This window comes from Xyrauchen texanus, chromosome 22 (assembly GCF_025860055.1).
Source record: "Xyrauchen texanus isolate HMW12.3.18 chromosome 22, RBS_HiC_50CHRs, whole genome shotgun sequence".
In the NCBI taxonomy this organism is placed as follows: Eukaryota; Metazoa; Chordata; class Actinopteri; order Cypriniformes; family Catostomidae; genus Xyrauchen; species Xyrauchen texanus.
The window spans coordinates 14,730,429-14,802,517 of record NC_068297.1 but is presented as its reverse complement, the minus strand read 5'-3'; the positions used below and the strand labels follow the sequence as shown (position 1 = coordinate 14,802,517).

General features: G+C 39.4%; 2 protein-coding genes and 1 long non-coding RNA gene across 5 annotated transcripts in view; 2 read left to right on the top strand and 1 right to left on the bottom strand.

Moving 5' to 3' along the window:
- Positions 1-2,633: 2,633 nt before the first annotated feature.
- On the top strand, positions 2,634-28,875 carry papss2a (3'-phosphoadenosine 5'-phosphosulfate synthase 2a). Of its 2 annotated transcripts, none has more exons than XM_052154286.1 (12): positions 2,634-2,775; positions 12,364-12,478; positions 15,391-15,626; positions 16,018-16,156; positions 19,606-19,724; positions 21,268-21,381; positions 24,264-24,375; positions 24,987-25,192; positions 26,277-26,412; positions 27,191-27,459; positions 27,667-27,896; positions 28,107-28,875. In XM_052154286.1, the coding sequence occupies exons 1-12, from the start codon at positions 2,749-2,751 to the stop codon at positions 28,246-28,248; spliced, it is 1,845 nt and encodes a 614-aa protein (XP_052010246.1). In that variant the 5' UTR covers positions 2,634-2,748; the 3' UTR covers positions 28,249-28,875. The 2 variants fall into 2 exon arrangements, with proteins under 2 accessions (XP_052010246.1, XP_052010245.1); XM_052154285.1 differs by having other exon boundaries at positions 26,274-26,412.
- A 3,125-nt stretch (positions 28,876-32,000) lies between these two features.
- On the top strand, positions 32,001-60,820 carry ptena (phosphatase and tensin homolog A). 2 transcript variants are annotated; one of them, XM_052154287.1, is made up of 10 exons: positions 32,001-32,768; positions 39,147-39,231; positions 41,404-41,448; positions 41,561-41,604; positions 45,192-45,430; positions 45,858-45,999; positions 46,751-46,819; positions 54,347-54,513; positions 55,063-55,371; positions 59,752-60,820. In XM_052154287.1, exons 1-10 carry the CDS (start codon positions 32,684-32,686, stop codon positions 59,935-59,937), a joined length of 1,371 nt encoding a protein of 456 aa, XP_052010247.1. In that variant the 5' UTR covers positions 32,001-32,683; the 3' UTR covers positions 59,938-60,820. The 2 variants fall into 2 exon arrangements, with proteins under 2 accessions (XP_052010247.1, XP_052010248.1); XM_052154288.1 differs by lacking the exon at positions 46,751-46,819.
- A 10,386-nt stretch (positions 60,821-71,206) lies between these two features.
- The window catches only part of LOC127662904 (uncharacterized), a 3,432-nt gene continuing 2,549 nt past the window's right edge, over positions 71,207-72,089 (bottom strand). Inside the window, exon 3 of the long non-coding RNA XR_007972932.1 lies at positions 71,207-71,360. This is a non-coding gene — a long non-coding RNA (uncharacterized LOC127662904). The remainder of the gene's footprint in view (positions 71,361-72,089) is intronic.

The window sequence follows — 72,089 nt, the reverse complement described above, 5'->3', positions numbered from 1 at the left end:
TTACAGCTTATGAAAACCCCAAATTCAGAATCTCAGAAAATTAGAATATTACATGAAATCAATAAAAAAAGGATTTTAAATACAGAAATGTCGGCCCTCTGAAAAGTATAATCATGCATATGTACTCAGTACTTGGTTTGGGCCCCTTTTGCATTAATTACTGCCTCAATGCGGCGTGGCATGGATGCTATCAGCCTGTGGCACTGCTGAGGTGTTATGGAAGACCAAGATGCTTCAATAGCAGCCTTCAGCTCTTCTTTGTTTGGTCTCATGTCTCTCATCTTTCTCTTGGCAATGCCCCATAGATTCTCTATGGGGTTCAGGTCAGGCGAGTTTGCTGGCCAATCAAGCACAGTAATACTATGGTCATTGAACCAGGTTTTGGTACTTTTGGCAGTGTGGGCAGGTGCCAAGTCCTGCTGGAAAATGAAGTCAGCATCTCCATAAAGCTTGTCTGCTGAAGGAAGCATGAAGTGCTCTAAAATGTCCCGGTAGACGGCTGCGTTGACTCTGGACTTAATAAAGCACAGTGGACCAACACCAGCCGATGACATGGCTCCCCAAACCAACACAGACTGTGGAAACTTCACACTGGACTTCAAGCATCTTGGATTGTGTGCCTCTCCATTCTTCCTCCAGACTCTGGGACCTTGGTTTCCAAATGAGATGCAAAATTTGCTCTCATCAGAAAAGAGGACTTTGGACCACTGAGCAACAGACCAGTTCTTTTTTTCTTTAGCCCAGGTAAGACGTTTGACATTTGAAGCCCATGTCCAGGACCCGTCTGTGTGTGGTGGCTCTTGATGCAGTAACTCCAGCCTCAGTCCACTCCTTGTGAAGCTCCCCACACATTTGAATGGCCTTTTCCTGACAATCCTCTCCAGGCTACGGTCATCCCTGCTGCTTGTGCACCTTTTTCTTCCACACTTTTCCCTTCCACTTAACTTTCTATTAATGTGCTTTGATACAGCACTTTGAGAACATCCAACTTCTTTTGCAATTACCTTTTGAGGCTTTCCCTCCTTGTGGAGGGTGTCAATGATGGTTTTCTGCACAACTGTCAGGTCAGCAGTCTTCCCCATGATTGTGAATTCAACTGAACCAGACTGAGAGACCATTTAAAGGCTCAGGAACCCTTTGCAGGTGTTTAGCTGATTAGAGTGTGACACTTTGAGCCTACAATACTGAACCTTTTCACAATATTCTAATTTTCTGAGATTCTGAATTTGGGGTTTTCATAAGCTGTAAGCCATAATCATCAAAATTATATCAAATAAAGGCTGGAAATATCTTACTTTGCTTGTAATGAGTCTATATAATATATTAGTTTCACCTTTTAAGTTGAATTACTGAAATTAATGAACTTTTGCACGATATTCTAATTTTTCGAGTTTCACCTGTAAATGGCTGGTACTGGCAGAGATCGCATTTTTTTAGAGAACTATTTCTATTTATACTACATTTTACAGACCAAAGAATTCACCTTTAAATGGGTCATGACAGGAATACATTTTTCATTTTACTATAAAAACATACTGTAAATTTCAGAACTCAAAACGTCCTCCTCACTGTGAAAAGAGAATTTGTTGAAATCAATCTGACAAAACAACTCATTCTCTACTTCCTCAACATTGTGATGTCACACTGTGGTAGAAACACATCAAAGTCTTAAAGTAAAAGCAGCACCTAAACTGAGTGTTTCTGACAGAGAGTCAGAATAAGGGTGGAAAATGATCAGGTTTTACAAATATATGTTTTTTGTGCAAAACAAATAAATAAACTTTACTAATATTATACAGTACATGACCCTCAAGGAACATGTCATGACCCCTTTTATTAGACTTGTGTACAGTAAAGCAGACTTTGACCTGTGTCTTATGCATGTTTGATTTTATTTGAAGAAGCTGATTGCATTTATACAAACATTTCCTTTTTGGCAGATTTAATATGCATGCAAAATGTTTAATATTAATAAAATTAGGGATGCTTGTTATAAAAAGCAAATGTATATGAAGAGTTTTTGATCCAAATATCACAACATATATTTTGTTGTTTCCAAAGTTTAAGGTTTTATTTTTAATTAAATCGAATGAAGTGCTGATCCTGTGATTTGGGAGATGTTGGACTCAACATTTGTTCATTAGTTTTTCCAGCATTGTGATGACTGTCCATTTCTCTTTGATTTCATAAAGTCCTCAAATGATCAAAAGATACCAAAGAAAAATTGCAGATCCTATTGGAAGTTTTTGTCACACAGGATCAGACTTTTGATGCTCTATCATAAGGAGTTTTAGGTGTTGTTTCACCGAGGATACATTTGAGGTGTCAACTTGTTACAGTGTCTCTGTATATGAATTAAAATGTCGACTATAAACGGAGCATTCAGAGCAACCTTGTGTCAGTTGAAAGTGCCTTGATGTTAAATGAACTGGTGAAGGTTATAATCTCTCGTCTACACAACCCATGCCCAAGATTCAATTTGCATAAATGTAGAACATCCTTCTCTCCGCCTTCTGTCCCCCAGTGCACTTGATCCCTCCTCCTTGCATCAGTACCGGTACACTGCTCTCCATTCAACCGTATGCAGATCGTGAGTCCCGGGAGGTGGGACGAGGGCAGGGCTGCTGGAATGAGACGTGTCTCGGAACGCACTAAAAACGGTAATTTTTCCACGTCTCTCCTCACTCTACCTTTAGAAGCTTCACCTGCACTTTCAGTCCGCCTCGGAGCGCACTCCACCCGAGCGACATGCCTGGAAACACAACTCAAAACTCGGTGAGATTAGAAAAATCAAACGTAGCTGGCAAAACACTCTTGTGTAGTGCTTTGACTTGACTATCTTCTGTTGTTGGCATTACACAGATACTCTATGTGTTGAGTAGGAATTGCCTAGGATGCATGAATATGTTTTTTTTGTTTTTTTTCAGTATCTGCAAACTTTTTTTTTTCGTTTTTTTTTTTTCATTTGGTTACTGTTATATAACTTGCATGCAATCTGTGGGAGTGAACGCAGGACTGGACAAACTGACCATTAAAATAATCTAGTAGAATTTAAAATGGTATTTAATATATATATATATTACATAAAGGATTCATTTAATAAATTATAAAAAAATAAATTATAAAATGTATAATATATACAATATAATGATATATATATTATAATATACATGTACATTTACGCATTTGGCAGACACTTTTATCCAAAGCGACTTACAGAGCCCTTATTACAGGGACAATCCCACCGGGGCAACCTGGAGTTAAGTACCTTGCTCAAGGACACAATGGTGGTGGCTGTGGGGATCGAACCAGCGACCTTCTGATTACCAGTTATCCACTTAGCCTACTACGCCACCACCACTAAATATATACAGTAAATACATAACACACACATGCACATATATATATATATATATATATATATATATATATATATATATATATATATATATATATATATATATATATATACACTGTAAAATCGAATTAGTTGATCTTACTTATTTTTTTAAGATTTTCAAGGTGTTGAAGTGATGGCTGCTGGAAATGGGGCCTGTTTAGGTTTGATAAAAAATTACTTTTTCAAATAATGATGTTTTTTACATCAGTAATGTCCCGATTATACTTTGTGATCAGTTGAATGCCACTTTGGTGAATTAAAGTTCCACTTTCCTTCCGAAACAGCAATATTTGTACATTATTCCAAAGTTTTGGCTGCCAGTGTATATATTTGAGTTATGATTCCAAAATGTGACATTTCAAGTACTGTTTAATTAGGAGGAATTGCTTTCATTAATGACAACTTTAGGGTTTAGATAGTAAAGGTAAATTGATTAAAACTAGTCAGAACAAGTTAGTTGTAAAAACGTAAGTTGAGTATATTTATTTTGTACAATTTGAGATTACTTACTATTAGTATTTGCAGTGTATATAATAGAAACAAAATTAAATACATTTTTAAAAATACAAGAAGTTCAAGAACAAAGAGACAAGTAGAAATTTGGGGATATAATAAATACATAATTACCTGCATTTATTCATATGAAATAGTGGCCGTGAGGTGCTTCATGTTTGTAAAACTCTACTCTCAAGAGTTCATGTCAGTTCACCAAGGCCATGGATCAGAGTTTGGTTGTTTGTGAGGGGCACTGCCCATGAGAAAATAAACCATAATTACTGGTTGTTTTGGAGATTTCTTGCTCATAGACCAGATCGCTTTAAACTGAGTCTATAGGATTCATGTTTAACTTTGTATAAAACTATATCAAAAAGTGAATTGAAACAAAAGGGAGAAGGTAAATCATGGTTGTTAACAGATATAGCTTCAATGTGTTTTAAAAATGTAATATTTTGGATATCAATTTTAATGACAGTTGAAACAATACATCAATACTTTGGCTGCGCTAAAACACTGATTTCAGTTATAAGTGTATCTGGAATCATTTCTGTTGCAAGATCCTAAAATGGCTGCCTTTCCCTGTCATTTTTTATGTTCTCAAAAGGAGGACAAAGAAGTCCTTCTTTATAAAATGCACATGCCTTTCATCTGATAGATAGCAGGACATCAGGTGTAATATTAAGATGTTTAAACATTGTAAGGACAAACCCACCAAGACATTACAAGATTTCTTTATTCACCTCTGTTGACACCTGCGGCAAGAAAGACATGCGAAAGTCTGTCCTTGAAGGACCATGTGCTTATGTCAGAATTGAATCAGGTGACTTTGTGTCAGCTATTCATATATTCAAGTTTTCAATGGTATCTGTTATTTCAACAGACTTCATTCATAAAAACCTACTGGCACTATAAGGCTGGCTTAACTGAGAAAAAAAGAAGAGTAATAAAAGACTGAGTGTGTTTGAGAGAGGTGGTCTGTAATAGATTCAGTGGAAGCCAGCAGGGTTTATAATGAATGAGTCTATTTGTTATTTCAATCACTCCACAAACAAATCTGAGATGGGTATGAAGAAGAGCTGTGTGTACATTTGTGTGCATAGATAAATGACATCATTGACAGAGCGGAGACCTGCTTAATACTCCTGTAGTTGTAAAGACATGACTTATTTCTTTTCGATGTGTAACAGTCACTGGAAATGTAAGTTTTGATCTTGTTTAAGGGTGTGTGTCCTGTCTGAAGTTGATGCAGAGACATTCCTAATGAATATAATGGTCTGTTTATAAACCAGCGTTGGCTTTCCTGCAGCTCAACCCGCACAAACCCAGTATTTTTCCACCTCAGTTCTAAGTATGAGTAGCTCTGCAGGGAACTCAGGGAGAGAGAGAGAGAGAGAGAGAGAGAGAGAGAGAGAGAGAGAGAGAGAGAGAGAGAGAGAGATTGAGATTCAAAAACTCTTTATTTTTCAAAACAGAGTTCTCTACAAAAGAACATGATTTAACTCAAAACTTTCCCAAAGCACAAAACATTCTCCACAACAGAACATAAAACATTTTTAAGACACCAAATGTTTATGAACTCCTCTACATTATTTGTGGAACTGTAGAAATCAAAATAAACTTTCAATCTAGCTTTCACCATTCTAACAAAAACAGTGTTTATGTCAAAATAGGACTCTTCGATCTTATTCCTTCTACTTAGGTAGATAGCCATTTTTGCTTGACCAAATACAAAGTTAAGCAATTGACATTTCAATCTCCTTTTCTGACTGTAACTGAAACCAAGAATAAATAGATGCTTTGAAAAATGCTCTCCAAACATCATGAACATTTGTTGCAACAACTGAAAAAAAGAGCACAGTCTGCTACAATCCAAAAAGCAGTGATAAACTGTTTCCCACTGTAAACAAAAAGGGCATTCTTCACTTACAATAGGATTGATGATGGAAATGAAAGCATTGACAGCCACACTACCGTGGAGAATTCTCCACTGTAGGTCCCCTGCCCTTTTGGTCAACGGTGGTTTGTAAATCACTCTCCATACTGGTCTGACCTCATTGTCAAGCCCCAGATGAGCTCTCCAAGGAGTGTCAGCCCGACCACTTAGTTTATCTTTATTCACAATTTTTACAAACATTTTATACATCGTTTTTCCTCCCATGTCATCAAATTCATTTGTGGGAGTCTCTCTGGACTCTAACAGTTGACCAGTGCAGTCTTTAAAATCAGGAAAAAGAGTCAATGCTGGAAAAGAATCATCAACAACTGGTTGACATTGTCCATTACAGTAGTCTTTTATCAAGGATAATTCAGTCTTTGTGAGTTCATGCTTCCAATTGCTGACCATTTGATCTATGACCCTTATCGATCTGACTCCAACATGAGAGGCTAGACCTGCAGTGTCGATCAAATTTGGTCCACACAGATCAACCACATGTCTCAGTGTAACAGTCCCAGCCGCACAGAACAACTGCATAACGAAGGGCCCTGTTATGTGTTCCACGTTGAAACGAATGCCATTCACCACTGGCTCCTTCAACAGCCATGACAGGGACTCGCAGCTTGCCACTCTCTTTTTATGGAACATCCCCCACACAGTGAACAGTCCATGGTAAAACTTTGGAAGGTTACACAGTTTTTTAGCACTCAGGTCCATTAAAAACAAAGTCTCAGCAAGACCCAAAGTCCCACCTCGGATCAATATAGTTCTGGCTAAGGGTCTCCAGACAAGGTTTGCAGGCCCAACAAGAAGCCTCTGGATGAACTGGAGTCGGAACGCAGCGCCCCTACTGGCGAGATGAATGAGTCCCTGCCCTCCTTCCTCCTTTGGCAAAAACAGTACACTCTGTGGGACCCAGTGCAGCCGATCCCAGAAGAAGTCCACCAACACTGCCTGTATCTTAGCCAGCAGTTGTGCAGGAGGGTCTACACATGATAGTCGGTGCCACAGCATTGATGACACTAAATTGTTAATCACAAGTGTTCGACCCCTAAAAGACATGTGTGGCAAGATCCATTTCCATTTCTTGAGACGTCCTTCAACTTTTTCTAAAACATTGTCCCAATTTTTACACAGAAAAGTATAATCTCCAAGATAAACACCAAGATATTTAAAACCACCCTTGTTCCAAATTAACCCGGAAGTTTTCTGCTTAACTCGTTACTGATTGTCACAGCTTCACTTTTTCCCCAGTTAATTCTGGCAGATGACAAAACGCCAAAACCATTAATATTTTCTACAAGGGTGTCTATATCTTCCTGTTTTTTAACAATGACAACAACATCATTGGCATAAGCAGATAATTTAAAAATGGTTTCACATCCAGGAAGGTTTACACCGACAAGAGATTTTCTTAATTTGTGCAAAAGAGGCTCTATGGCCAAGGAGTACAGCATGCCAGATAATGAACATCCCTGTCTGACCCCCCTATGAACTTTAAAAGGAGCACTTAAACCACCGTTGATCTTTAAAATACTCTCACTATACAAGACTCGAATCATGTTTACTAGGCCAGAGCTGAACCCAAACGCATCTAACGTTTGCCACAAATACTAGTGTTCGACTCTGTCAAATGCCTTTTCTTGGTCAATTGAAATCAGACAAATTTCGCAACTCAATGAATCGGAGAGGTCTAAAACATCACGAATTAAAATAATATTATCAGATATCAACCTATTGGGTATACAATAAGTCTGGTCAACATGAATGACATACTCCATAACGTTTTTCAATCTCATTGCCAACACCTTTGACAAAAGTTTGTAATCCGTGCAGAGCAGAGCAACCGGCCTCCAGTTCTTTATCTCTTGTAAATCCCCTTTTTTGGGGAGAAGAGTGATGATTGCTCTCCTGCAACTCAAAGGTAAATGTCCTTTTCTTAAACTGTCTCTGAGAACAAGCAACAAGTCTTTGCCAATCACAGGCCAGAAAGCTTTAAAAAATCCACAGGAAGTCCATCAATACCTGGAGATTTACCGCTTTCTAGACTCTGCAACGCAGAATATAGTTCATCAGCAGAGATTGGAGCATCCAACTCCATGTTAGCCTCCTCAGAAACCTTGGGTAAGCCCTCATGGAAAGACTGCGCCACCTCTGATCTCTCTTGGAACTCACTCTTGAAAAGATTCTCGTAAAAATCAACTGCAGATTTACGAATGTCCACAGACTCTTGCAGCAATTGTCCAATGCTGGACCGCAGAGAGTGCATAAGCCTCCTTTGTCCATTTTTTCGTTCAAGGCCGAAAAAAAAATGAGAAGGTGCATCCATTTTGGCAATATTTTGATAACGTGAGCGAACCAGAGCACCTTGAGCAGAGAAACCCAACAGGTTAGATAGAGCTGACTTTTTCTTTTTAAGAATTTTAAAATGTTCTCCTTCTCTTGTTGAGTCTGCCAAACTTTGCAGCTTCTCTATTTCACTCTCCAAAGTTTTCATAGATCTAGTCATGTCCTTTGTGACATTGAGAGTATACTGTAGGCACAGCTGTTTTATATTGACCTTCCCTATGTCCCACCACTGTTGTAATGAATTGTACTCAGATTTTTCTTTTGTGAAACCACTCCAGAAATACTTAAAAGCATCTTTAAAAGTGTTATCAGAAAGCAAGGATACATTAAAATGCCAATAGGCACTTCTACATTTCACATCCTTAACAAGGATAGCAACTTGTACGAGGCAATGATCTGAAATACCAGTTGGGTGTATTGAACAACCTTTAAGAACATTGCTCTGATGTTTGAAACAGTAAACTCTATCAAGCCTAGCCAAAGACAAAGAATTATCTTTAACAGAAGTCCAAGTATACTGACGCTGAGTGGTATGAAAAAAACCTCCAAACATCACATAAATCATTCATCTCAATTACTTTTACAAGACAATTCTTACTGGCTCCATGTGGTTCTGGGTGGTTTCTGTCTAGAGCTGCATTCTCAGTGCAGTTAAAATCCCCACCCAGGAACATGTATCCATCAGTGTCACAGTTGCTTATTACATCGTTTAGAATGTTTAAAAGACCACCCTTTCTGGGCCTACAGTAGGAGCATAAACATTGATGAAAGTCATTTTTACACTTTCAAAAACAGCTTGTATTTTTAACAAGCGACCTGCAATGATTTCCTCAGTAACACAAGAGATGGGTAAAAAATCTCTAGAAAACAAAATACCCACTCCACCACTGTTGCTACACTTATGACTGAGAAAAACTTCCCCATCCCAATCTTTCTTCCACGTGATTTCATTTTCAGCTGTGCTAAGTGTTTCTTGTAAAAAAATTACATTTAGTTTTTTAACTCTAAACAAACTGATGAGAGAAACTATCTTCACATCCTCTCTAGCACCATTAACGTTTAAAGAACCCAACTTTATGTCACACATAGTAAAAGTTAAGTTGCATTTAAACAGAACAGAGAGGTTAACACAAACAAAGAAAAAGACAAACAAAAGACACTTAACCATCATTAACTAATTGTGCTCTCGCTTTAAACATGAAAAATTTCTTGATCTGTAAAGGTCAGTTGGCCAGGGTTTTCTGTATTTTTCATGAACAATCTGACTGAATCAATGAACAACTTTAAGTCTGGGAAAAACTCATCAATTTTAACCAATCTCAACCCTTTAGTTCTTTGTAAAAAGGACTGAATTTTTGTGAAAGAGTAAGCAATCTCCACATCCATCTGTGTGTCTCCATTAACATCACTTTCAGACTTTTGCGTGTTCATCAACCCATCATCTGACTGAGAAGAACAGCTCATAGGATTCGTTTTTGATACTTTTGCATTTTGTTCAGTGATTGATTTAATTTCTGGATTTTTCCTCTTTGTTGACAGTTTGGAAATTTCAGCATCCAAAAAAACATCTTCCTCATTAAACAACACTGACTCAGCTACTCTAGTCGCGGTTTGACCAACATTTAAAACCTCGTTTAAACCATCTTGTGCGTTTTGTTCACTCGTTACATTTTCTGTCTGCTCATTCTCCTTATCGCTATCATCTCGGTTTTCTTCCTGCACGGTTCTCTGCGGTTCGCCAGGTAAAGAAACTCCGCTTCGTTAACTGCACGCGTCTCCCCTGCTCTCTCAGGGCAAGAGCGAATCACATGCCCAACAGTCCCACACCCAAAGCATTTCATCGTCTCTGATGTTACATGCAAAGCGTAGTCAAAGTCATCAACTTAAACACTAGATTTAGCTCTTCATTTCTCTTTTTAAGAATCATGTGTACATGTCTCCTAAAAGACACAACGTGTTTGAGATGAGGAGACTTGCAGCTGATAGGAATCATCTTTATCGGAGTCACTAGTTTTCCATGTCTGCCTAGCTCTTTTTCTAAAAGCTCATTTTTCATAAACGGGGGTATATTCGAAATAATGACTTTTTTGGCAGGGTTTACAAGAGACAGAACTGGTGTGTATGTGTCCTGAATCACAACTCCACTTTCAAGCAACTGATTTACTTTGTCCACACTGTCTAAAAAAATCACAACGGCACTATTCATCCTAGAAGCCGATTTTATACTGTCATAACCGACAGTCTCACCCACCGCTAGACTACAATCCTCAACCGAACACCCGTTAGGGCGGAGAAAATTTAATAGCGTGTCGTGCGCGTGAGTTTGTGCAAACTAGTGTGTTCACCTGCTGCAGCCATGCTGACAGCCACGCCGGCCGCCGCCGCCTCCACCAAACACACACCAATGAACCCCAATGAACACTGTTCCTCTAAACAACTCCTCAAAGCATCAACAGAGAAACAAAAGTTTTGAAAGAAAGTAGAGAACTCACATTCAGCACGCTCTCAGCAGCACTCACCGCACTCACTCCCAACACGCACTCGCAGAGTGAGACACTCACTCCCAACACGCACTCGCAGAGTGAGACAGAGACAGAGAGACAGAGAGAGAGAGAGAGAGAGAGAGAGAGAGAGAACCGCATTGTATTAAAGACTTTCAATCCAAGACTATTGGATGTGTGGACACACACACCCACACACATTGATATGTTAAGTGCTAGGTACTTAATATTTCAACTCCTTTGTATGTTTTCTACAGCAACAGTTATGTACATGCTATGGAATTTCCAAATAGGCAAAGAGAAATAAAGCAACATGAAAAAGAAATTGTTCATAATGTTTTCATTTCCGTTTCTTGTTTTCAATCTCTAGAATCTAGATATACATTTAAAAAAAAGGTGTTCTTGCCTTAAAGGGATATTCATACCACACACATATAATTATATCATTTAAATAATGAAAATACAGGGGGGCCTGGGTAGCTCAGCGAGTATTGATGCTGACTACAACCCCAGGAGTCGTGAGTTTGAATCCAGGGTGTGCTGAAATATATACAGCTCTGTAAACAATTAAGAGGCCACTGCAAAATGATAATTTTCTCTGGATTTACTATTTAAAGGTATGTGTTTGAGTCAAATTAACAATTTTGTTTTATTCTGTTCTGACAACATTTCTCCCAAATTCCAAATAAAAATATTGTCATTTAGAGCATTTATTTGCAGAAAATGAAAACTGGTCAAAATAACAAAAACGATGTTCCATGCGACACAGCCAGGTCAATCAAGGTGTGGATGGAGGACCACAGGTTTAAGACCCTGTCAGGGCCAGCCCAATCTCCAGATCAGAACCCCATTGAAAACCTCTGGAATGTGATCAAGAGGAAGATGGATGCCACAAGCATGAGTATTTGTGCCAGGAATGGCATAATGTTACCCAGCAGCAATGTGAAAGACTGGTAGAGAGCATACCAAAGACGCATGAAACCTGTGATTGAAGATCAGGGTTATTCCACCAAATATTGATTTCTGAACTCTTCACAAGTTAAAACATTAGTATTGTGTTGTTTAAAAAATTATATATGAACTTGTTTTCTTTGCATTATTCGAGGTCTGAAAACACTGCATCGTTTTTGTTATTTTGACCAGTTGTGATTTTCTGCAAATAAATGCTCTAAATGAAAATATTTGTTATTTCGAATTTGGGAGTAATTTTGTCAGTACTTTATAGAATAAAACTAAAATGTTTTTATTCAAACACATAAACAGTAAATACAGAGAAACTGATCATTTTGCAGTGGTCTCTTAATTCTTTTCCATTGCTGTATACGTATATGTTGAAAGAAATCTAAACATGACTGTCTTAGCTACACAGCACCACATAGATTTCCACCACATAAATATCTCCTCAGATGTCTGCAGGCTTGCTCCTCAAATAAAGAAAGCAGATAGACTAACTTTACTAACTTTATTGGACACACGCCTCTCTTTTCTCATCTTTTTAAAAATGATCAACTATGTGGGTAGGAAATAAATAACATTAATCTAATTGGAATAGAAATGTTTAATTTTTTTATTATTGAAAAAAATAACAAAATACTGTATGTGATATGATATATTATCATAATATATTATTATATCAGGGTTTGATTTAAACTTCTGTATGTATGCATGTGTGTTTGTAGGATTTACAAAGGTCCACTAATGTAGTATATCAGGCCCACCATGTTAGCCGCAGTAAAAGAGGGCAGGTCGTGGGCACCAGAGGAGGTTTCAGAGGGTGTACAGTCTGGCTCACAGGTAATAAACACACACACACACACACACACACACACATGTTGTGTTTCCATGTTTTATGGGGACTTTCCATAGACATAATGGTTTTTATACTGTACAAACTTTATATTCTATCCCCTAAACCTAACCCTACCCCTAAACCTAACCCTCACAGAAAACTTTCTGCATTTTTACATTTTCAAAAAACATAATTTAGTATGATTTATAAGCTGTTTTCCTCATGGGGACCGACAAAATGTCCCCACAAGGTCAAACATTTCGGGTTTTACTATCCTTATGGGAACATTTGGTCCCCACAAAGTGATAAATACACGCTCACACATACACACACACACACACACACACACACACACACACACACACACACACACACACACACAAACAGAGCCGATTCAAATACGTAATTCAGACGTAATTTCACAAACATGTGACACCTGTAAAGAAAGCCTGATGGGAAACCAGATTTTCGTATTCATTAATTTGTTTAATTTTGAATCATATAATCAAATCAGATCTTTATTTGTACACGTGGCTGGGTAGTAGCGTTTCTGAAGTTTTGGGGCCCTAAGTATAAACACTCTTTGGGGCCCCCACCTCCACAACACATCATTCAACCCCCAAGAAAACTACCTACGCCATTACCAAAAATTAAATTAAAAATCCAACATTTATCGCAATGTGTTCCTTTACTTTGACAATATTTAATTTTACATCAGAGTTTATCTTAACCAGGGAGTTTCATAAACAGCGTTGCCTCACTTTGAGCATCAGAGTCTGCATGTGGGTCTCTGATTGGTAGATTTAGCTCACAGGTGGGAAAGCTTGTGCTCGAGAATGAGCATTCTGAGTCGGGTTTGGGGATTTAAAGGTAGAGTTGCACCAGCTGTGTATAAGGTATCATTTAAATTCAAACTAAGGGCTTTCTATAACTACTCTTTAGTTTATAACTAAGTAATTACTTCATGTAGTTACAGATGTTCTTAACGCATGACTTGGTAGGTTGTAAGCTCTCTTTAAGTGTAAAGCAATGTGTAGTCGTCTAGTCAAAAAATATGATGTTATTACGATTCATTTATTGATCTAGCATCCTTAAAATTTGTAAACAGAAATGCTGAAAATCCATGCATTTCAGGTTAATTATTTTAGAATAAAAGCAACACTTTTTGTCTCATATAACTGTATAAATAAATTACATTTGTATTAAAATATGATAAATAAAAAAAATCAGTAGGTTACTTATAATACATAGGCAATCTAAATATGTAAATAATCGGTTAATATTTAGGAACAATATGAAAAATGAATACGAGAATAATAAAAAATACTAACACAACAGAACTGAAACACTGGCATTTATTAATTTGAATATGAGGTATATTTTGTATGTGTTGAAACTTAGCAAGCCAGTAACTCCCGAAAACGCACACAGGAAGTGCATAGTTTAGATGGGATCCTGCTGATCACTAGAAGTCTTTTTTTAAACAATATTTTTTTCTTGTAAATGTCATCATCTGAATATCTCAAGGATTGATGTCATTCAATCAATAGCTCTTTTATTCCTACCCGCTACTCCTGGTCGGAGGCATCTGTGAATATTAAGTTTATTAACTTAAATGTATGGTTTATTGGTGCAACACGCAAATATTTAGTTGTTTACGCATTTACGCTATAACTAGTCTAAGTTGTATGTGCAGCTGGTGGAACCGGCCCCCTCGAGAGGGTGATGTACTCTCTGCCAAAGTTTGTCTGTTTCTTTCATAAAAAAAAAGAAACTTTTGGAAGACTTGACGTTTTCTCTGCAGTTTCACTGACTTTTTTGCGCTTTGCTGCACCTCTTTTGTGTCATTTCATGTTTGTTTGTTTTTTGTCACTGAAGTTGGCTAATTTATTCGGTCACAGCTATCTGGGTCACATTCAAACCAACTGTCCAATGCTTGATTGCCAGCTGCAACAGGTAAATACATATTCGTGATGACGGAGGAGTGGATTTCCTTTAAGGGTGGGTTGAATGACTTACGTAGGGGAATTGAGCAATGACATGACTACTGTATTGGGAAAAGATGATAGCCTGCAAAATTATTTTATTTTTATAGCTGCAATCTCTAATTCACTGATTTTACACCAAGATTATATGTCATTTATATGACATGTACTTCAGAGAGCCTGTGATTAAGCCTAGCACAAATGAACAACGTTGACAGGGGCCCCAGGCAGTTGCTTGGTTTGCTTGTCCTCTAGCTTCACCTCTGAGGCTGGAAACAAGAACCGTGTGTGGTTAAGCCAATCTACACAGAAAAAAACAATCAAAGACCATATGAAAAAAGACAGTTAGTATTTACCCAAGATGGACCACTTGCATTCAATTTTATGGAAACTGGATCGCCCAATATGGCGGATGTACAAAGGAAGTCATGCCATATAGGTATAAGACCGTTTTGGAGATATCAGTATTTCCCCATTCAAGTAGGTAGGAGCTTAAGTTTTATGCCACTTGTATCCATAGAAAATTGCTTACTAAGAGCATTCCCAAATTGGCTACCGAGTGGTCTGACTTGCCTTGAAAGTGACTTTGATATGTCTAAAATAAGTGTGAACTTCAATCCCTGTTTTGCCTTAATTTGGGATTGAACCTGCAACATTTGCATGAGCAGATTATTCTTTATCTTTCAGGTTAACAGGAAAGAGATATTGTTACATTTAAACTTTTACTTTTCACTGTTCCAATTATTGCGCGCGCACACACACGCACGCGCACACATAAACCATCACTAGCACATTATTTACAACCAACTAAAACTCAACAATCCAAAAGTCAAACACTCTTTAACATCATATTATTCCACTGAAACCTAAAATAAAAAAAAAGTGATGTGTATTTTATTGCTTTTGCTGCTATGTCTGCTGTGTTTGTGTAGGTCTATCAGGGGCTGGTAAAACAACGGTGGGCTTTGCATTAGAGGAGTATCTGGTGTCCCACGCCATTCCCTGCTACTCCCTGGATGGTGATAACATCCGTCACGGCCTGAATAAGAATCTCGGCTTTAGTTCAGAGGATCGAGAGGAGAATATTCGGCGTATTGCTGAGGTGGCCAAACTGTTTGCAGATGCTGGGCTAGTCTGCATCACAAGCTTCATCTCGCCATTTACCAAAGTAAGCAACCACAACAGCACAAACAATCAAATCGGATCATTGTAGTATTGATACAGTGAGTAGGCCTATGGTTAATTCGATTAAAACTTTTTTTTATAACAAGTATTTCTAAATTACAACACTTGGATGCACCATCAAGACGACATGTCCTGGAAAGTTATTGAAAGATCTATCTATACAACACGACAATTTCTAAACCCACGTTTTTAACAGCCTCAGACAAACAGGACAAAAAAGGATGTGTTAGGACATGGTCAAAAACATGAAAGGAAAGTGTAAGCAAAATTTGTTACAAACATTGTGTAGTGTCTATTTTGTTATACTATATTTTCACTGGTGTTTTTTTATTTTTTAAATGCATAATTAACATGGATAAATCCTGCCACTACAGGATCGTGCGGACGCCAGGTGCATCCATGAAAGTGCTGGCTTGCCATTTTTTGAGGTGTTTGTGAACGCTCCACTGGAGGTGTGTGAGAGCAGAGACGTTAAAGGACTTTATAAGAAAGCAAGAGCTGGAGAGATTAAAGGTACTATAGCATACACACTGCTACTGTACAGTACAGTCAAATATTTACAAAATGAGTTAAAAATGAAATGTGTCATTTCTGTCTCACTAGAATCACCAAACAGAATTGCTAAAATAATTGTAACATTTAGAAATAAGATTAAATTCGTTAACATTAGTTAACAAGATTAGTTAACATTAACTAACAATGAACAATACTGTGAAGCTTTGCACTCAGGAAGACACGGGAAAAAGCGTCGGCTTCAGGTAAGATTCTTTAATTATACACTTTCTGTTCGATACACAATTGTACAACACGCGTTCTTTTAGTTGCTACTCTGGGTGTAGGTACTCTCTCTCCCGAGGCTCTGTGGCTGCTGCTCTTTTATGCCGCTCTCCTCATGCTTACTGCAATTAGACACAGGTGTTAGACATAATTTAGCTCAGGTGTAAGCGCCCTTACCGCTTTTCTCTCCCGGACGGGCGCTTGACCACGCCCCCGCTGCCACATACCCCCACCGCCCGACTCAGGCTGGGTCGTCATCCGGCCTGCCTACCACTCCCCCCCCATTTCTGGAGAGGAAGTCAGCGGCAGCCATCTGCACCCCCGGTCTGTGGATCACCTTGAATTTAAAAGGCTGGAGTGCCAGATACCAACGGGTGATCCGGGCGTTAGTATCCTTCATGCGGTGAAGCCACTGGAGTGGGGCGTGGTCCGAGCAGAGGGTGAAGGCCCGCCCCAGCAGGTAGTAACGGAGTGTGAGGACCGCCCACTTGATGGCCAGACACTCCTTCTCCACGGTGCTGTACGTGGTCTCCCTCAAGGAGAGCTTCCGGCTGATGTACAGCACCGGCGCCTCCCCTCCACCACCTGCGTGAGTACGCCCCCAGCCCTCTGTCTGAAGCGTCCGTCTGCAATACAAAAGGGAGAGAGAAGTCAGGTGCATGCAAAAGCGGCCCCCACAAAGTGCAGCTTTAATCTGTGTAAACGCCTGTTGGCACTGCTCTGACCATTGGACCGGATCTGGAGCCCCCTTTTTAGTGAGGTCAGTCAGCGGGCTGGTGACATCCGAATAATTAGGCACAAATCTTCTGTAATAGCCAGCCAGCCCCAGGAACTGCCTCACCCCCTTTTTGGTCTTGGGTCTAGGGCAAGTCGCAATCGCCGCGGTCTTGTCAATTTGGGGACGCACCTGGCCATGACCCAAGTAGAACCCCAGATACCGTACCTCCACACGCCCAACCGCGCACTTTTTCGGGTTTGCCGTGAGCCCCTCCCGCCACAGCGATCTCAGGACGGCCCTCAGATGTTGCATGTGCCGCTGCCAATCATTGCTATAAATGATGATATCGTCTAGATAGGCAGCGGCGTAAGCAGTATGCGGTCTGAGGATCCTATCCATGAGACGCTGAAACGTGGCTAGTGCCCCGAACAAACCGAAAGGAAGCGTCACGAATTGATGTAATCCGAACGGCGTGGTGAAGGCCGTTTTTTCATCATCGGAGACCCGCACCACCGTCCCTATTTCCATCAGCGGACACTGATCCCGGAAGTGGTCCGGGTCTCTGCACCTCCAGCAGACCGGCCCAGGCGCCACGGCCGCACCCGTGCTGGCGGGCGCCCCCACCTGAGAAGGAGAGCGGCTGAAGGACGGGGAAGGGGTAGGCGGGTTCTCCCACGGCCGGGAAGTTGGTCTCATGAATCCTCCGTGCCTGCGGGGGGAAGGAACGGACCCTGGGGAGAGAGCAGAGCGAGAGGGAAGAGGGGAGGGGAGAAAAACAGGGGAAGACACAGGGGAAGGGGAGAGAGAGAGAGAGAGGGCTCATCCGCCCTTGGAATCGCCGCCATGTGGTCCTCCGCGAGTCGTACGGCTTCCTCCAGCGACGCCGGGCGGTGGCACTGGACCCACTCCGCCGTTCTCCGGGGCAAGCACTGGACAAACTGCTCCAGTACCACCTGATCGACGAGCTCCTCGACGTCGCGGCCCCCCGCAAGCAGCCACCTCCGACAGGCATCACGGAGCCGCTGGGCGAGCGCAAACGGGCGGTCGGACTTATCCAGTTTCAAGACCCGGAAGAGCTGGTGACTTTCTTCCGGGCTCCGACCAACCCGTTGCAGGATGGCTCTCCTCAAGTCGGTATAAGCCAGGAGGCTTGTTGCCGGAAGTTGTTGTGCCGCGAGCTGTGCTTCCCCGGACAAGAGAGGGACGAGGCGGGCTGCCCACTGGTCACGCGGCCAACCCCAAATTTCCGCAGTGTGCTCAAAGAGATCCAGGAAAGCCTCCGGATCATCTGCCGGCCCCATCTTCTGTAGCGCGGGTGGGGGCAGTGTGGCGCGGGTGTCCGGGGTCGCGGCTGCGTCTGGAGCGGCCTCCTGGCTGAGGAGGCTCCGGATAGCAAGCCGGTCCTCTGCTTGAGCCCGCATTATCTCAAAGAACCGACGATCCTGGTCCTGTCGGAGCTCAAGCAGAGACTGTTGGTGGCTCTGATGGAGAGTAGCGAGGGACTGGAGGACTTCCGCCAGCTGGGAGGACTCTATGGGGCGACTCTGTTCCATAATTTGCAGAAAAGTTTCAGCTAACTCCCGGGTTTCGGCACCAGTGTGAAGCTTTGCACTCAGGAAGACACGGGAACCAGCGTCGGCTTCAGGTAAGATTCTTTAATTATACACTTTCTGTTCGATACACAATTGTACAACACAATTGTACAGCGTTCTTTTAGTTGCTACTCTGGGTGTAGGCACTCTCTCTCCCGAGGCTCTGTGGCTGCTGCTCTTTTATGCCGCTGTCCTCATGCTTACTGCAATTAGACACAGGTGTTAGACATAATTTAGCTCAGGTGTAAGCGCCCTTACCTCTTTTCTCTCCCGGACGGGCGCTTGACCACGCCCCCTCTGCCACAAATACTTTTACAGCATTTATTAGTTCTTTTTCATGTTTATTTTAACAAATAATAACACATTTTTAAATCAAAAGTTAGTTCATGCTCTTTGAACTAACATGAACTAACCCTAACATTAACATGAAATAATATTAACAAACATGAATAAATACTGTATAAAAATCTATAAATCGTTGTTAGTTCATGATACCTAATGCATTTACTAATGTTAACAAATGCAACCTTATTTTAATAAATGCTATCAAATTAATGACCCTTGCCTTCCTCTGGTCGTACAGAAAGATAGTCCTGCCCCAAACTCATGCCATTGGTTGAGCCAATGTTACTAAATTAGACTTTTTGATATGCTCAAACAAACAGAGCTATTTCATAGTGCCACAGATTACACTCAACCTACAAATGCTTACTAACTGTTGTCTCTGCATATTATGCCGGAGTAGGAGAAAGTATTTTATCATCAAAACAATTACACACTTCACTTTTAATAATAGACAGCTGAAAATGGCCATTTACAAAGCATCTACTTACAAAACCCCTTTTTTCTTGTTTTGTCTTTCTTGCCATGCTCAGGTTTCACTGGTATAGATTCTCAGTACGAGCGTCCAGATACTCCTGAGCTGGTTTTGAAGACCGGAGAGCTCACTGTGACAGAGTGCATCAATCAGTTGGCGGACCTTCTGAAAGAGCAGGTTAGTCAGGAGCTGAACACAGGCTTGAGAATGGGCTTAATTTCTAATTCAAGTGTAAATAGCAACAAAAAGTATCTTTGTGCTAAGCCAGAGCCTATTTAGCAGAGGCGGGACACTTCTACAGTATTTAAATTAATGGAAGAAATTGGAACGCACAACCAAGAATCTCTAGCGCCCAATGGTCAATGGATGTAGAAAGGAAGTCCCTCCTTACAGTTAAAAGAGCCAGTCAACTTTTAGATACAGACATCGCCTGTCAATCGAATCGCTAATGCGCATTAGCTAAACAAGCTACAAAACTTTTGTGTTTTAGCTTAATATGAGATAAAGAATCTAGTTTCATTTTATTGCTGATTTGAAATATGTTCTTTGATCGTAGTCTTGACCGACCGTTTTTGAGATTTCGGTCTTTCTCATTCAAGAAAACAGGAGCTGCGCTTTCATGGCTGGAAATAGCCTCCGAGGGTGTTCCAAAGATGGCCGACAGTGGACTAACTTGCTAGAAAGACTTTGGCTAAGTACAAATATTGGCAGATACTATTTGGACCCCTAATGTGCTTAAGTAAATACTAACATACAGTATAGGGGCATTACTGCAGCATGTTTATTGTGTTTATTTATAGTCCCACAGAAACACTACATCAACCCCTACCCCTAAACCTAACCCTAACCTTCCCCTACAAAAATGAACCATGGTCTTACTACAGTAGACATAGTATCACTATGGTATTTTGTAGTAAAATCATAGTAATCACAAAATTAATCATAGTTACTGTATTAACAAAATATTACTGCAGTAATGCCATGGTTAATTGCAGTACAACTATGGCTTCCGCCAAAACCATGGTTAATTTTACCCCAGATCAAACCTTTCTCTAAACTTCCCGACCTTAACAGTGATCAAATAACTGCAAGGAAATCCACATTAAATGCAAATAGCCATGCTGTGTGGCAAATGCTATTTACAACTAGTGCAAATAGTCACTCTTATTTATTTTTTTATTCAGTAATTATTTGCTCACTATTTACCTTAATGTTGTTCCAAACCCAAATAACTAAGTCCACGTTCATTCTAATCCACTTTCATTTAAAAATCTATTTTCGAAAGTCTTCATTTTCAGTGAAGGAAACACTGTTCCAGCCCTAAACTTATCAAAATCAATTCATTTTCAAACAAAAAAGTGTGAACATGGCCTTACTCTCTTCCATGGAACACAAAAGGAGATGTTTAGCAGACTGCTAGCGGCTGATAACTTTTAGCTGATAACTTTCATTTTATGGGAAAGAGCAGCGTCAACTTTCTTCAGAATGTTTTCTCTTGTGTTCCATGGTAGAAAGTAAGTCATTCAGGTCTTGAATAACATGAGAGTGATTGAATAATAACAGAATGTTCATTTAATTTTCATCTCATCATGGTGAACCTTTTTATACATTGCTGACTAGGAATTATGATGAAGTAATAATTCACCAACACCAATGTCATTAGATTTTTTCATCCAACCCTCTCTCTCGCTCTCTCTCTCCTTCCCTTCCTCTCTCTCAGAGCATTGTTCCCAGTGGAGTTGTTGAGGAGATTAATGAACTCTTTGTGCCTGAGAACAGACTGAAGCTGGCACAGGCAGACGCCAGCACCCTACCTTCTATCAGCATCACCAAGGTAACCATCGCAGTAGCATTCATCCTCAGATCCAGGATCTACTCCAAAGTGTTCATGTTCATTAATGTTTTGTTTAATAAAATGAGTGAATATTTTACAATGTCACATAACTGGTTTATTAACCTGTGAAAAGTGTGGTGTTACTGTTCCCTTATTATAGTGCAAATGTATTCCAAACACTTCCAAGAATAGTGTTTTGAATGCTGTTCCTAAAAGGTTCAAAACGAATGTGATTGTGGCGAGCAGGGCGGGGCCGAGCAGTGTCTGGGCAGAGCGAGGCCAGGAAGATAAGTGGTGAATGACTTCCACCTGTGTGCCACATCGGTCTCGCATTCCAGGAGCAGAGGGAGTATTTAAGAAGAGGAGACAGTGGCAGACGGGGAGAGAGAGAGAGAGACGCCTGCAGCTTTGTGTTTGCCGAGTGTTAGTGTGAAGCGACTGCTGAAAAGCAGTGTGTGAGATGTTACACTGAAAAGTGTATAGTGTTTGTACAATAAATATCTACGTGTTTTCAAGCCAGTCCCAGCTTCCTCCTTTGCCATCCTTGAATTGTTGCACTGGTACCAAAATCAGGGAAGGGTGTGCTGTCATGGAGTCCTCGCCACTGCCGTCAACCAGGAGAAGGAAGAGCCACTGCCAGGAGAAGGAGGAGTGGCTGAAGACCAGTTGACAGTGTGTCTGGGGCCAGCAAGCCTGTCTCTCTCTTCTCTCTCTCTCTCCTCTTTCTGCTTTCTTCTCTCTCTCTATTCCACTCTTCCTTGTCCTATTCCAACCCGGAGACCATCCTGACTTGGCAATGCTTCATCCCTAGAAATGGGGGGAGTCACAGCCCAGAGAATTCCCCGGACTGAGTTTGGCGATGGGGGTATGTGGTGAGCAGGGCGGGGCCGAGCCGAGCAGCATCTGGGCAGAGCAAGGCCACTGTGTGGAGCGGAGGGGGGCGGGGCCAGGCTAGAATGTTGCACGCCCGGTCCCCAATCGGCCTGATGGGGCGCACGAGGGATAAAGGCGGCCGGTGACGACGGTTTGAGAGAGAGAGAATTACGGGCATATCCGTCATGTGTGTGTTTATGTTTGTGCTTTTGGTTTAATTTGAATTAAATTATTATTTATATTGACAAGCCGGTTCTCGCCTCCTGCCCATTGTAACCCCCCTTACATTGGTGCCAAAACCCGGGAAGGAGGAGGGATGCCCGTTGCAGAGTCCTCGACACTGCCGTCCACCCAGGGGAGCACCGCTGCCATCTGCCTGGTGACGGAGTAGCCCGACCGCCCGGATGCGGGGAACGGCCGCCGTCCGCAGGGCGAGTGGGTACTGGATTCCCCGACCTCCTGGAGCGATGGAGCCGCTTCCAGGGGTGGAGGAGTGCCCTGCCGTCCCCCAGAAATGCGGAGGGGTCGAGAGAAGACCGCCGTCCATGAGGGGAGGAGGGAAGTAACTCCCCGATCGCCTGGAGCGGTAGGGCCGCTGCCAGGGGTGGAGGAATGTTCCCAGGTGCCGCCAGAAAAGCGGAGGGGCGTTCTCTCTGCTGGGGGTCGGAGGTTTGACTCCGGTTCGCCCGGAGAGGAGCGGCTGTCGTCCGCCGGATAGTGTGGAGGAGTGTTCGAGGACCACGCGACGGTACATTAGAGAACCGGTGAGTGAGCTTCTTCTCTCTCCTCTCTCTCTCTCTGTCGCACCGCGTTGGCCTTTGCCCTCGCCTATTTTTTTTTTGTTATTGTTGTTTTTCCTCTCCTGTCTCCTCCCAGGTCGAGGAAGGCGGGGATGACCTGACGGGGCGCAAAGCACGCCCCTCCCCAGGGACAGAGGGGGGGGGGTGTGTGTATGTCATGCCGTTGGCACCCCGGCCTGAGGTAACGCTGGGAGGAGTGTGGAGCGGAGGGGGGCGGGGCCGCACTAGAATGTCGCACGCCCGGTCCCCAATCGGCCTAATGGGGCGCGCGAGGGATAAAGGCGGCCAGTGACTACGGTTCGAGAGAGAGAGAATTACGGGCATGTCCGTCATGTGTGTGTTTATGTTTGTGCTTTTGGTTTAAGTTTTCATTAAATTATTATTTATATTGACAAGCCAGTTCTCGCCTCATCCTTGCCCATCGTAACCCCCTTACATGGGGCTTTTCCACTGCACGGTACAACTCGACTCGACTCGACCTCGACTCGACTCGACTCGACTCGACTCTGTGGATAGCACCTGGTACCTCGGTCAAGTTTCCAAGCAAGGCGAGCCGATACTAAATGTGACGTCAAAACCCTGCTGATCACTGAATGGTCAGAGAGAATCATCACTACCAGCATCACTGGATTTTCAACAGGGGACATCAACCGCTAGTTTTAAAGTTAACTACAGAGATAGCAGTATCATTTGATCACGTGACTTTTGAATTGTAAAAACCTACCAACAGTGTAGGGAAAAGTAAATAAAAACTTAAAAGTGACTACAGAACCATCAAGGAAATGTGGAAGTGGTTCGACCAAATGGACACTATCTAGACCGGCGAGCAATGGGAGGGAGAGTGCCCCCACGATGGAGGATGGTACGGTTACTCTATAATCTGCTTGAAAGCTTCACTTTGTTTAGCTGACCAGCTTCTGGACAGCTTGCTTCTAAAACAACCAGGCCAATTTAACTGTTACATTTGTGTAATTTCAACATGCAACAAATGCTTTATGCATCACAATGCATCCCAGCTTCCTCCTTTGCCATACTTGAATGGTTAAAGTGATCTTACTTATTATTCTGTAATGTTATATTATTAATGAGAACTTTGGCCAAGGATAATTCCTCCAAATACAGACATATGAATCAGAGCACATTCAAGAGTATGTTGCAAGCTAAATATTCAATTTGTAACTATAAATTATTCTATTTGTTTGTGTGTAGTTGGATTTACAATGGGTGCAGGTGTTGGCTGAAGGTTGGGCTAGCCCTCTTAATGGCTTCATGAGGGAGCGAGAATACCTACAAGTTCTTCACTTCAACACTCTACTGGATGGTAAAAAAAAGCAAACACACCCTTGCGTTGTTCTAAACCATTATGGCTTTCTTTCTTCCATGAAACACAAAAGGAGATGTTAGGCAGAATGTTAGTCTTCATTCTTAATTTTTTTGGTGAGCTGTTCCTTTAAATTTTATATAAGAGGTGCCTCAAGCTTTCTAGTCATTGGAAGTCTCGTTACAGTTAGAGTTGTAGGTTAATATCTTGGATTTGACAATGATGGTATTTTTACCAACAGCGGAGAGCTGAGCACTAGTATCCAAGCTCAGCACTAGTATTCTAAAATATATTTTTTATACATTAATTCCCATGTGCCAGTGCTGAAGCTGCTTTCCTGAGAAGGAATGATGCAATGCTCTGGACAGCAAACAGCAAATACGTGTGTACATACATTACGAATTCGAGCTCTCCTAGCTATGAATTCAAGAAGTCAAGCAGTATAGAATACAAGTCAAAATTCATGTGCTAAGTAAATGGGGCAAGTGTTTTTCTTATTAAAAATGGCTAATGAATGTGCAATAATGTGCAAAATAAGGACATTAAGTTCACTGATGTCTTGGAAATTATTTCTACTAAATGTGGATGGTCTTAACCATGCCCAAATGCAGGTGGTACCATCAACCTCTCAGTCCCCATTGTCCTTCCTGTTGCTACGGAGATTAAAGAACATCTAAATGGCAGCGCGGCTGTGGCTCTGGAGTACCAGGGAAAACGTGTCGCCATCTTGCGAAACCCGGAGTTCTTTGAGCATCGGAAGGAAGAGCGGTGTGCTCGCCAATGGGGAACAGCCTGCCCCAAACACCCTTACATAAAGGTATTCAAAACACTTTTTTATCATGATAACAGAGGTTTAAACAAACCACCAAAACATTGTTATAGAGGAATACTAGGATTACACTCACAGTTTAAAATGTATAGGGTTTTAGGAGCAGGGCTCAGAACCAGGGACCAAAAACTAATTATTATTAATTTCAGTTTGTTCTGAGCAGAACCAGTATTTTTTTGTTCCAATTCCGGCGTTCCACAGCCTCCTTTCCAAATAGTTACCGGGTAGAACAAAATAAATGAACGGTTAGTAACATTCTTTTTAAAATGACAGCACTCTACACTAAGGGTGGGTAATATACCAGCTGCAGTGTTGCCAGATCTCACAAGAGAAACAATGCAACTCTTTTGGAAAAACAAGTTCAAAATAAGGGACTTACCTCACCCAAATTAAGCAAAAATAAGCAATTAAATGTTCAGGAATTGTCAGGAAATTATAACAAGGTTTCTTTAAAAAATTATCGGAACAAAATTACACTTTTTTGTTGTTTTCTTATTAACCGATTACAAGAATTAAAAAAACATAATTCACTCAAGAACAATTAAAAAGGATTTTGTTCCAATTTTTGGTTTCGTTCTGTAAAAGATTTAGTTCGTTTTCGGATATGAACTGTTTTTAGTTCCTGCTCAGAACCTCTTAAATATCTCAATATGTTAAGGAGTCCTGCTTTTGTTTTGCTCTGATTACAAAATCACAACTGCCACTCAATATCATTCTGCCTGATAAAATCACACCAAAGCAATAAAGACAACTCCAGACTTTAAATCAGAGTTCACTAGACCTGTTATTTTCCATATAAGCACTTTAGTGGGGGATCCAATTAATGTTATAGAAAGCACCTGTATATTCTATTGATATGCACCAACTAGCTATGCATTTAATGACCTTAACCTATAACTAGAAAATAAGACAATTGTTTCATAACAGATAACAGAACAGATATTTTTGCACAGCATGCTCACTACTAACATTCAATGTGTGTATTATAGTTGTAACCATTTAAAATGCATATATAGTCAAATATTGCACCAATGCAGATGACAAACTGCTTACTTTAACCGCTTGTTAGCAGATGGTAATGGAGAGTGGTGATTGGCTGGTAGGGGGTGAGATGGAGGTATTTGAGCGAATCAGATGGAACGATGATCTGGATCAGTACCGTCTCACTCCACGAGAGCTAAAGCAGAGATTTAAAGAGATGAAAGCAGGTAAGAACAGATGCATCAACAAGGACGTTTAAGGGGGGCCTGGGTAGCGAGTATTGACGCTGACTACCACCCCTGGAGTCGCGAGTTACAATCCAGGGCGTGCTGAGTGACTCCAGCCATGTCTCCTAAGCATCCAAATTAGCCCGGTTGCTAGGGAGGGTAGAGTCACATGGGGTAGCCTCCTCGTGGTCACTATAATGTGGTTCTCGCTCTCGGTGGGGCGTGTGGTGTGTTGTACGTGGATGTTGCGGAAAATAGCATGGGCCTCCACACACGCTGCGTCTCCATGGTAACGCACTCAACAAGCCACGTGATAAAATGCATGGATTGACGATCTTAGACACGGAGGCAACTGAGATTCGTCCTCCGCCACCTGGATTGAGGCGATTCACTACCCCACCACGAGGACTTAGAGCGAAGTCATGTGGTCCTGACTTGGCAGCCCCCATGAGGGGACCCTCTCTCCATGTAGAATAAAGCAGCTTTGATGAGTTTATTGATATGTCTGGAGTCTTCACCTCATGTAAGTGCTCATGATTTTAAACATATGTTTCAAAATAACATTTCATTTCTTCGGGAGTAAAAAATAAATAAATACTGAGTGCACAACAAGCGAGTACAGCACATCGAGCCAGTTTTAATACTGATCTGATCTCATTTTAACTTTATAAGTTACTGCTTTTAAAGAGTGATCCTCTTGTGACACATTAAACTTTAGTTTTATGTTTTTAAGTTTAATCAGTCTTTCATTCTGGATCTGGATCCACTGTTTTCCCAGATGCCATATTTGCATTTCAGCTGAGGAACCCAGTGCACAATGGCCACGCTCTGCTGATGACTGACACACGTCGACAATTAGAACAACGCGGATATCGAAGGCCAGTGCTGCTGTTGCATCCTTTGGGTGGCTGGACCAAAGATGATGATGTGCCTCTAGACTGGAGAATGAAACAGCATGCGGCTGTGTTGGAGGAGGGCATTCTAGACCCACACTCCACCATCGTGGCCATCTTTCCCTCCCCCATGATGTATGCAGGACCTACTGAAGTGAGTAGAATATGACCTGCAACACAAACACACACACAATCTCCCACAGTCACAGGATTGCCCACGGACAGTTGAAAAGAGAGATAATATAGAAACACACAGTTTCACACGCATGCATTTTAGAAATTAAAATCTCCCCTTTCACAGTTTAAACTGAGTAACAAGCAGGCTATTTATTATCTAACCTTCTGTCTATGTGTATGTTAGGTCCAGTGGCACTGTCGTGCAAGGATGGTAGCAGGGTCTAATTTCTACGTTGTGGGTCGTGATCCTGCTGGAATGCCCCATCCGGAGTCAGGGCAGGACCTGTATGATCCAACTCATGGGGGTAAAGTTCTGTCCATGGCACCTGGACTCACCTCAGTGGAGATCATCCCATTTAGAGTGGCTGCATACAATAAGACTAAGAAGGCCATGGACTTCTATGACAAGGACAGGTGAGACTGGAGTAAAGAAAAAGCATTTAAAACAATGCAGGTGACTTTGCACTCATCATTACTACTGTTGGCTATGAAAGTTTTCATTGGATTAAATTGGTATACGGTGAATACAGTTATGACACACACACAAATTATTCTGGAGCTTGAAAGATGGATGCCTTTACCGTATCTCCTTTTGTTACACACATTTCCTCATACATTTTTCAGGCATGCTGAATTTGAGTTCATCTCCGGGACCAGGATGCGCAAGCTAGCTTGCAGTGGAGAGAACCCTCCTGATGGCTTCATGGCTCCCAAAGCCTGGAAGGTCCTAACTGAGTATTACAATTCCCTACAGAAAGACCAATGACGACATGTCAACATCCCCAACGAGACCCATCCACAGCCCCTTAAAAGACATGCCAACACAGAAACCTCTTAAGATCAATAAGTTTTGCACTGTGAATACCTAAGTTCAGTGTAAGGCATTAAATAATGAAGGTGGACACTTGTTCTCAAAATATGTTACCTAAGGAAGGTCAGGTTATGCAAATTATCAGGGTATTGCTTTTTTGTTAGGGAATATAAAAGTGACATTTCTCTACTGTGAAATTTGAACTAATGTGCCTTAAACCCAATAAAGACATTGCCAGTCCCAAAGAGAATATAAGAAATTGTTCTTAAATTGTATTCGGAAATGTGACTTGTGTTTTATCAGAGCAGTATTCCTATAGTCCAAATACTGCCAGTGCAAGGGTAGGATTTCTCTATGTAACCAGAATAATTATGTTTACATATAAGTTTTTTATTTCTCAAGAGAGGATTATCTGGCAATTATAGTAGGGAAAAATACTTGGGAACATATTTATTTGATTAATTCAAAGACAATAATGAATGACACTGTTATATTAAAAAGTTAGCAATGTCTATGAAATATTATGTTAGATACTGTATATCTTATCTCTTTTCATTAAATATGTGTACGGTAGTTACATAAGCGAGATCATGTGGCTGCTTCTTTAGATGCGACTCTGTGTGTGTGCACTCGGTGTGTGTGCGTGCGTGTGTGTGTGTGTACAGCTTGCTTTCTGTTCCCTGAAACGAGGGCAAAAGTTACATTAAACAGATGCAACTCGAGTTTGAAGTTATGCGCAACACAGCTACTGAAAGAGAAACTGTCTACCGCCATCATGTGGTCACTAGCTCAAAAACACCATCTGGAAAATAGCTGATTATGCAAATACTAAATAACTTCAGGTAAGTTACAGTAACTTCAGCAAACTGCTGTAATGGAACCTTTCCGTGTGACACATAGAGCAGTTTATAATCACGTTATGGGTGTTTGTTCAACTTCGGGCACTTTCATGTCTTTTACCATGCCTTGATCATTTATTTTAGCCATTTTCCATTTGTGGTATTTTTTTATTTTTGTTATTTAATATTTTTTTGTTAAATGCATTTTTATAGGCCTACTGATTTTAGTGTTTTAGCCCCAGATCTAGACTTCAATATAAAACTATTAAAATCCATTATAAAATACAAATTCGTACATGTTCAAAACTATGATAATCTAAACAAATAGTTAAATAAACAAAAATCTCCTTTTTTCTCTTTTTTTTTACCACTGTCCCACAATTGCGGCGTCATTTCCACCACAACAAACAATTTTCCCTTTGTAAGTTTTATTTAAAAGTTAGTGTAATGTTTGTTAACTAAGTCAACAAAAAGTGTCTGTGAAGAACATGCATTGAGATTAAAAATTAGACTAATGTTTGATATGAATGAGTGATGTTTGGTAAAAAAGAAAAAAAAAGAAAACAAATCAAGGTAAATAGGCCTATCATTTGAGAGCAGTAAATTCATATTGGGCGAAATTTCCAATCAAGCTGTTATTTTGCCAAATGATGTAATAAAGTGTGAAAATATAATTGAATTGTTTGTATGTCAGATAAAGTGTTAGCTATAAAATTAGCCTTAGAATGACAAAGTTGGCCATTTTCTTTCAAAAAAATTTACAAATTTAATTTCCATCTCCATCATTTCCACCAAGGAATTTCATTATACACGATACAGAATTTAAGAAGTGATAGAAATGTCACTGGTGGGAATTTTTATTAATTTTAGGAAAAAATTTAATAAACCTCCTGTGATGCATGTACATTCACTGTTGGACATTTTTTAGAAGAAAAATATGTAAAACTAGTGAGTGTGAATATTTTTGTTCTTTACTATCTATAAGTCCAAAGTCCTAAAAGTGCCCGAAGTACACAATCTCATGGCTAAGAACATGCATAATGTTTATTTTAATTTAGATTCCACAAATGGAAGTTGTCCAAGCCGCTGGTAGACCTACTTTGAGTTATGGACAGGACAGACTTAGGTTAACACAGGTTTTGGTCGGTAGGCTGGTCACTAGAACATCTCAAATGACCCATATCCCAAAAGGTGGTACTCGTTTATAAAATTATTTATACACAATGCGGTCAAATATATGATAGGTGCTTCATTAAGGTTGAGTGTATTCCTCTTATTTTTATTTCCTTACTTGTCAAGGTACATGATTTGCTAAGCCTCTTTCATGACACTTGAAAAAACAAGAATGAGTGCATAAGCGCCCTTATTAATTAAACAGATAGTTCATCTAAAAATGAAAATTCTCTCATCATGAACTGCCCTCATGCCATACCAGATGTATATCGCTTTCTTCCTTCTGCAGAACACTGAGATTTTTAGAATAATATCTCGGCTCTGTTGGTCCACACAATGCAATTGAATGGTGACCAAAACCGTTATGCTCCAAAAAGCACATACATGCAGCATAAAAGTGAACGGACCAAAAGTGCTCCTTTTTCACTGTACATCTTGCCATTGCAGTCTCTAGACACGATTCACAATCATGATTTCAAGCTCGATTACACTTCCAAGTGCTTGACGCATGCAGGACACTAGATGGCGCTAAGAAGTGTAATCAAGCTTGAAGTCGTGATCGTCAAGGAGACTGCTGATATCAAAATTTATAGTGAAAAAAAAAACTCAAGTTCTCACCCAAAACCGACTGGATCGCTTCAGAAGACGTGGATTAATCCACAGGAGTCGTATGGGTTACTTTTATGCTGCCTTTATGTACTTTTTGAACTTTCAAAATTTTGGTCACCATTCTCTTTTTTTTTTTAATGGACCCACACAGAATCCTTGTTTCTGTTCTGCAGAAGAAAGAAAGTCATACACACCTGAGACGGCATGAGGTTGAGTAAAGTATGAGAGAATTTTCATTTTGGGGTGAACTATTTCTTTAAGGAATGCTGTAGTGTAGTTCTCGCGTTCACAGTCTACAAGGTGGCGCAAGATCGGTTATTACAGCATCAATGCTCTAACCAGCTCTAACCCTATGTCCCTCCAAAAATAAAAAAGATGTACTATAAATATAATATTTGTATGTATACTTATTAATAGAGCTCTAATATTAGATGCACAAATTAGGGTGATCTCTCAGTGGCTCATGCAACACTGTAAAAATAATTGAGTTGCCTCAAAGTCTGAAGTTTAATCCGTGATCATGTTAGATGCATGATGTAACCAACATACACAGAAAAACGACAATCCATGACTTCTGCATTTGTACTTCCCATAACGCTGCTAAAGATGTTTCGTAGGGTGGACGCCATTGTTTTTATATGAATACTGACTCTAATGCACGTATAAAAATGTAAATTATACCCACTCCGTGACGTGACTGAATTAGTTATTTGGATACATGGGGAGGGGGTGCGACCACCGCTCTGCACGGAACGAAACAATGTATCGACATCGTGCGCGCACGTGACCGCTCTGACAGAGAGATGCACTGCTTACATCCTCACAGTCATGTCCTTCCGCCCTTCAACTCGAACGTCACTTTATTGGTATGAGCGTTTACAAATTCCCTAATTTCCCCACCACATATCGTGTGCTATATGTTTTATTTTCCCTTTTTAGGCTGACATTATTAAAAGCGAGCATTCAGGCTGGATGTCTCACTCAAAACGGCACGCGTCCGCGTACTATTTATTTTTCTGGCGGTGGGATATTTTTTTTTCTCTGAGGGTAAATGAGCCGGATCTACGTTCTTTTTTCCTTCGTGGGAAGCCATGATGGCAGTTTGAGAGCGGAGCTGCGGAGCACCCTGAGGAGAGATGAGTCCCGACGACAAACCGCACATCTTTACGCTTCTTCGACGACCACCTTCGCATCTAACATACGGTTAAAGTGGAGACTGTCCGTAGTCATTTTTCACGGAACTACACTGACCACCCAGCGACGACGATGATCATTCGTTAGGAGTTTTTTTTTTAGGGGGTTTAGCTGTGGTGGCTAGCGGGCGATGCTAGTCGGGAAAGGCTCGCCTGTGTGTTGTCTTCTTCGCGCAGAGATGGAGAGGATTCGCTCCTCTCTCTGGACCTGATCACGGCGCGCGCGCCTGACACACAGACTTCTGCCTTATTATTGTTGCTATTATATCGGATGCGTTCCAGTTTGACGGGACCGCAGGATTGGAGGACCTTTTCAGCTGCTCGGAGGACTGCGCGATCGAGTCCGGGAGAGTGGGGCCTGCTGCGCCGGAGCGGATAGAGGCCCGTCTGCGTGAAGCCCGAATCCGGCCCGCTGCGCGAGACCAACCGGGCCAGTCCGCGCGCTCACTCGTACATACACACATACATATATACACTCTCGAGGGTGAGAAAGGGACAGAGCCGTCCCGAGTACAAATTACCCTTTTCTCTCTAACAATAACCCAGGAATAAACTGAAGTTCCTTGAATTGCTGTCATGGAGTTCAAAGCAAAAATTAAATTAATAGTCAGTCGGAATAAGAGGAGGTTCCAGGAAGATGGATTCGATTTGGACCTGACATGTATCCTTGGCCATTTTGTGCGCGTACAAGTTTCTCCTTGTATTATTTTTATTTTGTCTCATATTTGTCACAGTCGTGTAATCGCTTGAAAGGTCAGGGATTTATGAAGGGAGAACGACGGGGTTGAAATGCAAAGTGATCTTGACGTCTTAGCAATATGGCTTTTTTGATGCATTTAAATGTGCAAGGCTGCTACATCCATTTAAAGTGCTTAGTCATGGTGGTCTTACTTAAAGTTATATTTTGAATCATGAAATATTCTCTTTTAGGATGCTGCTGGTCATCCCTGTCAGATCTCTGGTTTGACAGCTACATGGCTGTAATGGCAAACATTTCTTTACCAGCAGATATACTAAATAGTGTTGATATAAAAGTGGCAGTTTTGATTATATTTCTTTGCTCAGCTATACGTTGTGGGATGCACAGCCATTTGGTTTTATGGCATTATGATTATCTGATCTTGTTGTACGTACTCCGATCCGATGTATAATTTTGATTCAATAACCAGCCGTTGATTCATGAACAAATCATATATTTTGCAATGACTGCACTATTGATTATGTTAAGAATTTATGGGTAATTCCTCAATGGTGTGTGAGTCAGCAGCAAGCAGAATGTGTTCCTGAAAAATCCTTTTACACATTGATTTCCAAAAATTTCTGTGTATTTGGTGTGTGCAGTTGAGTTGGACAGGACATCCTGTCAAGACCTCATTCTCACTGCATGGCTGTGCAAGGTGAGCATTTGAAAACCAATGTGCTTTACCCAAACTTGTGAGTATAATAATAAAATAGCTATATAATAGAATATATCTCAAAATATATTCAGGACATTGTCAACTTTTACATGAATACATTAAGGGGCAATATTTTGCTTGCACATTTTCATTTTTGTGGCATTTTTGCCTATATTTCTGACTCTGGTTCAGGTTATCATATAAATTAGAACGCTACTGTTAGTGACACATTGCCATCTTGATTCTGGTGTTTATCAATGGACATAAGGCACATCTGATGATTTCTGTGGAGTTGAATCTCACTTTATGCTTAAGATATAGATAGGTAAGCATGGGTGGAAGTTTTCTTTGATTGTGACCTCATGACTGCTGGTGAATAATTAGTGATAGATCTTCATTGACCATTTCGGTTAGTTGCTGCAGCATGACCTCTTTCTCATTGTGATCCAGCTGATATCAGCTGTGCTGTGTCTAGTAAATCAGGGGCCCTAGTTTTAAAAATTAGGCCCTCATGTACAAGAACAGTAGAATAATGCAGAAGAGTAGGAAATGCTCAACTAGTGCCAGGACTTGTACATGTACTAACTTTGACTCTCCAGTTCTTAAATAGAGGGAGAGAGAAGCAGATGTGATCTATTGCAGATTTAATGCTGCCTCACCAGCAAGTTTAGCAGTGGCCTTTTAGATTAGGGGTGTTTGGACTTTGGGTAAATGTAATTAAATGGGAAAAGATGTCAATAATAATAGTAGGCTATCATCAGTTTCAGAAGTTTGGTTGGTTAATCTTGACTCTAGGAGTTTTCTCCATGAATGGACCCTTTTTTTTTTTTTTTTTTACAAACTTTGATTTCCATATGAAGGATTGTTTTGGGTTCAGTGCAAGTTATGCTCAACGGACAGCATTTGTGGCATAATGCTTGAATATTACTAAAAAATAAATGCAATTTTCCCTCGTTCATTTGTAAAAAGAAAAACTTGCGGTTACAGTAAGGCACTTAAAATTGAAGTGAATGGTACAAGTCCATAAATGTAAAAATACACGAAGCTTCAAAAGTATAGCGTCTTAAATTTTGTCATGATGATGTAATGCAGGTAATCTTTGTTATCTGGTAACTGGTAAATTCCTGGATTTATTATGCTAAAATAGTGTCAATACAATAATGTATTGTGGCTATATTTTTTTAATATTATAATGTTTAAGTGCAGGCTCAATTCACTTCCGTTATATGTGCCTTACTGTGAAATTTGGCACCTTTCTCTACTCTTACTGCCATAATCCATATATAATTTTTTTCCTCTTTTGGAAAGTTTTTGAAACACAATAGTGGATTTTCTTTTAGGCTTTGGAGCAAACAGGAACACAAAATAGTATTTGCTATGGTTTATCATTTACTTGTTTTCACCAGCAGTGACGTTTACCTGCTATAGTTTACTTCCACGTTCCAAACCCAGAAATGTGTAAAGGGTCCATTGCTGCAGTCGAGGCCTTGCGCTCCTTTACTAATATTTAAAATTGTGACATTTAACTAGCTTCAACTGTGATGTGATGGTTCTTGTTCTTCTCCTATCTGGCAGTATGCTGCAGTAAATCTGCCCCCTGCTTCTGCAAGGCAACACCACTGGCGACCTGAGCATTCTGGGAAAGGTCAAATGTCATAAAAGCTGCCAGAACCACTGTCAGAGTGCACACCTCAATCTTCATTGTGACAAGTTGGTTGTGGAGGCTCTGTTTGGACTTCTTATTTAAAGGTCCCCTGACATGCTTCTTTTTGTAGGCTTTGATATAGGCCTTAGTGGTCCCTAGTACTGTATCTGAAATCTCTTTTACAAAATTCAGCCTTGGTACAGAATTATAGCCACTACAAGCCAACGCATAATGAGCTTTCCTTCAGACGTGCCATTTCGGTGTCTGTAGTTTTAAATGCTAATGAGGAGGAGAAAGGCGGGGCAAGGTGTAGTGTGGGTGTGGTCTTGACCAGCTTGCAGCAACGGTACCATGCATGTTTACATTGGATATATTGCAATGGCACTTAGACACGCAGTCGTTCAAGCGTTTCAGTTTGAATCAGAATCAGAATGAGCTTCATTAGCCAAGTGTGTGCAGATAGCATGGGGAAAAAACTGTTTTTTTTGTGCCTAACGTTAGATGTTCTAGTACGCAGAGATCTGAAACGTCTGTAATTTTGTAAACATATCACCAACAGGAGAATGGATATCCAAATAACAAAGAAGTGTACAACACTTGCGTTACAGTGTGTGTGTTCACACATATACCTGATGCTATCTACCTTTACATTAGCGACAGTAACTCGGCTGTTAGCTGCATAGCTAATCTTACAGCCACATTCTACGTGTAACAAGCTAGGTAACCATAAATAGTAAAGCAACACAATTATATATAATTAGTTGACTTACTTGTCCGAGTTTTGTAGGTGAGCCAAAGAGAGTTGGTACTGATCCAGACTTCAGTTTCAGACGTTCAGCATGCCCAGCTCTGAACTGACCCATGTTGTGAAAACAGTCGTCTGTGAAATGTTTGGCGCAGACATACAAAAATTTGGTGTGTTGTGTCGGTGCATTCCCAGAGTAAATGAAATTTATCCATTGATCCTTCTGGGGATTGGATGAAGGAAGTAAAAAAAAGACTTCTGTGATCATTTGTGCATTCAATTATTGAGCAACTTTTGTGCTTCGATCGGTCACACGCCATGATATCTCTCGAGGATAAACTAAAATCGCGCGCGTTCGTACTTCCTAGCTCGAATTCTCTGGGCGGGCAAAGCAGAGAAGGGGGAGGTAACCTTTCCCCCGTATGACGTCATACAGGGGAGATTCAAGATCAGCCCGTCTGAGATCTCATTTTCTCACAGGCAGAGAAAGATAGCCAAAACTCGGTTTACACCAACTGAAAGTTCTAGGCACGAGGGGACCAAATACAGGCTAGGGGAACTAATATTAATGTTAAAAAACCTCAGAAAGTGAAAATTTCATGTCAGGGGACCTTTAAAGATCAGCTTATTCTCTGTTGCTCGTTTAAACATTTGTGCCAAGTAAAAGTGTCATTTGAACAGTCCAAACAGTCTAAATCATGAACTCTCTGTGCTCCCTCTCCCTTTTTTAATCATAGTTGGGCTTGCCTTTGCTTCATATCTGAGATTTTGTTTTCTCTTTGTGTGTGTTTGTGGTTTAAGTGTCATGTCAGCAGGCATTCGTGCCCTCTGAGTGCATGCAGCTATGTTCAGAAAGGGTGGAGGGCTTTTAAGCGTTCTGGGTGGAAATGGTTTGCACGTTGAAACCGCTGCCTCTATATGTGTTTTTACACTGCATCGCTTAGATGACATAGAGGTTTGCTAAGCTGATGATGAGGGAGAGTCATAAAGAAAAGTGGGAGATGTGATTCCCACCTTGGGAATGAGCATACCTTGATGTATACATGATGAGCATACCTTGATGTATACATTTTATTGACGTTGCGGTTCCCATTCTACTTAAACTGTCATAAAATATGCTTTAAGACTGCTGTGATGAGTGTTGTGGAATGCTATTGCCAAAAGAAAAGAAAACGTAATGCTGGTTATCACTGCTATGGTGTAGATTTAGTTTTAATGCTACATTTGTTTCATTACCTGGAGAAAATGTGGATTTGTCACCCTGCTTTTTAACGAGATATTTCAACATCGTTAATAAGTGTTAATCATGGGGATCTGCTCCAGTTTCCAGTTGAACAGAATCAGGTTGTTTGTAGGAGGTTTTATAAATTGATTATTGATTTTACTTTCTGAGGAGCTTAAATTATCCCACAACTGTGCTTTTAGGGTCTCTTTTAGAAGGACTTTGCTCACCATCCATTTAGATGCAGTAATGCAAGCATTTTTTTTAAAGCTTGATATTTTCCCTTCACGTACAGTACAATGCAGATTTACACACCTTTCTCTTCCAGTCTGTTGTAGCTTGTCTAGTCTATATCAATTGTGAACACCTGTTATTTAGTGTTAGATTTATTTAACACTAGTAGTTGTTCGAGATGTTCGAGTCACCAACTGTTTTAAAGGAATTGGGCTAAAAATAAGAGTGACTCATCCAATTAAAAAGCTTCTGGCTTTCCATTCTGACAGTGTGCAACAGGAAATGAACAGAACAGAGAAGCCCTGCTTCTCTCTCTCTCTCTCTGCTGTGTTGTGGTAGAGGTGTGAACCTCCCCCAGAGTCTGCAAACATCATTGGAGAGAGAGCATACAGTATAAATGCCCACAGATGCATTGAGAAAAATAGAAGTGAGAGACTTAATGATAATGGAAAAGAACAAGGTTATATGGAGAGTTAGGAGCAGGAATCGACGCATTCTCATATCACGTCAAAATCTGCTTGATTAAATATTGGAGGTGTGTTTGAATACAGCCATTGCTCTGTGACCTTTGACCTGGTTGGTATAGGGAAAGAATGTGAAATCGTTTGACCTGGTTTGTGTAGGTGGAGATCGTGCAGACTCTCCTGTGCCTACAGTCTGATGCTTTGCTAAAAAGGTCAATGTAAGTGTTTTCACAATACCAAAATGTCAGTAGTCGGTAGGGATATGGTGAAATTTTACGGTTCTCGATACCAATTTGATACAACAAAAATATGCTAATATGCTATAGTACACACTCCTTTAGACTATTTAAAAAGTTTCATTGTAAATAATAAATGAAAACAAAAGCATGTGTCCTTTTTTTTTTTTTTTTTTTTTTTTAAGTATGCAAGTGTTTTTATGTTGCAATTTCTTCAATTTCAGGCATCTAGTTTTAATTTTGAATCAAGCTTTTATTTTGATGTGGGATTTCATTTTGACATGTTCGTTGGAAGCTTCACTTGCCTGGATAAACCTTTCACTACATGGCTCAGTGTGATCATTATAGTGAAAATGCTTTGATTTAATGATATAAATATATAGTTTGCATGTGATGCATGCTTTAGAGTGGATGAGTGATCTGCTGTCATCTCATATATCATGCAGTGTGTAGTGTAATGAGCAGTCTGCTTCACACATTCACTTTTATAGATTACAGTCTTTGGCATTTTAATAATCACAAGAGTTCCTCTTGTTTTCTCATAATTTGTTCACAAAATTCAAGAGCTATTGCAAACTTGAGGCAAACTCTTCATTGTTGCCAAAGGTTTGCTGCAGGTTCGCCACAACTGGTGTAGAGCTGACTGGCAAACAATTGTGGCAGATCGTAAGTTCATTTTCATGTGAAAATAAGTGGAAAATTTGCGGCAAGTTTGTCAGAACTGAAGACTTTTTGTAATGGTAGCACAAGTATGGAGTTGTCCACGCTTTGATTTACTTGAGGCCATTTGAGCTGCAGATATTAATACATTCAGTCAAGTATCTACTAAATATTGTACTTTTTAATGTTGCTTTTTCACATTTATGTATGTCTTTTTGAGGTTCGGCCTAGTATCTTTATTTACCATCACCCTGAAGAACTGCTCTTAGAAGATTTGTGGCGTGTTTGTTTAGACAATGCTATAAAATATTGTCTTTTACATCAGTTCTTGTGCTCTGAGATCTATTATGAACACTGACATAACTCATAAAACATAAGTTGATCTTAAGTCTGTGTACAGTGCATATGTCCTTGTGTTCCTTAACAAGCATATCAGACATCTACCCAAACATCATTGCCATGGGCTTTCCCGCCGAACGGTTGGAGGGGGTTTACAGAAACAACATTGATGACGTGGTTCGGTAAGTCCAGCTGCAGAAAGTAACCCAAGACACTACAACTGAGGGGCTCTATGTTTACATGTACTTTTAAAAGTTTGATTTCAGTCAGACATAAAAAAAATATATATATATATTTTAAATATATATATATTTGAGAAGTCGGACAAACAGAATGTGATTGAAGTTCGACTTTGTCCAGAATACGTGTCAATTGGTTGGGGCCACAATTGGCCATTGTGTGCATGTTCTGAAAGATTGAGGTGAAGCGTGATGTGTTTTCCTTCCTTCAAATTCGATTATGCATTGTGTTGTGGATATTTGGATAGTCAGATGGATGCTGTAGCTTGACTTTGCAAAAAGCTACTGTTGCTCGACGTACTTGCACACATACAAACATACTCTGTTACTTCCCCCTTACTCTCTTACTGTATATTTGACATACCGTAATTTCCGGACTATTGAGCGCACCCGAATATAAGCCGCACCCACTGATTTTTAAATAAAATATTATTTTGAACATAAATAAGCCGCACCTGTCTATAAGCCGCAGGTGCCTACCGGTACATTGAAACAAATGAACTTTACTCAGGCTTTAACGAAACACGGCTTGTAACAAAAATAAATAGGCTTTAACGAAACACGGTGTGGCAGCGGGGCGTGGTCAAGCGCCCGTCCGGAGAGAAAAGCGGTAAGGGCGCTTACACCTGAGCTAAATTATGTCTAACACCGGTGTCTAATTTCAGTAAGCATGGGGAGAGCGGCATAAAAGGCAGCAGCCACAGACCTGAGAGAGTGACACACGTCAGTCTAGTGTTGGCGCATAGAAGAATTGAGAAACTTTATAAAATTGATTGTAAACATTGCTGTGGCCATTAAAAGCCTTACCTGGAACGTCAAGTGCCCTGCTGAAAACTGTCACACTGGTGCCCGTGTGACAGTTTTCCCAAGAAGGACATGTGAAGCAGGGCACTTGAAATTAGACACCGGTGTTAGACAATTTAGCGCAGGTGTAAGCGCCTTACAGCTTTTCTCTCCGGACGGCGCTTGACCACGCCCCGCTGCCACACACGGCTTGTAATAAAACATTTGCAGTAAATAGTAGCCTACCAAGAAAGTCATTGGTCACTATCTTCCTCGTCCTGTGCACTGAAACCACTGAAGTCATCTCCTTCGGTGTCGGAGTTGAATAGCCTCAGATTTAGTTGTCTTTTTGCACTGAGTCAATTCCTCACGCTGCTGTTTCCAACGTCTTATCATCGACTCATTAAGACCAAGCTCCCGTGCAACAGCTCTATTTCCTATTCCAACAGCCAGATAAATCGCCTTCAACTTGAAAGCAGCATCATATGCGTTTCTCCATGTCTTTGCCATGGTGAGGGTGACAAAATTACTACCGTAATCAGAATGATGGGAAGTTTGAGCACGCTCGATTTAATCTAAACAGTAAACAAAAAAAGTTGTTTTGACCTTAACCCGTTCGGCAATTTCATTGGTCTAATGAAAGCTTCACGCCGCCAAAAAACTGAGCACGTCACAGAATGTTTTTTTTTTAAATATATATATAACATTTGAAAGCGGGAAAAATCTATATATTAGCCGCGTCATTGTATAAGCCGCGAGGTTCAAAGCGTGGGAAAAAAAGTTGCGGCTTATAGTCCGGAAATTACGGTAGTTCTTTCAACTCTTGAGTTGACTATTCCTTGTTTAATTTGTTGTGTTTTCTAGCGCTCTAGCTGATGTAGTGATTCCTTATAGAATTGAAATGCTTTTTTATTTTTTTTCTTTGTGTTGTTTTTCTGTTGTTTTTCATTTTTGTTAGTTAATGCAGTCATGTTTGCTGCTTAAAGGTTAAGTGTAATTTCAGCACAGTTATCATCAAATGGAATTGCTAAAATAAATTTTTTTCAAATTGATTTCCTGAACACTCCCCATGTCTTGCATTGGTTGTAAGAACAGACAGTCCCGCCCCCAGACTCATGCCATTGGTTGAACCTGTGTAGCTATGGTGGGCTGATCGGAATGCTCAAACATAGCAATGCACTTTGTGAAATCAACCTAGGAATAGTTTACTTCTAAGTGTCTGAATATTATGCTGGGATAGTAAAAAGTATTTGAAGATGTACTTTTTTTTTTTTAAAAGAAAATGCAATCATATGTGTTTCAGCTGTTCTCATAGATATTATTTCCTTACAGGTTTTTGGATTCAAAACACAAGAATCATTATAAAATCTATAACCTGTGAGTATTTGACCATATTTGAATACAGGAAGGATAAGTGTTTAATTTAAGAAAATTGGGTGCTCTGAGCTGGGTTAAATGCATTTGTCCTTTTTTATTTTCCCCCTTTAAGATGTGCTGAACGAAACTATGATGCATCTAAATTCAACTGCAGGGGTAAGTACGATGGCTACTTTAAATATACAATGCCACATGTCTAAGTCTCTCTGTTAGTGCTTTTAATTGCAGCTTTTAGGGTGGACTGTTGGAAATCAGTGATGACTTTAGACATTTGTTTCATGTTCTTACAAACAATACCCCATAATTACAACATGAAAGAAGTTTGTTTGAAATCTTTGCAAATTTATTAAAAATAGAAAACGAAACAAATCACATACATAATTATTCACAACCGTTGCTCAATACTTAGTTGAAGCAAATTGGCACCAATTACAGCCTCAAGTCTTTTGTGTATGATGCTACATGCTTGGAACACCTATTTTTGGGCAGTTTCTCCTGTTCTTTCCCTCGATCCTGACTAGTCTCCCAGTTCCTGCCACTGAAAAACATCCCCACAGCATGATGCTGCCACCACCATGCTTCACTGTAGGGATGGTATTGGCCAGCTGGTGAGCGGTGCCTGGTTTTCTCCAGACATGACGCTTGTCATTCAGGCCAAAGAGTTACATTTTTGTTTCTCATGGTCTGAGAGTCCTTCAGGTGCCTTTTGGCAAACTCCAGGCGGGCTGTCATGTGCCTTTTACTGAGGAGTGGCTTCCGTCTGGCCACTCTACCATACAGGCCTGATTGGTGGAGTGCTGCAGAGATGGTTGTTCTACTGGAAGTTTCTCCTCTCTCCACAGAGAAACACTGGAGCTCTGTCAGAGTGACCATCGGGTTCTTGGTCACCTCCCTGACAAAGGCCCTTATCCCCCGATCGCTCAGTTTGGCCGGGTGGCCAGCTCTAGGAAGAGTCCTGGTGGTTCCAAACTTCTTCCATTTACAGATGATGGAGGCCACTGTGCTCATTGGGACTTTCAATGCTGCAGAAATGTTTCTGTACCCTTCCCCAGATCTGTGCCTCGATACAATTCTGTCTCGGAGGTCTACAGACAGTTCCTTGGACTTCATGGCTTGGTTTTTGTGCTCTGACATGCACTATTAACTGTGGGACCTTATATAGACAGGTGTGTGTGCCTTTCCAAATCATGTCCAATCAACTGAATTTACCACAGGTGGTCTCAAATCAAGTTGTAGAAACATCTCTAGGATGATCAGTGGAAACAGGATGCACCTGAGCTCAATTTTGAGTGTCGTGGCAAAGGCTGTGAATTCTTATGTACGTGTGTTTTTTTAATTTGTTTTTTATTTTTATTTTTTTTATTGTTTTTTTTTTTTTATACATTTGCAAAGATTTCAAACAAACTTCTTTCACGGTTGTCATTATGGGGTATTGTTTGTAGAATTTTGAGGAAAATAATGAATTTAATACATTTTGGAATAAGGCTGTAACATAACAAAATGTGGAAAAAGTGAAGCGCTGTGAATACATTCTGGATGCACTGTGTGTGTGTGTGTATATGTGTGTATATATATATATATAATTGTATTATCTTCCCTGAGGTCCACTTAATGTCAGTAAAGTCTTTTTGTACCAAAACAATCATAATTTAATAATGTATGGTAATTTTGGCCCTCTGTAAAAGAAAAAGCTTGGTTTAAAGCTATCTGGCCCTCAGTGTAAATGCCCACTGTTCTGATTGGCTAACTTTGTGCAGTTCCTCAAATATAGCCATAGTTCAAACTCGATCAAAAGAAAATGAACAAACTTTACATTACAATTTATTAAAATATATTTAACACATAACGTATACCCAACACATTTCATCTGAATGTACAAAAATGTTACCTAAAGCACAGCAACTATCAAACATTCATGACATTTTAAATATTCGTGAATTAAACTGTTTACTCATGGGTCTGGTTGTGTTTAACTGCAGCATCTTTCAGTTCCTGTGCAAAGCTTGAATCATTGTTACTGGTTCTCAAGCAGTTCACTTTGATATGAGCTAAAAACATGCAATCAATGCTGAAATGTTCTGAATAAGCAAATGTAATAAAGTCCATGGTGATCTTGGGTGCTTTAGCCGGCTTCCACAGGCCAAAACAGAGACGCTGGTCTTCACCTAAGCAACATCACATCTTCTGTGATTGTATACGCACAGAACGGCAGGTAGTCCTTCCAGACAGCGGCGGCAGCTGAATGAGATGCGTTTTTAAAACTTGCGCGTGTACCGCTCTTAAAACATGGTGCGGATCACCGGAAACACATTGAAACGCTTAAAAGATGTCCATCTAGTCCAAGTTTACAAAAGACCAGCACAGATGGGTCCAAAAATGGTCCAGGATGCCTTCAAAACAACAGGAAAATGTGCAGCTGAATGAAACACAATAGAGGTCTCCTATATAGAGTTAACATTTGTAGAAAAACATTTAAATCCAGATGTGTAACCACTTTGCTTGACAGGGTTCCCACGGATCCTTAAAGTCTTGATGTCTAAAATTCAGTTTTCCAAAATTTAAGGTCATAAAAAGTCTTAAATATTTTAAATGATACAACAAAAGTCTTCATGTTTATTTGAAGAGGACTTGAATTTGGTGGTGGAAAGTCAGCGATATGACCTGATGTGATTAACAAACTTAAAAAGAATACGATTTAATTAAATAAATGCATGCGCTGCCTCCTTCAAAGTGAAAACTGTTGTATTTTCTCCAAGCATGCAGGGTTTATGAGTATTTTCAGATGTTACAGAGCATTTCGCAATCATTAACCAATATCGGAAATTTATGACAAGCGATCACTAAAGATCAACTGTTGATGGTGATAAGGTGTTGATGAAATATGACATTGTTTATATTGTAATACGTTGTATATAATTGTAGGAGTGCACATTTTACATCCCTTATGTGTTTGAATGAGCCGCTGGAAACAGCAAAGTGCAAACATTTCATAATAAGAGTCCCCGGTGTATTTCAAAGTTAAAGTGCCTTTAAAAATCTAAATTCCATGCTTTGAATCAAATCCCAAGGTTCTTAAATCTTAATAATAAAAAACCCCAAAAACTCTGCAGCAACCCTGGTAGATGAATCTCCATGTCAGGCACATCTCTCTCCTCTTCACCTATGTGACTGACTGTGAACACAAATGGGCGGTGACTAAAAATAAGCATTTATGTCTTGCTGGAGGCAGTCATTATGGAGATGTATTTGGTCCTTGTGACGTCACAAGTTCCTCATATTCCAAACGGGCCATTTCTAGAGCCTGGTTTAAATAAATGCTCTTTTTCTATTAAGGAGGAAGTTTTCAGTTCTGAAACCTACAGTACGTTTTTATAGAACAATGACCTCTTATATGTCAAAAGAGGAGAATTTGATTCCTCATGTCATAACCCCTTTAAAGTAGTTTCAGTGTTGTCCTCTTATAACTGGTGTAGTTATTTTTCATCATAATTTATCTTTAAAAAAAAAAAAAAAGAGCTTGCTTTTTATTCAGTTGCAGAAGCTTTTCTGTTAAATAAAATTGTATAATGAAATAGCAAAAAGCACCCATTCTGCCCAGGTTCATTCAAACGTTTTATTCACTGACACATTTCATGTAATGGCTCCATTACCTGGCCTACTGGATTACTCCGTTCCAATCCAGAAGATTCTAAAGGTCATAAATCCTGAAAGTCTTAAGTATTGAATCTTTTTCTGTTATCTAGTGGCACAGTATCCGTTTGAGGACCACAACCCGCCTCAGCTTGAGTTAATAAAGCCCTTCTGTGAGGATCTTGACCAGTGGTTGTCTGAGGACGAGAACCATGTAGCCGCCATCCACTGTAAAGCTGGCAAAGGTCGCACTGGTGTCATGATTTGTGCCTACCTTTTGCATCGCAAGAAGTTCTTAGATGCACAAGAGGCACTGGACTTTTATGGGGAAGTTAGGACCAGGGATAAAAAGGTACAAACCTTTTTGTTTTCTGTGTTTTTCTGTGGTGTTGTAAAAATGAAGTATTTTAGTATGGAAGACAAGTTAAAATAGTAAATAGTTTGGGTTTCCATATTTTAAAGGAATAGTTTAATCAAAAATGGAAAAAATTCAGTCATTTACTTAACCTGTATAGCTTTCTATCTTCCATGGAACACAAAAATATATGTTAGGTTGCATTTTAGTCTGTCACTTCACTTTCATTGCATCTTTTTTTCCATACAATGAAAGCAGATTTTGACTAATATCTCCTTATGTGGACCACATAACAAAGTCATATATGTTTGAAACAACATAGAGTAAAAATAATTACAGAATTATTATTTTTGTGTGTACTTTCCATTTGATGGATAACTAAACAGTAATTAACATAATTTGCTGTCCTCTTTCACTTTCTTAGGGGGTAACTATTCCCAGCCAGCGTAGGTATGTGTATTACTACAACTTCTTGCTGAAGAACAAGCTGGAATATAAACCAGTCGCTCTCCTCTTCCACAAGATGGTTTTCCAGACTCTGCCTATGTTCAGTGGGGGAAATTGTAGTAAGTCTTACTTTCCTGTTTGGCAACAGAAACTTGCTGAAACTGAAACTTTTTGGAAATCGGCATTTAGGAATGCTTTGGTATATTTTTGCTGTTTAATTGACCTGAGTTTCTAAGATATACATAAAATCCACATTATTTTGATGAAATAGACCTGGTTATGCTGTCATATGGGGCTGTGGACATGCTCGAAAGAGCTGCCGTTTGTGTTTGCCATTTTACACTGTCTTAAGTCTTGGATTTGTCCCTAACACTCTAACATTCATCAGTGTGCTGTCTTTCTCTGTTCCTGTTTTCTGTCCTTTATAAATTCCCCTGAGGGCTCTACTCTGACATATCAACTCATGTACCCCACCGCACAGTCTCTCAGTGTTACAACATCACAGATCATGTTCTTTGTTCTCCCCTTCCCCATTTGTATGTAGCGTGTCCTAGTCTGTGATCTGCTCACAGTAGTGGACCTATGCACCACAGCCAGACTGAACACCAACCCAAATTTCACCCAACATCATTGCCAATTACGGGAAGTTCTTCATGTTTAAAAAATTGGAACTAAAAGTACAGATTCAGTCTCAGAACTCCCATGATTCAGAGGTAGACTTGGTAGTTCCGGGCAAGTGTGTGTGTGTGTGTGTGTGTGTGTGTGTGTGTGTGTGTTGAGTGTGGCTGTCGGGCCAGGGCCAGTATGATGCAGCCGAGCTCTTGGCTAGGTTAATGGTGGTGGTTTTTAACTTCCTTCTCTTTTTCTAAGGGGACAGTACTGTTAAAAACAGGAGTGAGGTGAATCCCCAGGGCTTCAAGAAAGGCAGCTGGCACTGGGGTAAAACGCCATTACTTTACTATTACTGTTAAGGGAAATGTTTTCAAAATGTCAAACAGACCCTGTCCTGTAGTGCATTCAGGACAGTTCAGTTTAGTACAGTGATTGTTCTGAAAAGAATATTATTTTTTTGTTTGTTTTGTTTAACTTATAAAACAAATGTAATAATTGACATATATAAAATTATATGGATTAGGGTTGGTAAAAATATAGATTTTCTGGGTAGTTGCCATCAGCATTTGAACAATCTCTATATACACTAGATTCCTAAAATCCCAATATTGGCCTTGTAATATGTGAATTTAAGCAAAAAGATCCTTGCGCTAAGAGTAAAAGTTTGGTTTGACTTGTTCCGTTTAATATGCGTGCAAAGATGAGAGCCACGCAAATCCATATGTCATTGATAATGTCTCTTGTAATATCCTTTCTATTCTTTACTGACAGTTGTTTAAACAACAACAAAAAAGAAACATTTAATTCTTATAACAAAGAGGTGCAACTCCACTCTCGTTAAATGCGTTAAGCCAGGAGTTCTCAACGGAGGCGATGGCACCTCCCAGTGGGCGTTCAAAGGATGCCATGGGGCACTGACAGCAAATCGGTTCATCTGTCTTGTTAATCAAATCTATCGTCAAGTTCCTGTTAGCATTCATATGTTTATCTAGACTCCATTATACTGGTTTGTGTGCATTTGTACCACGGTTCATCTGATTCTGAAGTCTAGCAACACATCTGAAGTATCTGGTTTAACCACGTCAAATAGACCTCCACTAATGCACCTGTATCGCTCTATAGCTGAATACGGCTCAATGAACGTTGCAGCGTGAGTGTAAAGCAGGTGCGTTTTTACTCGCAGACCAGTCTCGAGCTCTTAAACGTGCACCTCTGATCCGAGACATGGAAACCATTTGAATTTGGCACAGATTGCATGACCACCCTTGAATTTACTATAGTAACACTAACTGTACTTTAGGCAGAAATAGATTAATTATACATATTATCATATCACAACTTCAGCTCTATTAAAATTTTCATATGCTTCATTAGAGGAGTGAGGGAATATAATACTTTTTTGTTACAACTTTTAAATGTTTACAGTATATTTTTATTTATTGTTTTTATATGTGTTTGTAATTACAAAAATGCAATCATTTGTTTTATAGAAATCCTGTTACATCTAACGTAGTGATGAAGATCCATGCTTAATGTGTGCTTAATGTGGTCTTGTTATAAATACCACTAGGGCTGGTTATCGAGTTCAATAAATTTTAGGCACCGACCGAATTGCCCCTAAACAATCGAGTATCGAAAAATGTCTTGTCGTTCTGTACCAAATTTCGATACGTAAGGGGTTAATCTTGTCAATGATAAGCATGTAGCATATTAGATGTTCCCAAATCTAAAAGTGCTGGTGATTGGTTGTATTTAGGCATCAAGGAAAAACACTAGTATCAGAAAATGGTTTGAGTTCCAGGGCTGAGACCGAATGTTATCAGTAATATTGCTAAAACTGTTCTACATTACAGAGAAATACTAAATGATAATAATGAGCCTTAAAAATATAATTCTTACAAGCACACGCACAAAGCGAGCTGCAGCGACACCGGGAAAAAAGCGGTAATGATTCAGAATGTGTTGGAAAAAACAGCAAGAGACTGTCTGTACATTTTGTTAATTTATAGAGAGAAATGCACATTCAGGTTGAGCAAACAGACGATGTCACTATAATCTCTGGATCAATGATGGTCAGAGTGATAGTCAATAGCTGATGCCTTTGACCATGTCATGATGATATTTGGCTCGTTTTCCCATTAATCAATTAAATTATTAGACTATTATTATTATCAAATTAATATTACAAATAATTTGCCCGTAGACACAGACACGTGTTTGAAGATACGCTATATTATATTATTAAGTACAGATTACAGAAAAGCCTGATACAAAGGCGTTCAGTCTCGTGAAACACGCTCATCTAAGGATCTCGCACTTTGTTTCTGCCTTCCGATTTTTATTTTTAGAGTGCTACAAATGACCTTAGACATCTCAGTTCAAGAGGTGATTTGAGTTCAGTTCACTTTATTTCCACAAAGCAGTTTTATATATATTTTCCTGGATAACGAAATGCCCGACGGGTAGAAAATGCACGGATGAAGCTGCTTTGCCAGAGAGATGTTCACAACTGTTGTAAAGCCATCTTTCAAAAGTTGAACAACACATTTTAAATGTGTTGTAATATATATATATATATATATATATATATATATATATATATATATATATATATATATATAAAAATGTTCAAATTTGAAATCAAGGTGTCTTGCTTTATTGTGTAAGCTTAACCCTAATCATGTTTACCGCATGTACATATATATACATATACACACAGTATTGGCCACAAATATTGGCACCCTTGGTAAATATGGCTGTGAAAAAAAAAAATCTGGCTTTATCCTTTTGATTTTTCATTCAAAATATTCACAAAAATTAAATCTTTAATTGAATTAAAACAATTGAAAGTTGGGAAATATCTCATTATTAAATACATATTTAAACGATGCAGTTTTTTTTCTCACAGCCTTCTTTGCTCATATTTACCTAAATATACACACAATAGACTAGCCACGGTATCATAATTTTCACACTGGTGCTGTTTAAAAATATCCAAGTATATAATAATTAAAAAACGAAATTTATATATATATATATATATATATATATATATATATATATATATATATATATATATATATATACCCACTCGTCCTGATTATGACATTAAACTGATCCGGTAGGGTCTTGTTGGATAGTCTACCAGTAGATCTCTGATCAATATGTTATGGGGACCAATAGCTAGAGAAACTATCGTGAGTGCAGCGGTAATACCTAAACTTCATTAAGGCAAGTACAGGTTTTAACCCTAGAAAGGGGGGTAGGGATAGGCAAGTACAAGGAGACCTTGGAAAGACAAACCCACTGATAGTCTGTGCCTGAGGGCTCATATCCCATCATGGTCTTACCTGGAATAAGGAAAATCTACATAGTATAAACAATATGAAAACACAACTAAATTCTAAACATACAGGCTTGGCCATCGCCCAAGTTATCAAGGTCCATGATGGCAGTTCAACCAATCTGCCAGCCACTGAAAAATACGTGAAGATTGAAAAACCAAAAAACAAGCACTTCTCCGTGGCCACCTACAACGTGAGAACGCTGAATGATACCATCAGCACTGTAACAGGTGAACCCATCACGCACAAAATCGATCGCAATATAGCAGACTGCGAGAAATAAGACATCAACATCGTATCACTCCATGAGCACAGGCATAAAACATCCGATATGTTGGGCTATAGTCAACGCAAACAATGCAGCAACTGAACTCTGGCACATTCAGACTCATCATCCATCTGCCATGGAGTAGCCATTCTGTACAACAGCAAGATTGCTCAGTTAACCACCTCAATCACGGTCAAATCGGAGTGCATAATAATCACACGTATCAAGGGCAATCCAAAAGTATGCATAGTCTCAGCCTGAACGGAAGCTGAACTGTCTTCCATTCGTGGACAACATTGCACAAATGCAGCTGCGATGGGGCTTGAGATAAATGTAGTAAAGACCGTCCAAGTTCAGTTTAAGATGCGACTTTTCAATGCAGCTTGCATATCTTTGCTGCTTTATGGATGCGAGTCTTGGGTGCTCTGCATCTTCGCCAGAAAGTGTTATCGGATCATGCTGGGCATCAATCAAGCTGAAGCTCATATGATGAATCAAGAACTTTACAAGAAAACTGGCAAAATTCCAATTAGCTCAACTATTAGATCGAGACCGCTGCAGTTTATCGGACACTGTCTATGAATGAATGAGTGCGAACCGGCGAACATTTATGCCCTCTACAAGTCGGAAGTAACATCGAACCCACGTGGTAGACAGTGCTTTTCATATCGAGAAGAAGTGTACAAAGATCTTAAACACTTGGGCCTGGAATTGGAAAAAGAACATCTAATGCAAGAGGTCACCAGATTGGCAGAGGAAAGAAAGTTGTGGAAGAGAATTGTCGCACCTAACAGATGATGATGATGATGATGATGATGATAATGATGATGATAAACACTGGCGGCCAAAAGTTTGGAATAATGTACAGATTTTGCTCTTATGGAAAGAAATTGGTACTTGTATTCACCAAAGTGGCATTCAGCTGATCACATTGTATAGTCAGGACATTAATTACATGAAAAAGTACTATTACAATTTGAAGAAAAATTTCAGAACTCCTTAAACAACAAAGACTTCTCATCAAAAAATCCTCCATATGCAGCAATGACGGCTTTGCTGATCCTTGGCATTCTAGCTGTCAGTTTGTCCAGATACTCAGATGACTTGTCACCCCACACTTCCTGTAGCACTTGCCATAGATGTGGCTGTCTTGTCGGGCACTTCTCACGTACCTTACAGTCTAGCTGATCCCACAAAAGCTCAATGGGGTTAAGATTCATAATGCTCTTTTCCAATTATCTGTTGTCCAATATCTGTTTCATTGCCCAATCTAACCTTTTCTACTCACAGCATGTGGAGGCTCATGCTACACTCTGCGTTCCATGCACAACTTACCACGCGACCCATTGAGAGCGAGAACCACTAATCGCTACCAAAAAGAGGTTACACTGTGTGACTCAACCCTCCCTAGCAACCGCGGCAATTTCGTTGCTTGGGAGAGCTGACTGGAGTCATTCAGCACACCCTGGATTTTAATTCACGACACCAGGGGTGGAAGTCAGCATCAATACTTGCTGAGCTATCCAGCCCCCCCCATTCTAACCTTTTCTTTTTGTTTTTCTGAAAGTGTTTTTCTTGCAATTCTTCCCATAATGCCTGCACCCCTGAGTCTTCTCTTTACTGATTTAGATGAAACTGGTGTTGAGCGAGTAGAATTCAATGAAGCTGTCAGCTGAGGACATGTGAGGCATCTATTTCTCAAACTAGAGACTCTGATGTACTTATCCTCTTGTTTAGTTGTACACCTGGCCTTCCACATCTCTTTCTGTCCTTGTTAGAGCCAGTTGTCCTTTGCTTTTGAAGACTGTAGTGTACACCTTTTTATATGAAAAGTTTTTTTGGCAATTTCAAGGATTGTATAGCCTTCATTTCTCTAAACAATGATTGACTGACGAGTTTCTTGAGAAAGCCATTTATTTTATTTATTTTTGACCTAATATTGACTTAAAAACATGCCAGTCGATTGCATACTGTGACAACTCAAAAGCAAACACAAGCTTCATTTAATGAACCACATACATGTAGCTTTCAACTGTGTTTGATATAGTGGCAAGTGATTTTCTAGTACCAAATTAGCAATTTAGCATGATTACTCAAGGTGTTTGAGTGATGGCTGCTGGAAACGGGGTTTGTTTAGATTTTATCAAAAATTGTTTTTTTTTTATAATGTTGGTGCTGCTTTTTTACATCAGTAATGTCCTGTCTATACTTTGTGATCAGTTGAATGCTACTTTGTTGAATTCAAGTACCAATTTCCTTCTGAAATAGAAAACTCTGTACATTCATACTGTCTACCAAAATTATGAAAAACTAATTAAATGAAATGTGTAAAATGTATATTTTGCAATGCACCAAATTATATTATCCCCTGTATTCTAATTGCATGTTTCACAGGTCATTTGGCCCGGTTTTTGTTCTCATAAATTGTGTCAAATTTAATTTATCGATGAAATATGATATATATATATATATATATATATATATATATATATATATATGCATATGTATACGTATATATATTAGGCTGGACGAATGAAATAATCGAAACTGAAATAATTTTCCAATGTCGGTTATTTAGTTTTTTTTTTTAACCCGCTTACTAATTTCCCCTTAAAAACATACTACTGCTTGTGGGCACGTGACTCCGCCCCGTCCAGTCAGCGGCATGGAAGCAACATGGAGGCGAACTCAAACACCGAGTCAACTGAGCAAAAGGAGCAGGTTGTACCAAAGAAAAACACAAGTGTCCATCTTTTGGACACATTTTGGCATCAGTCAAATGTAAACACTACAGAAAAAAACGTTTCATGACCAAACGTAATACCACCAATCTGTTTCAACACTTGGAGCACAATCACGTTACCGAATATGAACAGTGCATGGCTCAAAAAAAGAGAGAGACTGACAATGCCCAGTAACTAGTGCCTCCACAAAGCAGGTGTCGATAACACAAGACAAATTCTACAAAATATGAAAAGGATACAAGATGGAAAGAAATAACTGATGCCATTTGTTACTACATCACAAAGGATATGGCTCCCATAGCTACAGTGGACCGCAGTGGGTTTAAACACCTCGTTAAAACTCTCGACACTGGTGGTGCTGTGTGGTACCTGTGGCAAAAAATTCAAGCAGGAGCATTGATGATTATGTAAAATCAAGTTCAAAATTGGATTTTAAACATCTTATGTAAGTTTTTAGTTGTTCTTGCCTATTATACAGTATTTCATTCTTATTTCAACATGAAAACGGCCATAGAAGATGGCATGGTGGAGAAAAAAAAACAATAAATCAAATTGTAATTTATTTATTTTTTTATAGCACTAAACATAGCTGTTTTATCAAGAGAAATTAACCAAATTCATAATGAATACCTATTGAAAGGTATGAAAATCAAAATAACAGTATGAGTCGATTTATGTCATGTTAATATATATATCAGTTATCTTTGCTGAAAATGATTACTAAACTGTTTGTTATATTAAATAACCATTTTGCCTATTTTCAAATTAAAGGTATTGAATCTCTGCTTATGTTTTGATTTATATTCTTTTTTTTGGAACTTGGACACAAACCGAAAGATAAAATTATTATTAAATGATTCAGTCTGGCATCAGAGCAAAACATTTTTATGTTATGTAATAACTGAGTTATAACAAGCTCTGTATTTTCACATTACTCTGTTTCTTTGTCTCTCACGTAATCTTGCTGTAATCAGTCCTGCCCATTGCTAGACGCAATTCCGCCATGGTATAGCAAAATCTCTGTTTACACATGCCAGTGCAAAGTGTATACCATAATACTGCCCAGACCTAGTCTATATTAATAAAAGAGGAGCCTGTGTTAAAATAGGTTTTAAAAAGCAGAAGTAGAGCCCAGGTCTTTGCTGGCTGACTGTGATGGGTGCATGCAGGGGTTGGGCGGCTGGTTATATGGGGATGTTTTGGGTTTTTAATTCTTCTCCTTTCTTTGTCGTATCTTCTCTCCCTCTGCATCAGCCCTATTCTAATCACTGACAATATCTTGCCTGATGATTTCAGAGCTAGGACTATTTCTCTTTGTGTGGGATCCTTGATAATTAACACTGTTTTACCTTCCATTTTCCTCAAGATATCCTTTCTTTATGTGTTAGATTTTCAAATTTTTTGTTATTTATTCATCTCTCTTCCTCCCACCATTTTCTCTCTTTTGTCACATATTTCTCACTCCCTCCATGTCCTGTCTCTCTTTTCTCTCACACAGACCCTCAGTTTGTTGTGTATCAGTTGAAGGTGAAGATCCATACGTCAAACCCGGCCCACACGCGGAGGGAAGAAAAGCACATGATCTTTGAGTTCCCTCAGCCTCTTCCTGTATGTGGTGACATAAAAGTGGAATTTTTCCACAAACAGAGCAAGATGATGAAGAAGGTAATTGACCTTGTTTTCATTTTATTTATTTTTTTATGGCCAATGCTGATGTCTAGAAAGTAGGGTGGCCGATATGATGCTAATATTTACATAATGATGGCAAATAAGAAATTGCTAAATTAGTTTTTGCACAATATTTACTAACTTTCAAACAAAAAATACATAATGCGCAATATCCAATTAACTGTCGTTAGATTTTGGAACTGACACTATACTGAATGACCACTTCTGATTTCAGACCATGCTGATTAACAAAACAGCCAAATATCAGCCAATTTAGAGCAGTTTGTACTTTTCCTATCGTATTACATTTTTAGTGTCTTTGCTTCAGCAACTTTGTTTTTCTTGTGCCCTGGATATGTTTTCTCCCCCCCCCCCCCACCCCCACAGAGCCTGTCTGTCCTGTGGCTATTTGTTTCTATGCTTTATATAAATGTGTTTATAAGTGCCTTCGTTGGAATGTGTATTTGTGTTTGTAAACATTTAGCTATTTATGGCCATCAAATGCCCAAATGTAAACCTTTGCTGTGTGCTTGTGTGGGTTTGCAGGATAAAATGTTCCATTTCTGGATAAACACATTCTTCATCCCGGGTCCCGAGGAAGCCGGGGAGAAAGTGGAGAATGGGTCTGTGGTCAACGATGTGGACAGCCTCTCCTCCGAAAGCCAAAGCTCTCTGGTGGAGAAGGAGCGAGGAGTCGGAGGTGGACTTGAAAGAGACAAAGCAGCTGAAAGGGGAGGAGAGCGAGCGGGAACAGCAGACGGAGATAAAGACTACTTGATTCTGACCTTAACGAAGAACGACCTGGACAAGGCCAATAAGGACAAAGCTAACCGTTATTTCTCACCCAACTTCAAGGTGAGGTGGGACACTGTTGTATCGATGCTGAGCTGTAGATCTTAGCTGCTATTCTGCTGGAAGTAGGGCTGCACTATTATGGGAAAAATCCTATTTGTTGATAATTTTCCATTGATATTGTAATTCCGATTTGTTCGTTTCAGCCAGCAGAAGTTACATTAAATACTTATTTTCAACTTCATTCCATATTCTTTTTTAAGCTACACATAAAAAAAGAAGCTGAGAACTGTTGAGCTGAATTACTTACTATTTTTACATCAACATCACATCGAGCTAGTTAGTTGCATGATAAAACTTAACTATTATTCAGTTTTATTTAATAAATTGTGACCAGAAATCGAGCATAGCAACAATATTAGAACACTCCCAAGTACCAACTCTGCCTCGCGAATGCTGATTTTGTCATGTTTCTCATTTGCTGTGTATTAACAGTACAATTTTTAAAGCTTTTCGAGATTCATTTTCATGTGCCACCACAAACCAAGGTAAAATCTAAAGCAAGCATCTGGGCATCAGACCGTTTATGATTTGCACATTAGGATTGGTTGTCATTACTGATAGGACTATAGAATAATAAAAGCTTCTCTGATTCGCCATGGCCATTGGGCAGTTTTCTAAAACAATTTGCTACTTTTTACTTCTGCTATCTCTGCTTTCTATTGACACCTTAACAGACCGTGTCTGTGATTAGTTGGAATACTCAACTGCTGCAAAATCCCACTGTGAATTGAAAGCTTTGATGCAACAGGAGTACACTTAAATGGAATGATGTATTCGTCAGCTTCACAATTAGTTAATCGCGGCAGCCGTTATTGTAATCTTGATTTTTTTCTATAATTTGTGCAGCCCTAACCGGAAGCCAGGAGTGTTTATTTTAAAATACACCTGATTCAAACGGTACACTCATCTGAGCCCTTGATTGATGGAGTCATGTGTTTGCTCATTGTCTCTGCTGGACTCTTTGAGACAGAGCATCAATCCAGTCTAAAGCGTACTTTTTTAAAGCAAAACAAATCTCAATGATATCATAGATTTTATTTATGCAACCGTTAGTTCTGTTAATCCATTAATTTGATTGGTTGAGCAGCTCTCAAAGAGCGATATTTCCCATAACAGAGTGTTTCACTGTTTGCGTCGCTCTGCTTGGTGGCATCAAAGCTTGACCATGTTTTGACGTGTTTTTAAAAACATTTTTTTATTACTTTTCAGAACAGAAATGAAATGAAATGGCTACCCATATTGTTTCTGAAACATAAGTTACTCTATTTTAACTGCTAAATTGTAGAACTGTTGTGTAAAAGCAATATCATGCAATTGTGCTGTTGTACTGACCATGTCTGTGATACCTACAGCTGAATCACAGCGGTGCTGATATTCAGTATAACAGCACTCTTGCTCATGATATTCCTTAAAGGAATATTCCGGGGTCAATACAAGCTTAAGCATAATCACTCAGTGTTTATTACCAAAAAATGTATTTAGACTTTTCTTAATTCCCTCCTTTTCTTAAAAAAAAAAAAATAAAAAAGCAAAGATCTGGGTCACATTGTGGCACTTACAGTTGAAGACAAAATTATTAGCCCCTATGTAATTTAAACTATTTTTCAGATATTTCCCTAGTGATTTTTAACAGAGCAAGGGGATTTTAACACAGTATTTCTTATTATATTATTCCTCTGGAGAAAGCCTTATTTATTTCAATTTGCCTGGAAAAACAAAATTTGCTTAGGTCAATATTATTGGCCCCCTTAAGAAATTATCTGTTTGATTGGCTATGGAACAACCACTGTTATCCAATGACTTGCCTAATTAACCTAACTCACCTAATTGAACTATTTAATCCCCCAAGCCTTTAAGTTGCACTTCAAACTGAGGATTAGTATCTTGCAAAACATCTAGAGAATTGTTCATGCTCACAAAGCAGGAGAAGGATATATACGTTTATCAAAGCGTTTTCAGGTGCCAAGAACTGCCATGAAGTATTATCAAGAAGTTTGAAAAGACCCAAGTAGTGGAGAACAAGACTGGCAGAAGCAGTAAGCAAAATATTTCAAAAACCTTGGAAAGAAAACTGGTGAGAGAGGTTTCTAAAGACCCAAGAACAACTGCCAAGACACTAGTGAATGATTTAGCCAAGTCTGGGATTGAGGTCTCAACGAAGAGTCACAAGAACCCTGCACAGGAATGAACTGCAAGGTTGCAGACCAAGAAGAACTCTGAACTCAACTTCTGAAGAAGAGATGCCTCAAAGCTAGACTGAAGTTTGCCAAGGACAACCTAGAGAAAAATTATGCATACTGGAAACATGTCCTTTGGTCAGATGAGACAAAACTAGAGCTCTTTGGCCATAGAGATGTTGCCTATGTTTGGAGAAAGAAGGGCGAGGCGCTCAACCCAAAGAACATCGTTCCCACAGTGAAACATATCAGTGGGAGAATAATGCTGTGGGGATGTTTCAGTGTGTCTGGAACTGGGAATCTCATCAGGGTCGAAGGAATCATGAAAAAGGAAGACTACGAGAAGATTTTGAAAGACAACCTCTGGCAATCTGCAACAAAACTTGGTTTTGGTCGACATTTCGTCTTCCAGCATGATACCGACCCAAAGCATACCTCACTTCTGGTGAAGAACTACCTCCAAACGAGCAAAGTGAACGTCCTAGACTGGCCTGCACAAAGCCCAGACTTTAATCCCATAGAAAATCTGTGGGCCACACTGATGACTAGAGTCCATGCCAGGAGACCAACAAATCTGGAGGAGCTTCAGAGATTTGCTAAGGAGGAATGGGCTGCTGCGACTCAGGAGAAATGCCTAAAACTTGTTGAGAACTACAACAAATGACTAAAGGCTGTTATCAAGCAAAAGGGATACACTATTGACTATTAACATCAGAAGACTAATAATTTTGACCTGTAGATTGTTTTTATTCTTAGTTATAATTTTGTTTCTATTTGTATTATAAAAACTCTAAGTTGCCTAAATAAACTATTATGTTTAGAAATGCATGTTGAAAAAATTATTTGCTCCATTAAACAGCACTTGGGAATTATTTGAAAAATAACTAAATATTTCATAGGGGGCTAATCATTTTGTCTTCAACTGTACAACGGAAGTAAATGTGGCCAATCTGTATGTGAATATACTCCATTTCAAGTGTTTCCACAAGACGTAAACTATTATGCATGTTAACGTGATTTTAGTGTGGTACGTTCACTTTCTAACCTTTTCTGTGTAAAGTTCAATCTGATTTAAAAAATTGTTGCCATGAAAATAAAACACTGTAAACCCTAAAACCATCTAAGTTCCTCACTGTAACCTCGAGTTCTTTTTGCTTTTTAGAAAAAGAAATAAAAAATGTTTGGTAATCAATAGAGATACACTGATCCGAGACTGATATTTTTAGACTGATTAGGTATCAGTCCAACGAGGCTGATCCAAATCTGATGCTGTGTGTAATCATGTTCGTTACTGTCAAGATCCAAAAATTACATTAAAGAACCATAAAACACCCATTTAAGTAGTCCGTGTGACTCATGCTACTTGAAGACATGCAATAGCTCTGTGAATCGCAAAAGGTTGTGTTTAAATGTATAGTATGCATGCGCAACGCATTAGTGAATGACGTCACCAGCACCCGCAGGCTGGTGATGCGATCGAGCTCTCAGAGTGGAGTGCAATATTCCACGCAAACAAAATCTTAGATGTAGATGCTCAATAGTTTGGTTCACTTATAATATGCATTTAGAATAGAACCAGAGGAGCATTTCACCAGATTTTGAATAAAAAGCCAATTAAACTGTGGACTAGCCCAAATACAGATACTAACAGGACATCCTGGAGTGCTCCGAATGCCAAAATAAAAGCCCAAGGGTTTTAAATTATATATTACTCTTGTATTATGAAATTCTAAGTCAATAATAATTATTAATAATTTATTATTATAAGTATTATTTGTTTACAAATGATAATACTATTTAAGTTGAATCTGTTTAGAGGATTGTGTTTCTTTTACATATAAAAGAGTACCCCCACTTTGTGTCACACAGTGAAGTGTAGATTTTCCAAACTGATTATGAAAAAAACAATATTGGTATCGGATCACTATGGGAAGTGGCTGATACTGAGATTTTAGGTTTCGAAATCGGCTCGGAAGAGAAAAATTGGTATTGGTGCATCCGTAGTATTCAACATTATACCACAAATGATGCTGATTGAGCTTAAGAATGTATTGGAACCTGGAATATTCCTTTTAATTACATTATTATAATTATTAAATTAGAGAAAAGATATTGGCACTCAGAGGCGGATTGAGTATCTGTAAGGTTTTATTTTGCTGATGTACAGCACAGTTATTTCACTGTCTGTCTTTCTCTATCTCAGGTGAATTTGTACTTCACCAAGACGGTCGAGGAGCCCTCAAACTCAGAAGCAAGCACTTCAACTTCTGTCACTCCGGATGTGAGCGACAATGAACCTGATCACTACCGCTATTCTGACACCACTGATTCAGATCCTGAAAATGAACCTTTTGATGAGGAACACCACACACAGATCACAAAAGTGTGAACACTTTTGGCATCTGCACACATGCATACAAACACACACAAACATACATGCCGTACAAAAACAAGACAAACCAACCAACACCAGTGAAATAAAAAAAGGAGAAAACTTGAAAATAAACTGAAGAGAAAAGGACCCTTCCTCCCCCACTCCCTCCACCCTCCAACAGCTCAAAGACAGTTTGTGTCACGTCAAATGCCATTGATCACAGATGACAAAAGTATTCTGACCAATATATTGTTTTACTTCATTTTGATTGTGATGAATTTCTTGTGTGGTTCATAAACACTGTTGCCTGAGGTGGGAGGGAGGGTCCTGTAGCTATTCTGTGTATATAAAATCCCTTTTTTGTGTCAAAGACAATAAATCTAGGCAATCAGGGGAGGGGAGGCGAGGGATCGCAGACCACACATCTCTCCTCCCTGTCTTCACCCAGGCCAGTGCTGCAATTACTCTCTCCCCCTCTCTCTCGCTCTTCCCCCTCCTTACTGTGAATGCTTCTCGTGCTGTCTGCAGGCGCTAAGACCTTTGATCCCTTTCCTGCGCAGTGTGTGCTGGGACAGGCTGTCGTGCAAAGGCTCTACAGTGTGCCAGCGTTCCTTGTCCTAGCATCACAACCCCCCCCCCCCCACTGTGTATAATGATAAATTATGCAGAAAAACACGACATCCCATGTAATTGTCGATGTTTTTCTTTATTTTTCTTTTCTTTTTTTTATCCTAAGATAATAAAAAATATAATACACGAAAGCGCAGGGAACCAGTGTTTGCAATAATGTTAACACTCAACATTTAAAGGACAACTTGGTGTGCATGTCATTGGGAGTCAGTGTCCATGTTTAATAAATGCTATATGATGTGTTTTTATTAAAACATAAGTGTCCGAAGTCTCTTAAGCAGTCGTCTGAGATCAATTCACAAACACTGTAAATCCGTTTTAAGATCTCAAGCTGTAATTGTTTTGGCGTTTTTCAGATTTCTTTTCCTTGCACGCTTTTGAAAATTTCAGCAATACATCCAGTAACATTTGTTACTGATTGTGCCATGAAACCTGTTGCCTTCTGTTGAGAATGGAGACCACTTTCACCAGACTACCACTTTAAAGGTTTTTATACCATTTGAATGGTATCCTATGGGTATATGGGATCCTCTATAGATTATTTTAGGTTAAGATATTTTTAGATTGGCATAAAAGATGGAAAGCCCCATGCTGGGTTTAGGCACAGCGCTGATGTTGCTTCAAATAGCAATATAGGGCTTCTTACTTGAAATAAGTTGTGAAAATGGACTCTTCTAATTATGATTCTAAAAAAACAAAGCTTCATAGTTATTGTGGAAATCAATATTAATATGGAATAGTGTGCAGATTTAAGAAATATATATATATATATATATATATATACATTATATTGTTGTCCAGGCATAATACTGTCGCTGCCAATCTGTAGTTTTCAGTCATGAGCTTACAGAGTTTAGACATGGACCCAAATATTCATCTTATAACAAATAGAAGGGAACAAAGATATATAGTCCCCTTTTGTAGTTGCTGTCTTATTCTTCCCTTTTTTCTTTTCATGTTGGTATATGTTGCCATTCTCCAGCTTTGTCCAGTTATACACTGGAATATATCTCCCGTAGTGTTGATAAAAACATCAAAGTAGACTTGCAACCACCAATGATGGATAGAGGAACTGTTCCGCTGTACTGTAATTGGTTGCCCGTTGGGGAGTAAAAGACACGAATCCTGAATGACCAATGGAGTGCTTATCCTCCCCTGTCAGCAAGCACGTTTTCTGTTTCATCAGGAAGAGATATGACTCAGGTTTACATCGAAAAACTTCCTGCTGATGCAACCCCACGACAATCTGTTAACCGCTGTGCCTTGTTTAAGCTATACGCATGTACATTTTGGGGAATTTGAAGAGAAGTTTGAAACAGCAATGCGATTAGAATTGAATTTGGAAACTCCCTTAGCTTTGACTGAATTAACTTATTAAATTCCTGCATTAGTATAGCTAGAATGTTTTGATCAAGCCTGACATTCTTTTTTTTTTTTTTTTCTGTCTGTCTGTCTGGAAACCCCTCAACTACTGTACACTGTTGGACAGTATAAAACTAATCTGGCAAAAAAAAAAAAACTTGCTGTTAGAGCACAGCTGTGTTGTTTGGATTAGGCCTAGAGTGAAACAGGAAGTGGGGATTAACTGGCCTGGGTGGCAGGTTCTGCATTTCTTTAAAATAGCAAAACAGCCCTGAGAGAAAGAGTGAGGTTGTACAATTTTTTTCAGAGCAAATATAGCTTTGACATTTATTGAGACTAAATAGTAGTAGCTAATTTTCCTTTGCCAGAACTTGTCTGTATTAAATGTGCTGGGTTTGATACAGATTAATCTCAATGGGCAGTATTTGTAGCATTATGTTGATTACCACAGCAATTTTTTTCTATTTATTCCTTATTTAAAAATCGCTGTTACAGTAAGGCACTTGCAGTGGAAGTGAATCTGGCCAGTCAAACATCAAAATGCTCACCGTTTTGAAAGTAGAGCAACAAGACGTTAACAAATGTGTTGTTAACATAACTCTAGTTTGGTTAAAACCCCTGTTCTACATGATTTTAGTGTGATAATATAGTTCCTAGTGTTTACAGCGTTGCATCAGCATGGCAAGAAGGTTGTAACATTGGGTATGAATTTACACTGATAATGTTAGTGAGGGATTTTATCAAATCAGAATTGACTTTTTTGTAATGTAAATTTTCACATACAAGGAATTTGCATTTGGTGGTTGATGCATACAATAAACATAGTAAGATAAATAATAAACTATATTTAAGATACAATATATATAGAAAAATTAAACTGACTGGTTGTAATAAAAGAGTTGTGCAGAATATGTGCAGTTGTGCAGGGAAATGCAAAATATGTGCAGAATATGAACCATAGAAATCATGTTAATGTGTAATGTTTACATCTTGTGGCTATATTTAGATTTGTATTTATTTATTTATGAACTGGTCCCATTCACTTCCATTGTATTCAAGTGCGTTATTGTAACCTGTGCTGTCTTTTTTTCTCTTCAATTTACATTTTTATTGATTCATAGACTTATCACATAGAAAAAAACACAGTATGTAGTGAAACACATTTAACATTAAACCCCACTATTACCCCTTCCAATCACCCACCCTGACCCCCAATGAACACCACAATGGTCCCAATAGAAATACATACAAAAACAGAAAAAAAAGAAAATGGAATTATCATGTATAATTAAAGCTAAACTACACTCTCCAATACCCCTCCCAGAGAGTCTCCCAAAAAACACTAAATAGTAGCCCATTTCCTATCAAACAAATTATTAACCCCCATCCTTCTGCTTGAACCCTCATCGAAAGTAGCCACTCTCCTCATCTACGCACACCATTCCAGGAATGAGGGCTCTCCATCCAACTTCCATCCCCTTAAAATAACCTGCCTACCAATAATAACACCGGTCAAAACCCAATTTCTTTTATGTATTTATCCCCTAATGTATGACCATCCCATCTCCCAAAATGCAGAGTCTGGGGCAAAACTAAATTTGAGTGCCCAAAACATCACACACACTCTGTACCTTCAACCAAAATTATTGGATCTTACCACACCCCAAAAAATCATGGGTTGTGTCTCCATCTTCTGATTGGCATCGCCAGCATATATCTTTGTGTCTTTAAGACCAAGCATATACAATCTAGAGGGGGTCTAATAGAATCTATGTAAAGTCTTAAGTGACATAAGGCGCACCCTTGCATTTGTAGATGCAGACTTTTGAGAATCCTAGCCCACACTCCCTCCTCCAATACCAAGTTTAAATCTTTCTCCCATAATCTCTTGATTGAAGTTAAAGCTCCAATCCCCAGACTCTGAATTAGCAGGGAGTAATACACTGATGCCTCATGACCTTTTCCAAAAGCAGTAATCCCCTCTCCCAGAGTATCTGCCACTTTAGGGGTGTGTGTGCTTCTTCTACAAACAATACAGAGCAGGTGGCGCAGCTGTAAATACCTCAAGAACTGAGATCTGGGAATCCCAAAAAGTTTAACCAAATTTTCAAAAGATCTCAATACTCCACTCTCATATAGGTCACCATGTGGAATCCCAAAAAGTTGAAACAATTGAATCCTCACACAATCGAATCTGACCAGCAGAAAGGGGACCTATTAATACATATTTTAGGGTTCAGCCCTATGCTTGAGGCAACATTTAAATAAATGTCTGAATTAAACACTTTTGTCCAAACCGAGTGCAAATGCGAGATAACGGGATGTAACTTAACTTCTCAGATTGGTTTGATAGAAAGGCTTTGCAATGGCGGAATAGGGGAATTTTGTACTTCCTGTTCAGTACAAAACTAGGGAGGGGCTCTCTCAGGTGGAAGTGACTAATGAGCCAAAAGTCTGAGATTGAACACATAATAATAAAACTAAATCTTGGGTAGGCCTAGCCCACCTTTGTCAATCGGCCTTTGCATTTTAATGAAATGTAATCTGGGCCATTTACCAGACTTTGCTATGCTAACAAATTGCTTGAAATAAGATAGGGGGACATCTAGAGGGAGAGATTGTAACAGGTAGTTACATTTTGGAATATAATTCATTTTAATAACATTAACCTTCCCAATCATAGATAAATGTAATAAAGCCCACCTGCCTACATCATTGGAAAAACTTTATATAAAGGTGTCAAAATTTACTCTTAACTAAATCAGACAAATTTGCTGGGAATAAAATGCCCAAATACTTAATGCCCTGTTTGGGCCACTGGAAGGTGCCAGGCTGGAAAGCCGTTACTGAGCAGTATGCTGTCAGAGCCAAAGCTTCGGATTTCGATCAACTCAGCATCTTGAGGATTTAGAAAAGGAATTAATAATTCTGTGGAGGCAAGGCATAGATCTAGTGGTGTTGGAGATGAATAATAAAACATAATCTGTGTAAAGCAAATGCTTATGCACCACACCTCCTGCCATAACTCCTGGAAAATCATCCTCCTTTCTTATTGTTCCAATAATGGTTCCAGGACAAGACAGAACAATAATGGGGAAAGAGTAAAATAATCTGAAATTAATCAATTTGTTTGTACCGACACTACAAGGTGTCTATAAAGTAACTTAATCCATCCAATAAAAGTATTCCCGAACCTGTATATTTCCAAAATCTTAAAAAGATAATCCCATTCTACCATATCAAACGCCTTTTCAGCATCAAGTGAGATGGCCGTGACTGGAGTCTGATCATTTGCCACTGACCACATAATACTGATGAGATACCTAATGTTATCAGAAGAGCTGCGGCCCCGAATAAACCCCACCTGATCTATATGTATAAGAGATGTCATAACTTTACTTAATAATTTATTTGCCAATATTTTAACATCTAGCTGGATCAGGGAAACTGGACGATAAATCTTACACTCGCTTGGATCTTTGTCTTTGTGGATGTTTACTTATCAATGTAATGACTCCCCTGCTCTTACTTGAGCCAGCACTAAAGAAAATATGCCCACCCCATATCCTCCCAAATTTTCCAGCTTCCTGCATGGAAAGATGCCTTTCTTGAAGAAACACTATATAATATTTATTTGGTTTAAGAAAATAAATAACCTTACTTCTTTTTATGGGGTGCCCCAACCCATTCACATTCCACATGGAGAGAGACAGTCCACTCATATCAATATTTGACATTTTGACATACAAGAAAAAATTGTGTGTCAAAAATAAAATTATAAAGACCACATGCCAAAATTAGTGCAACAGTCAAACCCCAAACTTCCTCCCGAACCAAACAAACAGAAAAAAGAAAAACGTGCGCATTAACCCCACACACGACAGTGCCAACCGGCGTCCATCCCTCTAAACTCAAACAGTCCATGTAAGCCTACGAGAGCCCCCATGACAACTTTGCCGTCGGATTGCTCAAGTCCAGTGTTTAGATACAAATTTTGTGAGACAGAATTACATAACAGAAGAAAATCTATAAAACAAACTCCAGACAATAGGCAGAATAAACACAAAGAATGTGTAGATCCATCCGCATAACTGTTCCAAAGGTGTGTTCCTCCCCAAAACAAACTCCAGCTTCTAGCAGAACCAGCACAAAAAACAAAAAAAATCAGTTCAGTTTCCTCGGACAGTCAAACAAATGTTCAGTGAGCCGGCTGTTTCATGAGAGCAGCAGATGACCTAATCATTCCAATGTCCTGCAAAATAAAATACTCCACAAAACAAACTCCAGCCAATAGGAGGCATAAACACAAAGAACATGCAAATTCATCCACAAACTGTCCAGAAGGAGTGTTATTCCATAAAAAAAATTCCAGCCGCTAGGACCAGCACAAAAAGAAACAAAAAAGGCACCCAGTTTCCTCAGATGGTCAAGTGAATTTTCAGTGAGTCAGGTCCTCTTGGCTACAATGCGAACCCCACACAATGACTTACTCATTCTATTGACTTTATGAAGGACAATGCTTGTTGGGGACAAGTAAATACTTTGCAGCCATCCTTAGCATCTATTCTCAACCTAGCCGGGAACTTCAGTGCAAAAGCTTCTTGAAGGAGTGTTATTCAACAAAACAAACTCCAGCCGCTAGGCGGAACCAGCACAAAAAGAAAAAAAAAGTTGCCCAGCTTCTTTGGATGGTCAAGTGAATGTTCAGTGAGTCAGACTCACTTGGCTGCAATGTGAGAATCACACTATGACTCACTCATTCCATTGACTTTATGAAGGACAATGCTTGTTGGAGACATGTAAATACTTTGCGGCCATCCTTAGTATCTATTCTCAGTTTGTCCGGGAACATCAGTGCAAAAGCGACCTTTCATTGATGTGACATTTTTGCATTCCTTGAATCAATCACATTTCTCTCTTGTCAAATTTGCAAAGTCTGGGAACAAGAAAATGTTGTGGTTCTTCCAAGAAAGCCTTCCTTTATTTCTTGCCTTGTGTAACACAAGATCTTTATCGGATGTTCTCAGAAATTTGGCCAGAATTGATCGGGGTCTGTCTCCTTCCGCGGATCTCCGAGCCAGAACACTGTGAGCTCACTCGATTTCCAGCTTATGGCCTGTTATGTCGAGCAGACTCGGGAAGAGCTCATCTAGGAATTTCACCATATCTTGGCCTTCTTCGTTCTCAGGAATTCCAAAAATTCAGACGTTGTTTGGCCGGTTACGATTCTTCCAACTTTTCCCAAACGCGTTCCAAGTCGGTCATATAATTGATTGGTTTCTCGGCATCCCCCATTCTTGTAATCAAATCCGTGATCTATCAACGTAACACAGGAAGATCCTCAAAGTCAGCAGTGCCCATCGGCAGCATTGCCGACATGTTCAAAAGTTGATCTCTCCCACTGCACCGTCCAAACTGAGTCCCCGGTCTCCAGTCTTCTAAGTGTATTTTAATGTCTCCAGAACCCGAGGACTTTGAATTCTTGACATATTGTCTTCGTAGAACAGTTTTGGAACAGGGTGTATCGAATCTCACCGGTTCACACGTCCAACCCTCCTCGAACAGCACCACGTGACACTTTTTATTTATTAATAAACAAGGAACTAGTTGAAAATAATTTTTTGTTAATCAATATTATACCCAACATGATCACATGGGAAGTCAGAATGTTGTTTTCGAAAGTTCAAGTGCCCTTGGATTGGCCACATTATGCCAATTCACTGACAAGCGCCATCTCCTATCAGACATATTTTGCATCGGCTCCAGCATGTTTAACTTTCCTTGTGGGACAGACCGCAATCATGCTGCATTAGCAGCATTGGTTATCCAGGTTTGGATCCCGCAATAAAACCAGAAAATAATTGCGTTTGCATAATCAGTGATAAGCGCTATTTGGAGGTTGCATTTTTCCTTCTAACTCCTGTTTTCCTTCTTTTTCCTATTACATTTTACTCCACTGATGGGAGGTTTAGGTTTGGGGGGTATAGTTTAAAAATATATTTTTTACTTATTCTTTAAGTTAATATTCTTTACAACTCGAATTTGGTGCTTCTCCGTGGAAATTAGACCCGAAAAATGGAACTCGCACGTGCCCATACGCCCACCAAAACTTACCGCTTTGGCTACTGGGGGCAGTGTTTCGAAATTTCGGTAAGAGCTAAACAAAAGTCAACATAATGTTTCCGATTTCACTGTGAGTTCAGTCTGATAATGCCACAAATACTGTCAATTGATTAACTTGTTTTGAACCTGCAACCTACAACTTTGAATCTGTAAGAAAGCAAAAGAGCACAACAGTTTGACAAATGTCATACTGAGGGAAAAGAATTCGCAAAATAAGGATATTTTTAATTCTGAGAGAGGTTGAGTGTGTGTTGGTGTGTATGCGGTTTCATTTTAAAAAGCGTTTGATTAGACAGAATCTCAAGGGGAAAGGATTAGAGGATTATGGCATGTTTTCCCCAGAGACGATCGGCCACGCTAGGCCAGCCTAACATCCATCACAGCCAAATTAATACAGGGCTCAGATAACAGACGCCAACACTTCTCATATCAGCGTTGAGGAGTGTGTCCTCTCAGTGAACCCGACTTACTGTCACACATCTCATACGTGGACAAAGGCAATCATAAAGAGGTTTGAAAAATGGCTTAGAGCCAAACCCAGATTATCAAAACCACTCAAAAACTTTCTCAGTCTTTGTTTGCATGACACATATTAAAACCTCATGGTACAAACACACACACGCATACTAATACCCAGTGACAAACACACATGGAATAAAGATAATGCTATTACTGCACTAGACGTGAATGCATACACTCATGTTGTTCCCAAGTTCATTACATTTATAAAGCCATAAGAAGTACCCGAATGAACCAATTTTTAAATACAGGTAGTAGAGCGGGTCAGCCACTAATCGCAGGGTTGGCGGTTCGATTCCTGGCCCAAATGACTCCATATGCCTAAGTGTCCTTGGGCAAGACACTGAACCACAAGTTGCTCCCAATGGCTGGCTAGCACCTTGCATGGCAACTCTGCCTTCATTGGTGCAGTGTGTGTGAATGGGTGAATGAGACACAGTGTAAGCACTTTGAAAACCGCTAAGGTTAAAAAAGTGCTATATAAGTGCAGACCATTTACTTTATGGCGGTGTAGTATTTCAGAAATATCATAAAAGAGGAGTAGGATGTCAATAAACTGCATATGTTTAAGTATTAGTAAAACTTATAAGGTCACAAAATTAAAGGTATAGTTCACTCAAAAACAAGACGTTCTGTCATCATTTACTCATCATGATGTTAATCCAACCAATATGATTAGTGTGGCCACGTCCACACTAATACATTTTCATTTGAAAACATATTAATTTATTTAAAGTGCGTTTACAGCTCTCATCCACACTGGAACGGTACTGAAAACCAAGACTCATCGTAAAAAGATGACGTTAAAAAACAAAAAAACTAAAATTCACACTTCAATGGATTAGTGGACGGGGCATTGCTTTCTTCTGTGGAACACAAAAGGAGATGTTAGGTTAGCATTCACTTCTATTGCATCTGTTTTCCATACAATGAAAGTGAATGGTGACTTGGTGAATGGTGGTCTGCATAATATCTCCTTTTGTGTTCCATGAAAGAAAGGCATATGGATTTGGAACGACATGAGGGGGAGTATTTTTAGATGAACTATCATTTTAAGTATATGATTTCTAATGCGTAAACTAGATCTTCATATCTCTATATTTTGTATTTCCTTGCTCTCTCTAGCCTGAATGCTTGTCATTCAAGGAAACATATTTATCTGACAGTTCTCCACTCCAGTGTAACAGCTGAGAAAGACATTCCTTAGTTGAGACTTAAGGTAGGTTTGTGGTTTTATGTCACCATATTGCCACATATGTGCAAAAAAGTGGGCTAATGTTCTCTGCTTTATGGCCTACATAGAGGTGCTAGTTGTTTGGCACTGTATGAGGGGGAAATGTGTGTTGAGATAACAGTTGTTCTATGCCGTATGCCATAATTTGCATTTACACCCCTAAATTTACATGTTGTGTGAATGTTTGCATGTGAGCAGGGTTGGGAGGGTTACTTTTGAAATTTATTCCACTACAGATTACAGAATATATGCTGTAAAATGTCATTTGTAACATATTTTGTTAGATTACTCAAGGTCAGTAATGTATTCTAAATACTTTGGATTACTTCTTCAGCACTGGTAGATTTGCTTGTTTTGACTATAAAAACTCTAACAATACAGTTAGACAAAATACACGTTACAAATACATTCTCTGAAAAACCTAAATATCTTATGCAGTGTTGTTTCTAAAACTAGATAAATCAAAATTATCTTGTTTCAAGTATTTTTTGATATTTTTACAGGAAAACAATACAAAAATTATTATCAAGAATATGATTTTTGCCCTAATATCAAAGGTCTTACTAGAAAAAAAAAAATATGATCTAACGTGAATTTTCTTAATAAAAAAAAATATGATCGTGACTGGTAATGTGCATGTAAAATGGCTAGAAATAGCCTTTTAGCTTAGCGTAAAGCGGACAATTTTCACAAGGTTTATTTCTATTTCTTCTGCTCCAAACTTGCTCCAAACTGACTTCTCTGTCTGCTCCTATGAATGTAACACATCACAAGAAAGTGTTTCACCGCTGTTCAAATGCAATGTGGATCACATCATTTATATGTATAAATGTTTTCCATCTGAAAGGACTAAATATTAAATAGTAATCTCTTCAGTAATCAAAACACTATTTGAATGTAGCAGTATTCTAAATACCAATGATTTAAATTGTAATCATAGTGGAAAACAGTTACTTATATTTTGTATTTTAAAGACATAATCCCATTACATGTATTCTGTTTCTCCCCAACCCTGCATAATATAACATAGTATTTCACAGTATAATAGTGAAAGTGTTAGTGTGTTTGTATAGTGTCCTCTGGTGCCATCTGCCAGTAACAAAGCAGAAGTGAAACATAATACATAGCAGGGGCTCAACCAATAAGCAAATGGCAGAAAGTGAGTCAGACAGCTGAGAGGCAATCTGTGAAAGAATGTGTGTGGGGGCCTGGGTAGAGTCAGCAAGTTAAGACGCTGACTACCACACCTGGAGTCACAAGTTCGAATCCAGGGCATGCTGAGTGACTCCAGTCAGGCTTCCTAAGCAACCAATTGGCCCGGTTGCTAGGGTGGGTAGAGTCATGTTGGGTTAACCTTCTTGTGGTTCTCGCTCTCCGTGGGGATCCTGGTGAGTTTTGCGTGGATGCCGTGGAGAATAGCGTGAAGCCTCCACATGCGCTAGGTCTCCACGGTCACGTGCTCAACAAGCCATGTGATAAGATGCGCAGATTGATGGTCTCAGACACGGAGGCAACTGAGATTCATCCTCCGCCACCCAGATTGAGGCATGCCACTACACCACCACAAGGACTTGGAGCGCATTGCGAATTAGGCATTCCAAATTAGAGAGAAAAGGGGAGAAAAAAAGGAAGGATAGATTAAACTAAATAGAGTCTCTGATAATGAGACATCATTCACTAGTAAAACAGGTCTGACCTGTATACTTGAGATCTATGATATCAATGATTTAATTAAAGTAAACCCACACATCAATCATTTTATCACAAATATTAGTCCTGTGAACACTAGGCAGTGGGGAAAATTCCATATAAGATGTATTATTTACACTTCTTCTAACAGCATTCGTTGCACTCAAATGTTTTTCAGATGCTAAAAAAAGAACTACATTTCCAAGACCTTGTGTTTGGAGATAAATTAAAGTTTCTAGTAGCCTTGTTGTGAAATGAAGCACATTGCCCTGACATGTCCTGGGATCCTAATTGAGAAATGGCAATACGTTTTAAGTGACTGCCATATAAATGCACTGCCTATACAAGGGTTTCCTGTGTACATGACAAGTAAAACCAGGGGTCACTGGATAGTTTGATGAACATAAAAAAATAAAAAATAAAAATAGCTGTAAACCACTTGCATGAAAATGTACCTACAGTATTCACAGTGCATTATCAATTCAATAGTTATTTTGGTGTATCAGTGTCATAATGTGTTGTGCAATATGAACCTCCTGAGACCCCAGGGTGACTACTTTTTTGTAACAATTGGCCCCCAATAAACATGCAAATAATAATAACAATTTGA

Excerpts from the sequence above, each read along its gene's own strand:
- papss2a (XM_052154285.1), top strand. The coding sequence starts at position 2,749 with ATGCCTGGAAACACAACTCAAAACTCG. Across the intron at positions 21,382-24,263 it reads CTTCTATCAGCATCACCAAG|TTGGATTTACAATGGGTGCA; the intron begins GTAACCATCGCA and ends GTTTGTGTGTAG. Across the intron at positions 27,897-28,106 it reads GACTTCTATGACAAGGACAG|GCATGCTGAATTTGAGTTCA; the intron begins GTGAGACTGGAG and ends TACATTTTTCAG.
- ptena (XM_052154287.1), top strand. The coding sequence starts at position 32,684 with ATGGAGTTCAAAGCAAAAATTAAATTAATAGTCAGTCGGAATAAGAGG. Across the intron at positions 39,232-41,403 it reads AACATTGATGACGTGGTTCG|GTTTTTGGATTCAAAACACA; the intron begins GTAAGTCCAGCT and ends ATTTCCTTACAG. Across the intron at positions 46,000-46,750 it reads GTTCAGTGGGGGAAATTGTA|GGGACAGTACTGTTAAAAAC; the intron begins GTAAGTCTTACT and ends TCTTTTTCTAAG.